This window comes from Lepisma saccharinum, chromosome 2 (assembly GCF_977018435.1).
Source record: "Lepisma saccharinum chromosome 2, izLepSacc3.1, whole genome shotgun sequence".
NCBI classification, from domain to species: Eukaryota; Metazoa; Arthropoda; class Insecta; order Zygentoma; family Lepismatidae; genus Lepisma; species Lepisma saccharinum.
Window position 1 is genome coordinate 135,018,600 of NC_139230.1, and position 72,089 is coordinate 135,090,688.

A 72,089-nucleotide genomic window follows, 5' to 3' on the forward strand; every position below is an offset into this window, starting at 1 on the left:
CCTGGCCGTGGTGGCTCATACTTCCCAGGCGAGAACGCGAGTAATATCATTGCAGTCAGGAATTTCTCGCAATAGTGTTTGGAGAATATTGAAACGTCACAAATTTCATCCCTATCACGTGCCCATGCATCAGGAACTTCTTGGCGACGATTTTAACAATTGAGTGGTGTTGTGTGAATGGGCACGCGAACAAATACTAGTCGACCAGCAATTCTTTGGTAGAGTAAGTTTCTCCAACAATTCAACCTTCACAAACCACGGTCAGGATAATCGTCATAATATGTATAATTGGAGTGCCGGAAACTCACATTGGTTGCGTGAAGTTGAACGTCAACGTTCTTGGTAGGTTAACACGTGGTGTGGAATCATAGGCGACAAACTGATTGGTCCCTGTGTTATTGACGGTACTTTGGACGGGCACAAACCTTGAACGTTTTTGCATGAGACAATACAGACATTGCTTGACTACGTAAACCTTGCACTGCGACAGCACATGTGGTTCCAACATGATGGTTGTCCAGCACATAATGCAATAGTAGCACGGGAGGAATTAAACTGCATGTACAATGGTGGTTGGATCTATAGAGGCGGTTCGGTTCATTGGCCTGCCAGATCGCCAGACCTTACTTCGCAGGATTTATTTTTGTGGAGATATCTAAAAGAACGTGTTTATCAAAATGTGCCAATAACCCGCGCAAACATGATCGAACGAATAAGAAATGCTTGAGCACACATTGATGCAGATACACTTCTGCGTTGTGTTCAGTCATTTGAACAACGGATCAACAAATGCATTGAAGTTCGAGGACATCATTTCGAGCATTTCATGGAATAATTGCATCTAGCACCCCGATGGTGAGAGGTGAATGAATGGCGCCATCCTATCACGAATGAAACAAATTGTGTCGGACCTAACCTACGTATTTTCAGACGTCGAATTCGAATCTGTCATAAAAAATATGGGTTCTCTTTTAACATTTGAAGGTTGCCCCCTGCCCCCCGGGTTGGCGGGGTGGGTTCATTGTAGGGTACGTGACTAGTTCCACAATACTATTATACTTTCATATGGTACATTGTTACGTTCGATGCATATTTCTCGCGATATTTCGATTTGTCAACTTACATGAGACACCCTATGTGTGTATATATACAGGGTGTTTCAAAAATACTTTTGCAAACTTTGAGAGCTGATTCCTCAAACTAAAACAAGAAAAAAGTTCATACAAACATATTTCCGAAAATCCTTAGTTTCTCAGTTATTAATGAAAGTTTACGTTCAAAGCATATAAAGGTACAATCCACCAACTTAAGTTTGTAACCAATAATAAAATTAATTTTGTTAGATAATCGAATGATGTTATCGATAGAAGTCTGCTGATGTACTCATTGTATCCTAGATGGCGATGTGTTGCAAAAGAGACTTCTTTACATTTGTCATTTGTGTACATTTGTGGGTATAATGTTTCTATGTGTTGCAGGTCAGGTGAACCATGGCAGTATATCCAAATCGTGAGCAGGCAGATATGATTTTTATGTACGGTCGGGCGAATGGTAATGGACGCCAGGCTGCACGGTTGTATCAGATGGCGTTTCCAGACTGAAATCAGCCGAGTGATCCAACATTTGCTGCTGTTTATCGTCGTGTTGTTGAGACATGATCCGTAGCACCACAAACTATGGATCGAGGAACACCTTGAGTCGCTCGTACGCCTGACAAGGAAGAACACATTTTACAGGTTGTTGCAGAAGATCCGGGTATCAGCACACGACAAGTGGCCCGAGTATGTGGATATGGATATGCACTACCACCTACCACCGCATGGAGGGTACTTTACGACCAGCGCATGTATCCGTATGATCTTCAACGTGTGCAGGGTCTTTAGTCTGCCGATTACCCACCACGGGCAACTTTTGCCAGTAGTTTTTTCCACAAACTGCCAATCTGTTGTTTGTCTCGTCTGTCTTGTTTACAGATGAGGCAACATTTGGAAGTGATGGAATAACAAATTTTCACAACCAACATTTGTGGGCGTTTGAAAATGCTCATGGTACAATTCAGGCTAGACAGCATCAGTTTAAGATTAATGTGTGGGCTGGAATTGTAGGTGACTGTCTAGTAGGTCCGTATGTTCTCCCAGCACATCTTACAGGCGCTGTATACAGGGACATTCTGAACACTCTTCCAGCCTTGCTACAGGGTGCTATTGCAAATAAGAAGAAACATGGGGTTTATGCATGATGGGGCTCTAGCACATTTCAGCCGCATTGTTCGAGATGCACTGGCTGATATCTACCATGACAGATGGATAGGTAGGGTTCGACCAGTTCCATGGCCCGCACGTTCCCTTGACCTCAATCCCTCGGATTTATATCTGTGGGGCCACCTAAAATAATTGGTTTATGCAGCAGACATTCCTAATGCAGAAACACTTCATCAATGTGTCATGGAAGCCTGCGAAACCATTCGACACCATGATGGAGTATGTGCAAGGGTGCGCCGGTCAATGATTAACTTTTAAAAGTCCATGGTTCTCTTTTGTATACATCTTACAAACAGATAAAATGTGATGCGTTAAAAGAAAAATACATTTACACATCTCGTATATAATATTACACGTTCCTTATTTTCCAATTTGTTCAATAATAATTCCTAATGAATGAACGGGCATTTCATCTGCACATGAAACATATCTTGGTTACACAGTAATCGCATCCAATTCAGCGAGATGAGAAACGCAGCAGCTTCTAGAACGAGGTACGTGTCAGCACCTCCTCCGGCAAAGTCGCAACTCTGAGCGACACCGCTGTTCTCTGGTTGGACTGCAGCATATTCCCCTCTCACCACTTCCCTTGCCAGTATGTAGGCTGCCCGCGGTAAGACCAGACAAGAACTATAGTGCGAGTAAGCAGGAGGGGATGGGAAGGGGTGACATATGAAAATAATCGAAAACGACCGATATTAGTATGAAATACATAGTTTTCGGGGTTGCTAAGATCAATATTGACACTCCCAATGCCATTCAACTCCAAGTTCATCACCTATCGCGATGGGAAGTTAGAGGGGGTGAAAATTAAAATGTCAAAAATGACCAAGATTAGTGTCGAATCCATAGTTCTCAAATTTGCTAAGCTGATTGGTGACATTCACGATGACCAAACTTGGTACACATATGACTTACAATCTGGAAAGAAATAGTCTGGGGATAAGACACCCCTGGCACCCCTATAGGAGGGTGGTTAGGGTGACATGTAAAAAAGATTGAAAACAACCGATTTTAGAGTGGAATCCATAGTTTTCGGGGTCGCTACGATGAATAGTGACACTCCCAATGCCGCTCAAATCCAAGACACCTTTGGCACCCCAAGGGTTAGGAGTGGGAAGAGGATGACATGTAAAACGACCAATATAATTTGGAATCCATAGTTTACGGGGTCGCTAAGATAAATAGTGACACTCCCAATGCCGTTCAAGTCGAAGACACCTTTGGCACCTCTAAGGGTGGGGGTGGGAAGAGGGTGCCGTGTAAAGCTACTAATATTAGTTTGGAATCCATAGTTTTCGGGGTCGCTAAGATAAATAGTAACACTCCCAAAGCCGTTCAACTCCAAGACACCTTTGGCAACCCTAGGAGTGTGGGTGGAAGAGGGTGACATGTAAAACGACCAAAATTAGTGTGGAATCCATAGTTCTCGGGGTTGCTAAGATTTGTGATACTCCCAATGAAGTTCAACTCGAAGAGACCTTTGCCACTTATAGGGGTGGGGGTGGAAGTTTGAAGGGAGTGACATGTAAAACGTCCAATTTTAATGTGGAATCCATAGTTTTCGGGACGCTAAGATGAATAGTGACACTCCCAATGTCGTTCGAGTACAAGATACCCTTGGCACCACTATGCGTCGGGGTGGGATGGGGTGACTTGTAAAACGACCAATATTAGTGTGGAATCCATATTTTTGGGGGTAGCTAACACGAATAGTGACACTCCCAAAGCCGCTCAACTAAAACTTCATCACCTACTTGGATGGGGGTGAGAGGGGTTGAAAAATAAAATGTAAAAATAACCTAGATTAGTGTGAATCCATAGATTTCGGTGTCGCTAAGCTTATTTGTGACATTCACGATGACCGAACTTGGTACATATTTACATTACAATCTGAAATGAAGTACTTGGGGGTAAGACACACCTGTCACCCCTAGGGTAGGGGCTTGGAAGAGGGTGACATGTAAAACGACCAATATTAGTGTTGAATCCATAGTTTTCGTGGTTGCTAAGATTAGTGACACGCCCAATGCCGTTCAACTCAAAGACACCTTTGTCACCCCTAGAGGTGGTGGTGGGAAGATGGTGACATGTATAACGACCAATATTAATGTGGAATCCATAATTTTCGTGGTCGCCAAGATAAATAGTAACACTCCCAATCTCGTTCAAGTCGGGAACACCTTTGGCACCTCTAGGGGCGGAAGTAGGAAGAAGATGACATGTAAATCGACCAATATTAGTGTTGAATCCATAGTTTTGGTGGTTGCTAAGATTAGTGACACTCCCAATGTCGTTCAACTCGAAGACATCTTTGTCACCCCTTGTTGGGGTTGGGGGTGGGGTTTTGAAGGGGGTGACATGTAAAATTACCAAAATTAATGTGGAATCCATAGCTTTCGGTTACTCTAAGATGAATAGTGATATTCCCAATGCTGTTCGACTCCAAGACACTCCTGGCACCACTATGCGTCAGGTGGGAAGGGGTGACATGTAAAACGACCAATATTAGTGTGGAATCCATAGTTTTCGGGGTCGCTAAGACGTATAGTGACACTCCCAATGCCGCTCAACAAACACTTCATGACCTACTGGGATGGGGGTGAGAGGGGTTGAGAAATAAAATGTAAAAATAACCTAGCTTATTGTGAATCCATAGTTTTCGGAGTTGCTAAGTGAATTTGTGACATTCACGATGACCGAACTTGGTACACATTTGAATTACAATCTGAAATGAAATACTTTGGGGGTAAGACATACTTGGCACCCCTAGGGTTGGGGCTTGGAAGATTGTGACATATAAAACGACCGATATTAGTTTGAAATCATAGATTTCGGAGTCGCTAAAATGAATAGTGACACTCCCAATTCCGTTCAACTCCAAGACACCCCTGTCACCCCTAGGGTGGGGGTGGCAAGCGTATGACATGTAAAGAAAATAAAAGACGACCGATATTATTGTGGAATCCATAGTTTTCTGGGTCGCTAAGGTGAATATTGACACTCCCAATGCTGCTCAACTCCAACTTCACCACCTATCGGGATGAGGGGTGAGATAGGTTGAAAAATAATATGTCAAAAATAACCTAGGTTAGTGTGAATCAATCGTTTTCGGAGTCGCTAAGCTAATTGGTGACATTAACGATGACCAAACGTGGTACACATTTGAATTACAATTTGAAATGAAATACTTAGGGGAAGGACACCCCTGGCATCCCTAGGGGGGAGGGAAGGGATGACAGTTAAAAATAACCGATAACGACTGATATTAGTATGGAATAATTAGTTTTCGGGATCGCTAAGATGAATAGTGACCCTCCCAATGCGGTTCAACTCCAAGACACCCCTGGCACAACTCGTGATGGTAGTGGGAATGGAGTGACAGTAAAAGAAACCCGAGATAGTGGACATTAATTTATTCATAACGACGCCCGGCTATTGTTATTCTATCATTTTTAATTTATATTAATGGCTTTTCTATTCAGTATCGACGGGTGACGCTATTGTTAATTAATCAAGCTGATAGTATAGGGGGAGGGAGAGGAGATGAGTCATGGATGACTCATGTGCGAGTGGATCTTGGAGTTAATGGTTTTACATTAGTGCACAATAGAAACTATTATGTATCCCGTTTTCTATCCTATTCTAACCCCATCTATGCTTTTCTTATAGATCTGTTTCAGCCGAATATTAGTCACGGATGATTTATGTCGCCGAGGTAGCTTGATCTTAATGGTTTTCCATTAGTGTATAAAAGATACTATTATGGAACATGGTTCCGGCCTATTCTAACCAAATTCTTGTACTTCATATACGCGTTACAGCCGGATATGAGTCATGGACGATTCAGGCTATCGTGCGAACTTGATTTTAATGGTTTTCAATTAGTGTACAATAGATACTATTATGGAGTCCGTTTTCGGCCTTTTGCACCTCCCATTTATACTTTTTTTATATGTGTTTCAGCCGGATATGAGTCACGGATGATTTATACTGACGTGGAGCTTCGTTTTAAGGGTTTTCCATTAGCGCATAATAGATACCATTATGGAACCCGGTTCCAACCTATTCTAACCCAAGGAACCCAGTTCCGGCCTATTCTAAGGCACTTAATGCTTTTCTTATACCCGAGGAAGAGTCAAGTCTGATTCAGGCACTCGTGGGAACGTGAAGTTAATGCGTCTATAGGACACGTTTTTGGCTATTCTAATCCAATTTTTTGTTATTTATGCGAGGTTTGCAGACGTCGATGGCGTCACGAGCGGCCATTTTGGCGTCGGTGGTGAGTCATATTTAGTATAATTGAGGAGCTCGAAGGGTCCTGGGTAGAGGCTAGAGAATATTAACCAACGATTCATTAATAAATGAATCAACCATTCAGAGAAGAGCAATGAAAAATAATATCCACATTGACGGGCCTTTTGTGTAAGAATCTATAAATAACGAGCGGAAGACGAAGCGGTTCAAGAGAGTTCTCAACTGTTTGGCTTAAAAGACGTGCTGATTTTAGCGTGACTGAGTTGTTGCAGTGCAACTAAAGGCTTTCGAACTTTCAGAAGCCTACCGTGTGTACGCAGAGAGATATCCGGACAGACGACAGCCATCTCGACGTCTGTTTGGTAAGTTATTTATTAAATTAAGAGATACCGGAAGTGTAACACCACGAGCACATGTGCGGAACAAGCCAACTACAGGTGAGGCAGATGCAACAAATGTTCTTACGCTGTTGTTGTGAATCCGCACGTTAGCTCCCGTGAAATTGCCAGGGATGCTGGGATGAGTCAGCGACGTGTATTGCGCATTCTGCACACACATAAGTTTCACCCATATCATATCTCCCTCCATCAGGAATTTCACGGGAATGATTTTGTGGACCGTGTTCGGTTTTGCACATGGATATTACGACACGACGCACCCGATTTGTCAAGTATCCTCTTCACTGACGAGGCAACTTTTACCAATCATGGAAATGTCAACCTAAGGAACATGCACTATTGGTCGGTGACAAATCCACATTGGCTTCTCCAAGTGGAACGCCAGCGCCCATGGAGTGTGAACGTGTGGTGTGGTATAATGGGTGAACATCTCATTGGCCCTTTTTTTATACAAGGGACCCTGAATGCTGACCGATACATACAGCATGTGTGGAAAATACATTTCCAAATCGTTGGATTGGACGTGGAGGGCCTGTCAAATGGCCGGCTCGTTCCCCAGATTTAACACCGTTAGACTTTTTCCAGTGGGGAAAGCTGAAGGACATTGTCTACCGGGATGTGCCAACAACTCCAGAGGATATGCAACACCGCATTACTACTGCCTGTAGGGACATTCCCTACGAGATGCTACATTCTGTGCAACGATCTTTGCGTGGGCGCCTCGTTGCCTGTATCGCAGCTGACGGCCACCACTTTGAACACACACTTTGACAGGTTTTCGCTTCTTACGCAGTGGTTCTTCGACATACTGTCATGGTCATTTTCATTATGCTGTAACACTGTCAAATACATGGTGCTGACGATGTCTACTGTATTTTTTCTTCCTTTAACACGTTCTGTCTTCATCTTGTCCAATGGCTTCCGACATCTCATACTTGTACATGCCTTGGTACTGACGGTCAAGTGGGTCACTTGTTAGTTTGTTTACATATTTTCACATGGCCATATCTTCGTTCCTATGTGCAGTAGATGCATGAGACCAACGGCGTTGTGTTTCTCTGCGTGTGCTCTTTTATATTATGCATGTTACTGTATATCGTTCCATTAAAAAAAATATGACTTTGCTCCAGATGCCCCATTTGTCGATATTTTTCGACCCACCCCATACCTCCGATTTACGAGCCCCATTTGATATTATAGTTTCCCGCAAACCTCACATCGCTACTGTTTCTGGTTTCTTCGCTATTTCAGGTGGTACTTTTAGGTGCCTCACGCGGTATATATAATTCACGGTTCTTGTGAAATTTTGTTATTATCGAATGTATCTAATCAGCAGTTTTCAGGACTTTTTTTATCATTTTACGTTTTTTGGAACCTAGTTTACGATTTTTTGAGCCCAATTTAAGATTTTTGAACCTATTTCAGGATTTGTAGAACATATTGATGCTATAATACGCAATATTGACTAACTTAACTATACTACGGATGGCCAGATCCGGATCCTGGCGGATCCAAAATCCGGATCCGGTTGGTTCCGGATCCTAAGGATCCGAATCCTAAAATTTTTCGGATCCTGATCCGGATCCGTTTTGCCATCCCACATGCGCTTCTTTGGAAAGTAAGAATGTGTTTATAACATATTGTTAGCTGCTAATATACATATACAGGGTGTCGCAAAACTCTATCAACAACGCTTGGGTGCTGGTAGATATCATAAAAACAAGTAACTTTCCCTATAAAGTTTATCTCGAAAGCGCTTAATTTCTGCGCTATAAGCGCTCAAAATCTATCCTGTACGTATGCAACCCAACACAGGAAACGCTTGCTCTGACATAACTACCAGGGGCGCGTGGCAGGGTTGCCACTAACGTTCCTCGCTAAGGGAGACTGAGTTGTTGCAGTGCAACTAAAGGCTTTCGAACTTGGTAAGTATCATTTTTGTGTACTATTCTTTATTTCAAGTTGTTTTTAACTGCCATGGTAACAAAGTTTAAACGTTTTACATTATTTTTGAAAATATTATACAAATAATACTAGAAAATAACACTAACAATATGTATTGTTATTGTTCCAGGTTCTGTCTCTCTCTCTCTGAATTCAACGTACGGACGAAGAATAGCTTCCATCTCCAGGGTCAACATCAGTGCGATGAGTACTGCCGAATTCGGGCCTCCCCGATGGTGCATTGGTAGCGTCGTCGCCTTGTAATCAAGGGGTTCGGGGTTCGATACCCGGTGGAGGCACATAGTGGTTCGGATTCCACTTTAAACTGTAGGTCCAGTCCCGATTAGCCTTACTATGCATAAAGTGGACTTAAAACACCAAATCAACCAACCAAGTACTGCCGAATCCATCTTACCCTGGGATTTTACACTTCTCCAGCCGATATTATTAACGCATATTACAACTTTTGCGAGAGGGTTGTTATTTAAAATGATTACCCATATTGTGATCCGACCTTGTTTTGTGAGATTGCTCACAACATACTGAATCAAATTGGGGCGGGCGAACCTACTTTTTCAGTGGTAGGAGAAAAGAACAGATATTTCAGGCGCTTTGCCATGTTAGGCCCGGAGGTTTCCATTGATATCCCAAGGCAGGTAGTCGGGGACCCCCAATCTTTTGTCACTGCTGTTCCAGTTCCAGATGCGCAGGGTTTTTTATGATGTTATAACCGAAAGTCAACTTGGGGTGATTATTTCTGCGTGAGGTAACGACAGGGATATTTATATCCTTTGGCGTCGCCTTTCAGCGCTAAATGCGGACAATATCCAGCATTATGTTGCTAAAGTGCTCAATAGTATTGAGTCTTTCTTTGTGGGGAATACTATTAAATGCACGGCGCATATTGTGGAACCGCGACGTGGAAGAGGAAAGAGCAAAGTCCCTCTTTATAGAAAGTATACTCCGTTACTAACAGTGCATAATCCTAATGAGAGACCCTACACACAAATGTTATATTCTCCCAGTCAAAGTAGAACCAATTACTAAATTCTTGTATATTTTTTATGATTTTGAATGTATGTTGGTTGAAGGGGAAGATGCACAGAAACACGAAGTGAATCTGGCTGTTGCCAAACAGGCTTGTCACGAATGTAAAGACTCAGAAGCAGATTTCTGCGAAACGTGCGGCCCTCGTATGCATATTTTCCCCAATATTGCAGAATTTATGCATTATATTCAAACACCGAGGGAAGGATTTGAGAAAATTGTGCGCATTGCACTAAATAAAATATTATGCCTTCAGTAATTATGAGAAGCCGTAATATTATTTAAATGAGCGTGGGCATGAAAATCATTTTCCGTGATTCATTAAATTTCATGTTAATGAAATTAAAAGACTTGCCTACAAGTCTGGGTCTTGGAGATGAACTGCGTAAAGGCGACTTTCCCTATCTTTTCTCTACGCCTGAGAACCAACATTATGTAGGGTCATACCCTGATATTTATTATTATGACTTGGATGCCAAGTCCACTAAAGAACGGGCGGAAATTCGCAAGTGGCATGAAGAAACTGTTCAGGCTGGGGAAATATTTGTTTTCCAACAAGAGTTGCGACAGTATTGCATTAGTGACGTGGAAATCCTTGCAGCTGAGTGTATTAAATTTTCAAATTTAATTGAACAATTGTCGGGATTTCAGTGCTTTCTGAGATGTGCCACACTTGCATGTTTAGCCTCATTGATATTCAGGGCTAAATTTCTAAAAGAAAACACGCTTATCAAGATACCACCGATGGGATTCCAGGACCAGGATACTTATTCATTAATTTCTTTGAAATGGCTGAAATGGTTAGAATATACCAACAATATCACATTCAGGCATGCTGGCAATCTCGGGGAAGCGAAAGTAGGACGTTTAAGCTGGACGGGCTCCACGAAGAGACTAAGACCGTGTATAGTTTTCTTGGGTGTTACTTTCACGCTTGCAAGTTATGTTCCCCTGAAAATAGGAATCAACCCCTTAATGAAACAGGCAAAACATTAAATCAGAGGTACGAACGCACAGTAACAAGAAAAGCGTTGCTGCAGCAAATGGGGTACACAGTAATTGAAGAATGGGAATGTGAGTTCCATGACGAAATCAAAACCAATCCGGACTCCAAAATAGTATCTATTGTACACTAATGGAAAACCATTAAAATCAAGTTCGCACGCCAGCCTGAATCGTCCATGACTCATATCCGGCTGTAACGCGTATATAAAGTACAAGAAGTTTGTTAGAATAGGCCGGAACCGTATTAATCCAGTCCCTGTAATAGAGTCCCATAAAAATTTTAGTTAGTGTTTAAATATATGTTTTGAAGGGTGAGGAATCGAATAAAATGGTTCCTAAAGTTGTCTGATTGTTATTTATTTCAGAAAATCTGTCGGTTTTTTTTTTCGAAAAATGTCTACTGGACTCTATTACAGGGACAAGAGTATAATTTTGGTTTAAATTATTTCACAATTAAACAAGAGGCCTACTTAACTGTATGTTTAGGGTGATAAAGGTGTCAGAACTGAATTACATAATTCAAAATTCTAATAATAGTTTATTATTTACTTGTTAACTACCACTAATTAGAAATGGATGAGCAAAGACGGATACCGGAGGAACTAAACTGGCAGAAGTTCAACAGGAAGAACAAAATATATTGTTTGATGTGCAGAACTGCATTATTTGTCAGACTGTGGAGAGTAACAAGACAGTTACCACAGTTAATGGTAGAAAAAGAAATCACGAAGCAGCCGACATAAGAGATGACATAGTGGCTAAAAGACTGAAAAGTTTGTCGGCTGAAGAAGTGTTTGTGTATCATGTAACAAACCACTCTTGATAAAATAGTGGCCGAATTATTAGAAACTTCCATTATTGTAAAATATCTTAGTGGCAGTGGTGCAAAGGATGCACTTATTGAGTGCAAAATGTTTGGTGTTAAAAATGCAGAATCAGTAATGAATGGAAGTCATTATGTCAGATCGCTCAAGGGCTTACTGATTCTTGAAGAAGCTATATTGAAGATGAAATGGTCAGCATTTTGGAAATGTAACCCAAAATAAAATTATGCTATTACCATTCAACAAGCCCAGAAATTGAAAATAAGTATTTCAACTAAGAATGTGAAAACAAGCGCAACAGAGTTTAATGAACTTTTAGCAACCTTATTAGTTTTGTACTATGACTTTCAGAAATTTTCCAATGATTGTGCCACTAAGTCAGAAACGTGCCGATATTGGGATACATTATTTTACCTGGTAAACGTGTTGAAATTTCTCATAGAGTCTGACAGAGATGGCGATTGGAATTGCCACCTTCAAGCTATTCAGAACCTTCTACCTATATTCTGTGAATTTGACAGTATTAACTATTTAAGATATGCATCATGGTATCTGGAAAAAAATGCGATGGTTATAGGAACAGCATCCTGAAGTGTATCAGAAATTTCAAACAGCCCATTTTGTAGAGAGGCAAACCAATCGATCATTTAGTGCAGTGTCACCGGACATGAAATTGGAGCAAACTATCCAACGATTTAGAAAGAGCTCTAAAGGAATAATTGGACAAACAAAGCAACAAAAGTATGTCACTGAATGGGAGTTGGTATATCACGAGGTACTAGGAATAAGCGACTGTTTCCGAGAAATACTTTGTGCTGATGATACCAGTTACATTGAGGTAAGTCTTCATCATGAATTATCAGGAAACTTAAGTTCGAAGATGTTAATGTTTGTTAATTCAGTATTTGAATTTATGAACAGTAGAGGCAGTCCATATGAAACATCCAACCAGACCCAACTTCATAATGTTATTAGTAAACAATATGTACCTAGAGAGGATGCTATCCGCCTGATGAAAGTGAGAGAGCATGGAGAAGAGAGTCATGAACTATTCAGAAGAGAAAGTTTCGTTAAGAAAACTACAAAACTTTCTGGTGTCATCACGAAGGTAAAACACCCAATAATGATGGGTGAAACATTAGTGCCTATTCCGAAATCGAAGATAACATTTACTTCCCAAAAGAATAATATTGTTGCAGCTGATAGAAGTTGATTGATTGATTGATTGATTTAGTTTATTTTACTTCGCGTTTTGTGCCTTTTAGCTAATTTGCAAAGATGGGGATGAGTGATGAAATGATGAAATTGATGAATGGACATTCACAAACAACCAAGCCCGACCGGGACTCTTGGCGTCGCAGCGCGATGTGCTAACCACTCGGCCACAGGGTCGGGCAGCTGATAGAAGTATACACATAGCTACAGCACGAGGAGAAACAATGAAAGATATTTTGAAATATGATCTGCTGCCAACTAATATGTTATTAGATGATAATGGCTACGCAACCAAACCTGTAAAGTATCTACTGTTGTCTTAACTGGAGGAAAAACTAGATCCAACTGATTACTGTTTTTCAAGAACGTGAAGTAATGAATACTGCTCTCGTAGTTGATTTTATGTCACAGGTTCGCCAACTCAGAACTAAGTGTATGGGAACTTTTAAATGTATATTTCGTAACGCAACTCCCATGCTGCGTTTGGGATCGAACCAAGAACCTCTAGATTGAATTGGATGATGTAGTTATTTCTCATTCATCTCTCAGATGGTTATCACTCGCTTGGCCTAAATGTGATAAATGCAAGAGGTTACATTTAAAGGAATGGCTATATCAATTAACTTAGATTAGATATGTGTTTTATACTCTCCATGACTGAAACCGATATGGATTGGTTTAGAAAAGGATATTACTTGCCTTACAAATAGATGAAGATTGTTCCTACACTTGTCCTCTCAAATGTCACTTGTCTGACCTCCCTGTCAGACATCGATTCAATCACACACCATCGTCCAATAATCGTTCTCCACTTTGCTTGTCTCTCACAATCCGCAGACCTTACTCTCTCTCGTATTCTCGCCAACTGATCACACCTCCTGACAATTCCAACACTCATGCCACATACGCCTTCCAAGTCAATCACCCGACCTTTGCCTGATTACTTATTCAGCATTTCTTTTTCTGATATCTGCTATGCTAAGACTTTATACTTCTTATCCAATACCTTGGGTACGATACGCTCCTCTACCCCCTAAAGAAAATCTTTTGATTTTCACTTAAATATGAAAGATTTAAAGTTGCATTCCATATCGATCCTTTCTATGGAGAGATTTTTATTTTATTACAAAATATAGTCCCAAAATTATTGAATTAACATAACATAACCGAAAATATGTAATTTGATTAATATATTTCTTGAAAAAGAAAATAAGGAGTGGAGAAAAATAACCAATAAATAAACAAAATAAATAAACAATACTTGTCAGCGTATGAAAGGTAAATGTGAGTTTGTTATGCTGACTCATGCATGCAATGATTGTGAGTCTTACGTCACACACGTTGACGTTATGATTGTCCATGCCTAAAATATGTAAACACACACCACGTGACACAATTATCGTTCTCCACTTTGCTTCTCTCTCACAATCCGCAGACCTTACTCTCTCTCGTATTCTCGCCAACTGATCACACCTCCTGACAATTCCAACACTCATGCCACATACGCCTTCCAAATCAATCACCCGACCTTTGCCTGATTACTTATTCAGCATTCCTTTTTCTGATACCTGCTATGCTAAGACTTTATACTTCTTACCCAATACCTTGGGTACGATACGATTTGATAAAGTCTGGACTAATGCAACTCAATACCACGGAACTAAACGAGTGGGTTTTGTATTTGACAGCTACATCGAGAAGTCACTAAAAGAAGGTGAAAGGGAAAGACAGAGACCTGCTGATCCAATTGATATCCTTCGATATCTAATTGAACTATTCACGAAAGAATTGGAAGAAATGTGGATTAAAGTGGGAGTGAGTGACAAAGTGCGTTATGTGCCTCTATACACACTGGGGAGAAAACTGGGAGCTACGCTTTGCAGCACTTTAATTAAGGCACACAACGTTACAGGTAGTGATGTTACAAGCAAGATAGGAACAAAGCCATCTTCACTGAACGCATCACCAGAAACATTACTAATTGGATTTGCAGAAGAAAATACTCTGTCTGAAGAAGCACTTAATAAATCAGAGGAATATCTTGTTCAAGTTTTACATCCGTCCTCAAAGTATAAGACATTTGATGAGCTTCGTTATTCATTACACAAACAGAAGCACATATCTGAGCTACCACCATCATCTTTCTCAATAAGAAATGGGCATTTGAGAAGACGTTCTTTTGTTCTGCAGGAATGCTTAAAGTTTTCAGGAAGTTACTTCCCTGATTCAAATCTCCAACCAATCGATAATAGATGGTGCAAAGATTTAAATGGCGTACTATAGCCTGATATCTGTCTTCATGAAATGCCTTCTGAGCTACTAATACAGTGTACTTGTAAAGCATGTGCTATTAGTAGATGTAAATGTAATATGAAATATTTACCATGCACTGAGTATTGCAAATGCGGCAAAGAATGCAAAAGATAGTGTGGGAGAAAAATATGAAATTATCATATTATTATGCAGATTGTTGCAATAACTTGTAAAAAACATTTAAGTTCAGAGTTTTCATAATTATTATGTGTGCTTGATTGTAAAATATTTTTTTAATATGTGCTTTATTTTATTATATATTTTTTTCAAGTCCTTTATGTTGTGTAAATGTAACTTTCCAAATAATTGTAGTCAGTTTTTATTCGTATTATCCTTTATAGATGCAAAAAAAAAACAACAGATGTTCTGAAATAAATAACAATCAGACAACTTTAGGAACCATTTTATTCGATTCCTCACCCTTCAAAACATATATTTAGAACCAAAATTATGACTTTAACGGTTTCAGGTGCAGAAATAAAAGCAAAATAGTGTCTCTGTCGGTCATTTTGGAAAATGGCATCTAAAACACCCGGTCCAGGATGCGGTGATGTCTACCCAAGTTTTTCTGACTCTCCTACATGTATTCTACTAGGTTCCATTGGTTAGACAAATCATAACTACATTTTTTACAGGATTCTATTACAGGAACAGGAGTATATTCCATAATACTATCTTTTATACACTAATGGAAAACCATTAAGATCAAGCTCCCTCGACGGCATAAATCATCCGTTACTCATATCCGGCTGAAACACATATAAGAAAAGCATAGATGGGGTTAGAATAGGATAAAAAACGGGATACATAATAGTATCTATTGTTCACTAATGTAAAACCATTAATTCCAAGCTCCCACGCACACATGAGTCATCCATGACACATCTCCTCTCCCTCCCCCTATCCTCTTGATTAATTAACAATAGCGTCACCCGTCGATACTGAATAGAAAAGCCATTAATATCAATTAAAAAGGATAGAATAACAATAGCCGGTCGTCGTTATGAATAAATTAATGTCCACTATCTCGGATTTCTCCTATTGGTGACATGTAAAACGACCGATTGTAGTGTTGAATCCATAGTAGTTTTCAGGGTCGTTAAGATGAATAGTGACACTCCCAATGCCGTTCAACTCGATTACAACCCTGGCATCCCTAAGGAAAGAGGTGGGAAGGGGTATACATGTAAAACGATCGATATTAGTGAGGAATCCATAGTTTTCGGAGTCGCTAAGATCAATAGTGACACTCCCAATGCAGTTAAATTCCAAGACATCCCTGGCACCCCTAGGGGTGGGGTTTGGGAAGGAGGTGACATGTAAAACGACCGATATTAATGTGGAATCCATAGTTTTCGGGGTCGTTAAGATGAATAGTGACACTCCCAATGCCGTTCAACCCCAAGTTACATTTACACTATAGTTAGAATTCATTATTTTCCTGTCTAACAGAAGGGATAAATAAATAAATACCCGGGCAACGCCGGGCAAATAACTAGTTTTAATATAAATATCTGCATGCTAAAGATATGTCCACAAAAATAAGCGGGACGTTACTGGTCGAAAATGTCGGCATCTGCGCTAGCGCCACGGGCCACCCTTCTCCCGATCTCTCGACCTCGCAAGAACAGTACGCACTTTACTACTACTACTACTAACCGCTTGTTTATCATGATACTTCACTTCCACTAATTGCGTGCTCTAATCTGTATAAAAAATATTTATTATATTTCTCCATTTGACTTTCAATTGCTTGCTATAGTAGTTATGTTCCCGGATATAGTCCGATAAATCAATTGATTGGAAAAGATCGATGAAAGATCAATTGATGATAAAGGGCAGTGGACAAGCAAGCATTGTTTGTATTTAGAGAGAGGCCAGAAATGTTCGGGGTTTGAGATATGGGTGAGAGATTTGATTGGTTGTTTGGATGAGGAGATGATGACGTCATAGGTGTTTTGAGTTTTGATTGGTTGAAGAGTTTTTTGACCCCGGAACGGGAAATTCCCGAGCTTGATTTCAACAGGAAATTACTGAGTCAGTTGAATGATGATTAAAATGTTGTCTGAGAAAGGTGAAAGGTTATAGATAAGAGGTTGAGGTTTAGAAAATGTTGTGTGAATCACGTGAAAATCACGTGATAGGAAATTGTTGATTCGGGTCGATTCTGAGAATTTCCCGCCAAAATCACGTGAAAGTCACGTGACCAGAAATTCCCGGCTCGGGTTAATGTTTGAGTGAACAAGCAGATATTGTTATTATTTGGCAGGGTTCCAAAAATGTGTGGAGTTTGAGATAGAGGTTAAAAGGGTATAGATAACGGATGGGGAATGTTTTACTGTTGTTTTTTATTTTATTATGTTTGTTTTTCGGTACAGAGGTTGATTTAGGTTTTCGAATTTAATGACGCATTCAGTATAGAGGTCAACAACCTGTCTTTGAGAAGCCGGGAAAATGTTGCTGACTCATTTGATTCAAAGATCGTTGTATTAATTTAAGAATACAAAAAGTATTTATTTGGACATGTTTAAGGAAAATGACGTAATAGGAAGAAGGGTATATATATGTAGACGGTATAAAAAGAACGAGAGTGTGTCACAATGGCAGAGTATTACATAACGTTTCCGGAGAAAGCTCTGAATTTCTACGAGATAAGTTACGAAGAGTTTTGGGAAGTCATAGAATCCTGCGGCGATATCGATACCGATCGTGAGGCTGTACAGCGAGTGTTGAAACAGTTCCCGTTTATGTACGTAGCACTACGTGAAGCTCCATGGTGCGGATGTTACCTGTTCAATAGATCGGGAGAAGCAGTCCATCATTCCTGCGAGACGTTGAAGGAGATAGTGGAAAGAAAAAAGTTTACGGATGAGAGAACAGGATTTCCCAGTCACAAATGTTCGTGTGAACTCATTCAGAGGAAGGATGAAGATGAGATTGCTGAAGCTTTAAAACAAAGAGTGAAAGAGTGGCTTGCCGTGTTAGTGAACAAAACTATTTTGTGGTGTACTACCTGCAACCGTTCTCTACTACGTAAATTAGAAGGACACCCCTGTTTTCCAGTGTTATCTTCGAATCGTCTTGGTTTTTCCAGAGCCCTGTTTGATAGTGATGTAGAAGATACTGTGCCGGTACCGTTATCACCAATACCTGGAACCCCATCACCTATTGTATCAGATTGTTTTTCTTTGGCTGATTTATGAAAGTGTTCAGTTACCCCTGCTACCGATTTTCGGGGCATTGTAATAACTACCTATCAGTCGATTCTCGATACAAAACTTACGAAAAGTGGCCTGTAGGATTACAACAGACACCTGAAGAGTTAGTGACTGCAGGATGTTACTATTCAGGCCACGGTGATAGAGTACTGTGTTCATATTGTTTTTATGGCTTTTGTGATTGGACACCGGAAGATTGTCCTGTTATAAGACATCTGGCAGCAGTGCCCCATTGTAGTTTTATACAAAGTGTTGCATTACTACATTATAAGGTCGAATGTAAATATTGTGCTAATAGAGAAAAGTCTGCAAAAAGAGTTATTGAATAAAATGCAGATTCTGTAATGATTTGTAAAATCTGTTTTTTGAATGTTTGCGATATAGTGTTTCTCCCGTGCAGACATTTTGTCAGTTGTCGATCCTGTGCCTCACAACTCGATAAGTGTGCTATATGTCGTGGATCTATTAAAAATACATTGACAGTTTTTACCTGTTGAACAATGGATGTATGTTTTTTGGACGTTCAAGGTTTACGAGGAAAAGACGGTGAATTTGTGTGGAAAGAAGTCGGAATATTGAAGTCTCCTTTTGAATGTACATTTGATTATTTAGTAAAACCTCCATACGGTCTACATTTGTTAAGTGAAAAATATCGTCGTGTGAATTATTGGCTCCGTGCAAACAAACACGGACTCTCCTGGGAAAATGGTTGGGTACCGTATGAGAAGTTAGGAGATCTTTTATATTCTGTACTTGTAAATGAAAATGTGTATGTTAAAGGTACTGAAAAAACTAAATGGTTGGAAAAATGTATCGGAGAAAAACGTATGAGTACGTTAACCGTAGATAATATTGAAGAATTTGGGTGTCCAAAATTGGAGAGTGTGAAACTTTCGGTAGAGAAAAAGAAATGTAGAGAACATAGTGAATCAAAAAATGTGAACAAAACCTGTGCAGTTGAAAATGTTTGGAAAATGTACCATTTCTACTGTAATAGAGAAAAATAAAAAAATGTTTAACCTTTTTTTCAAATGTTTTACTTACAATTTAATAATATACATATAAAGATATACATTTACAGTAAAAATACATAATGGATAATAAAATTATTTATAATATCAATGAATGTCCAAGATTGTGTTGAAGATATATTTCAATCATCAATTCGTTGTACCAGAGAACGTGAAAATGGCTTATCAGGTTTTCCGGTACTTCTTTTCTTTCTGAAAACATATTCTTTTCGATACAATGCACAAAAGTCTGTATATGTGGCTGTAATTTATGATAACGTTCGTTCGTTAATTTTCTTAAGGGTGTGAAAAGTTCACAAAAAAATAAATGTAGTTCCGGGGGTGTAAAAATAAAAGCATCCGGTGAGGAATGTTGATACATGGAAATACAACGTTTTCCGAAAAAATTTACAGCACTGACAGTAACATTCCCTGTGACGAGATAATTAAATCGTCGACCTGTTTCGATGTAATTAAGTACATCAGATTTCAAAACACACAATTCTCTAATCTGTGAAGAATTAATTCGTACGGGTAATCTTCCTTGTTGCGAAAACTCCCATACCAGATTGAAAGGTGTTTGTTTTTCGAATCCTACTGCTACATATTTGGTTTTTTCTGTGTTCAGAAAGTATATATTTGCAAGATAAAGATCCAAACAGACATCTATGTTGTGCAGTTCCGAACATTCGGTTTTATTTTGGGAAGAACTGTTTTCTTGACGTATTTTCATGAAATCACAATCCTTTGTCACATCCGGTTCACTCTCGATCGGTTCAGTTTTTATAACAGGAATCTCAATTTTGGTAGGGGGCAGACGTCTACGTTTTCTACATCTAGAAACACCATCCTTATGAGTAATACGGTCTAGAAGCTGATCATGTTTTTCCATTGTAGAATTTTTGACCGGTTCCATGATGTTTTCACTAAAGGTGTCAAGATGATACTGAGAGTGAGCAGAATCATCATACATATTTTATATAGAAATCACCTTATACACTCCCGAACTGGTTTGATGGAACGACACACTTGTGCTCCTTTAGGACACTTTGAATGCGGTAAACATTTGAAGATCTGACGAAAACGGTGTAAAATATATTCATCTTTACTGACACCCGGTGGGAATATCCGGATGAAATCCCTGGTTGTGACGTGATGTGCTTTATAATAAGCATATACACAACAGTAATGTCCGCAAGTTGTAGCAAATATTCCTTGTAAGGGGGTATTATTGTGAGTCCAAATAGAGGAATGACGGTTCAAGAATGTTATGAATTCTGGGTAATAGGGGTGGAAACCGTATGAATCAAAATATTCTGCTTTATTATTTTTGTCGAAATAGAAAGCAACCCAGTGTGTTCCTTCGGAATCGGAAGTATCCGTGTTTGCGATTATCAAAGCAGGGGTGGAGAACGTTCGAGGCAGAAGATCTCTCGGGTAAACACCACAAAAAATTGTTTTGGTGGAACAATTGTGAGATAAAATATGTCTGATCTGTGATGTGTTCATGTCGGATACGTTTATAATAAAGTACACAAACACGATAGTCTTTTTCTATTACGATACAGGTAGGTTTCTGTGGCAGAAAACAGGAATACACCAAATTTATAGAGTAAAATTGTTAGGTTTATTAGTGAAGGATAGCACCTCTGTCTTTTGTCACATCCAAGGCCACTTCGAATTCAGCATAGAGAAGACAGGTAACATTTTCCGACAGTTGTGGAGAAAACTGCATTTCTACTCCTAAGGTACCTTGTTCCTGTAGACTGATGTGTGTATCGTTTCCTGAAAAATCTGGTGTAATGTCGTAAATTAGAAAAAATGATCCGTTTTCAAACATCTTCCTTGTTATCTGATGTCCATAATTATTGTGATGGATACCTGTGCCGGAAAAGAGAGTTTGGTAGGCACGTGTTACTAAACCGCTATTTCCTCCTGTACTGATTCGTAAAGGTTCACAAGGTGTGAGCTCTCCATTTTTTACAAGATGGAAAGAAGATAGGTTAAAACTTCTAAAGTCGAACGGATTTTTTTTACTGTCTCCGAGAAAGCTGGCGGTGGATACCATAGTAAAAAGAATAACATTCGGAAAAGGACCTTGAAAAGCATTGTCGATAGAAATCTGCTGCGTTCCTGCAACGTAAGAGTATGCCTTGATAATACTTCTTGTGAACGGATAATGTGCAGGAGCGTAAGAAAGTGCTCTGTCTATAGCCAAACTGGTGCTAGGAGTAGGAATGACGTGATTTATTTCGAGAGCAGCTTTTAAAATTTTTATTTGTACGCTTGGTGAATCTTGATCTCCCCAGATATAAAAAGCATCACGTGACTTGATAAGTTCGGTACGTACTTCCACACCATTGAGTAGATATTTAGGCTGATTGAAGAAATCTATGTGGAGTTTTCCCATAAGTTCCATTTCGGCTGTTACTTCCATAGGATTTCCTGATGACGGAACGTACTGGAAAAATTTTTTTCGGGTGGTGAAACCTTCGTTATTGGTTGTGATTTTATCTTGGTTTCCAGGTGTGTCCAGGTACCATAAAGCATTAGTAAGATGTGTATTTGCAGCATCAGTACCGTAATTGAGAAGTACCTCAAAAATCGATTTGTATGCATAATTGTTGTCAGCATTTGTTACAGATATACCGTTGATAGCAACGTTACATTGTGAAAATATAGTATTGAGGAGATAATTTACTACCCCACAATTTTTTGTGGTTGCATTATCGGTCGGCAAAGCACTCATACGACTCCCATCTTGTTTAACCATCTCCACCTGTAAACGAAGATAAACAGATGCAAGATCCAGAAAATCTGTTGCTGTTGCAGGTATGAGAAATGGTATCACGTTCTGGTTATCGATGGATGCAATAGGTTTGTAGGTAACAGTGTAGGTTTTTTCGACATTTTGTTGAATAGGTTTTTTCCGAAAAAGATCGAACTGTGAAATCATACACGTGTTGTCCTGCATCATTGTGTAAAAATATTTTTGACTTTGATAGTCTGTTTGATTTTTCTGATCCTCGAGGTTCTAACACGGGTACCTGAATGTTTTAACATCGAATGAGTATTTTTTCTTGTAATTCTTCTTCTTATACCCGAACCTGTCAGAGAATCGATTTTTGTAGTGCTCTAGTTTTAAGATTCTGACCAGCTTCACGTATTCGCTGACGAACAATAGTTTTCGGAGTCTGCTGACTTGTTGCAATCTCGGTAACAATATTAGCACCAGTTTTTAAAGCTTTTTGTTCGATAGTTTTTGTATTGTTCCAGAGAAAAGGTTTTATCATTCTGAAGAGTCCAGCAAAAAAAATTATCGGGCGACCGCTGTAAGCGAAGATAGAGAGGTTCGAGAAACGAAGTTACATTCTGGTTATCGAAGGAAGCAATAGGTTTGTACGGAATAGTATGTTTTTCTGAAAAAAGGTCGAACTGTAAAATTACCCAGGTGCTGTTCTGTATCATGATGTAAAAATATCTCTGACTTTGATATTTTGTCTGATTTTTCTTTTACGTGTTTTTCTAGATTTCGATGATGTTTTTCGACGTTTTACGGATGTACGTTTTTTCTTGATTCTCGAGGTTCTAGCACGGGTACCTGAACGTTTTAACACCGAATGGGTATTTTTTCTTGCAATTCTTCTTCTTATACCCGAACCTGTCAGAGAATCGATTTTTTGTTGTGCTCTAGTTTTAAGATTCTGACCGGCTTCACGTATTCGCTGACGAACAATAGTTTTCGGGGTTTGCTGACTTGTTGCAATATCTGTAACAATATTAGCACCAGTTTTTAAAGCTTCTTTTCCGATAGCTTTTGCACCACTCCAGAGAAGAGGTTTCACCATTCTGAAAAGTCCAGCAAAAAGAGAACCTAATCCTCTTCCTTTCTGAATTCTGTTAGAACGAAAAATGGGTCCGATTTCTCCATGTATTTGGGTTGTGTAATATTCTGCTTGCGAATTCATGATGACTCATTCGTTTACCAATATAGACTGAGAAAATAGTGTTATGTCGGTTTTTTAAAAGGATTTTGTTTTTTTACGAAAATGTAAAACAGCGATAGTAGGAACGGAACCGTTTCTTAAAGGTAAAAAGTTTCCTTTTTGATCGTTTAAAGTAATTTCTATTGTTTCAAAAGAACTTTTATCCAGAGAAACATAGTGAATCGGATTGAATGTGTGATGAGCTACAGGTATCGTACATGTGGTATCTACTTCTGAACATTGTTTTCGAGTAAGACGTAAAAGACGTATCATTTCTTCACCGACCAACTGTTGTTTTACAATATCTGAATATACAAATATGTAAGGATTTTTATCGACAACGTTATTAGATATTACGTGCGAAGAGTAGATATATTTTAATATATCATATCGAAATTTAGCATAGTCGTCTGTTAAATCTATTGGTGTTATTGTATTGTCTACAGAGGCATCGGGTTCAGGGTCGAGCATTCCTGTTTCGGACAAGTGTTTATATACGGCAGCTTTAAAATAGAATCGAAGATGAGTAGGAATAGCTACATTTGCAGGGTTGGTTTTCAGGAAATAAATAAGATCATCTATTGTATAAGTAGCTGCAGGAAAATAAAACGGTTGATCGTTAATATATAGTGTGTTATCTGTAGAAACAGATGACTCGAATGAACTCCATTGCGGGTCAGCCAGAAGATGCCAGAATTTGTAAAGCACAGATTTTCGTATTTCTCGATTATCGGGAAGGGAAGTTACGATCGACGAAATCAAGTCGTCAACATTTGTGTATGTTCGAACAGGAAATGTTAGTTGTCCTGAATCTGTTTCCAGAACGTTATCATAAAGAGTTGAATGACATAATTCTGCTAAACCGACTTCCCACAAATCTGGAGGCAGATCGATACGTTTTGCCAATTTTACAGTAAAATGAGTTAATGTGTTGTTTGAAAAATATTTTTCTGATGAAGACGATGGGAGGTAGATGTAGAAATTATCATCCATTCTGACTGAACAAGAAGAACTCACTGATTCGAAATGGTGATATATTTCGATATATATTGAGGTTTAGTTGTCTGCTATCGGTTTTAGCGATGATGCCTTGATCCATGAATCAAAACTGGAGGGATAACCCAGCCAACGAACAAGGTATTCTAAATTTTTACCTTTACCTCGTGTTTTTAAAATTTTATCAATTTTATACTCTTCGTCAGGATTCGAATATACTTTCTGAACCTCCTGTTTGTAAAATGTTCCTTTTACAGGTTCACCATTTAAGTCGTCCAATATGTAAACAGGTACAGGTTGTCGTTGAACGACGGAATGAATCTTAAAAAGTTCTCGTGACCACGATTGTTCGTATCCTTTTTCGAAATGTCCTTTAACAACAGAAATTCGCACAATGTCCCCAACTTTCAAATCTGAAATTGTGTGTGAGATACGGTTGTTGTGTCTATTGAGATGTTTCCACACTGTGTAAACATTAGTTTCGTTTACATCTTGAGGTGCCATTCCTATGGAACGATGGATCGCTGTATTGTAACCTTCAAGAAGTTGAGGTAAAATATCTATGTAACGTCTTGTCTGTTTTGCTGTAAAATATTTCCACATTCGTTCTTTTAATGTTCGGTTAAAACGTTCCACTATACTTGCTTTTACAGGGTGGTTAATTGCGATCGAAAAGTCTACTTGTTCATTTTTCAGAAAATTCTGGAACACAGAATTCGTAAATTCTGTTCCTTGATCTGTCTGTAATGTGGCAGGTTTTCTTTTGCTTTGTTCAAAAATGGTTCTGAAAGCTTCGGTTACAGAATTACTTGTTTTATTTTTTAGGGGTAATGCATAAGCATATTTTGAAAATACATCGATCACTGTTAGGAGATATTTAAATCCGTCGTTATGTTTTTGTATCGATGTCATATCGTTAAGATCGGCTTCCCAGAGCATATCTATGTTCCATACATTGTAATGGTTTCGAGGAAACCTTTTTCGTGCACTTTTGTGGAGAGTGTATGTTTCTTGGTGCATTAACCAATTTTTTACTGTATCACGAGATATATTTCTATCTCGTACAGCTTTCCATAAACGATCCACAGATGAAAATGAGGCTCTGTGTTGAGGATCGTAATATATTCTAGCAAGAATTTTATCATGTTTTACTTTAGGGACTCCCATGATTGGTCTCTCTGTCTACGACTTTTTCTTAAAGGAACGAGTTTGTATGCATCAGGTGTTCTCAAAAATGGTGAAGTTTTTCTGGAAACACGTAAGACAACATTTTTCTTCTTTTTTTTTGCAGGTTTTCGTTTACGAGACGGACCAGGAATCTCCGTTGGTGATGATGACGATGAAAAATTTAAAGATCTCGGTTCCGGAAGCGTTTTTACCTGATCTTTTTCGATTAGACGTTGGGCTGTAGATTGATACTCATCAATAATATTTTCTAACTGCTGTCTTGTATTACGTGGTAATGTTTCTACCAGGTTTGGAGGAAAATATGTTGATCCTGGTGAAATACTAGAATCACCATTATCCTGGATAATAGGAATCTCTAATGGTTCTTTCGATTTTCGACTCAACCATAAATACTCATCCAATTCTTTTCTATAAAGACGCCATTTTTGGTCATCTGGTATATTTTTCATTTTAAAAATTTCGTTCATTTTTTTATCCAGAACAGATAATTTTTGATTTATAGACTGTTCGGAACCGCGAATACGTGTCAATTGTTCTGGTGAAAGAACAATCATTTTTTTGTAAACAGGTGTCATTATTAATGTGGAATGAGAGTTCCTAGAAGACCTGATAATAGAGATCCTAAAAGTAGGGGTAGAAACCCTCCTCTTTGAACAAGAATTTTTCTTCGTTTCTCGATATTTACTTTAGGTTTTACAAGTCTACGTAAAACAGTTTTGTAAGGTGTTAGACGATGCTTTACAGACGGCCGAAGTTTTATATTGCCTTTTAAAACATTCAGACAACATTCACTTATAAAACGGATTGTTTTTTTGGGAGCACTTTTCAATAATGTTTTACGAACTTTTGTTGGGGAATTTTTCAATATGTGCAAAAAAGGTGAATGTGTTTTAAAAGAGATATTCTGTTTAGAACGTAAGTTGGTACGTCTCTTCCTCGTTTTCTTCATCTCGAGGTTTCAGGCATTCCTGAGGAAGATATATGGTTGAATGATCTGTATTAAAAATATCTGTTTGATAACGTAAAGGATCCGGTGTTGACTGGGAAAGATCAATATACAAATAACTGTGAGGTTCTATTGTTGCATCTATATATACTTTTTCAAGTTCCTTCATGCGATGAGGTTGAAGTTGTCGTGCAAAAACAGTAAATTGGTTCATATCTCGTGGATTTTTAAATATAACAAAATGTTTTACGTTCAAAGAAATATCTCTACAATTTTTTCCTTGGTGAAAAAGATTCTGTGTTATAAAAACAACTGAAATATTTTTGTGGTGACTACTTTTCGTAAAAAGATCTGCAACATTTTCTCCTTCAGCAACCATCATAAGATCATCTAGCACTATAAGGGTAGGAGTTTTTCCGTTCCATGATTGCCAATTAACAATTCCTTTATGATATTCCACATCACCAATATTTTTTGGGATACTATTTTCCTGATCGTAACACCACACTATTTTTTTAACAGGTTTTTCGACAAAAGAAAAAATAGAATTGACAAGTTTTGTTACAAAAGTAGTTTTTCCACTTCCTGATGCTCCACAAACCATCATTGTAAAAGGATGGATAAGTTTAGGAAACATTTTATATTAAGCAAAAATTTTACAGATTTGTATCCAGGAACTTGAAAGAAAATGACGGTTTACCAAACTATTACTACATTTTATATTTATTTTGTACAAGATTATATAATACAAGTATACAATATTAAATACACTGAAACAAAAACTTGAACTTTGGACCTAAAACCTATTACAATACCTATTACAGATTAGGATTACAGACATATTTATAACCTAACCTGTACGGTATCCGAAAGGAAATGATAAATGTCGGTGGTCAAAAAAACGTTTCATTAATACTGGCTGAAACAATTTCTTTTCATTTGTACTGATAACTTGAAACTGTTTTGTTCTTCTAATTCTAAAGATATTTTCTACTGTAACGTCAGATTTTTCATTGTTCATCATATCACACATAGTATCAAAGTTGACCAATTTTGATGTGGAAGTGTTTAAAGTGATCCCTTTAACTTTACAGATATATTGGGGTTCAGAAAGAGGTTTTTTAATTTTCATACTGTAACTTTTTGGTCCTGTTGAGACAAACTCTTCACAAATTGCATCGGGACCGAAATCACTTAATTCATCGGTGAGATCCCCTAATTTATCACCTGTTCGGGGATGATATTCCATTTCAGGACTATCTATGTAAATCACCGAATCTGTGTCACAATAACATACCCTGTCATCCAATTTTTCAAGAAGTTCATACAGTTTCAAACGAGCATGACATGTCGTAAAAGCTGCAATAGGAACGTTTACTTTTCTGTTCAGGGTGATTGCCTCTTCAACATATTTCCAGTTTACTATAACAGTATCCTGATTGATAAATATAACTCCTCCGATAATTATATTAGGATCGGTCATTTTATCGAGGAAATCTTTCGACTCCTTGATAATAGATGTTTGGGAAAGGTTATCTCGTTGACAAAATTTGCCCCATAAAGAATTAAGACAAAGTTTAGCCAAAGTACGTTTTCCAGGATTGATCTCAATATTGTCTTCCTCCAATAGAATCCCCTCTTTATCAAAATAGTCCTGTAGGTATTTTTCTTTATCCATTCTGTTTTGACACCAAGTAGGCCAACCACTGGCTTCCTGTTTTATTTTCAAAAATGTGTTGACATACTCAGCAAACAGTCCTCCAGTTTGTGTAACAGGATTGTACGTAGATGTTTCATATTTCCACACTTCCGACATCTCCAACATTCTGTAACCTAAACTGCAAGCTTTACGTACTTCTGCGATAACCCAAGTTCCTGAAAGTGCACGCTGTTCATCTGAATGTTCACAAATACCTTCACATTTTAGTGTGATAGCACATTCTTTACATAATACAAACATCAGTTTTCCATTTATTTTGGAGGGTAAAACAGGGTGGAGAAGGGTTGTAGGGGGTAGAATTGTACATTTAACAAGTCCTTCCATGTTTAAAACTTCATCGACTGGAGGAATAGAATTTCCTAAAAATATGGTAGGATGCCTTACAGGATAGGTACAATATTTGTTCACATAAGGGTACAAACTTGTAAAATCGTTGTATTGTAATTTCTCATTTTCTTTGATTCTGTAATAAGTTCTGACTGTTTCAACTCTTCCGCCATATAAGGCATCTCTCGGATTTAAAGGAATACAGCAGACAATAGGGTGTGTAGATAGATGTCTATCGAGTTCAGGATCAGTTTTTAATATTCTATCAAAATCGCATTCCCACATTGTGACAACATGGTAACCTTCAGAACGTAAAGCTGCAAGTTTACGACATGTTGTTTCGTATCTAAAAGCTGCAGTGTTTAGCATGTCACTATTAGTTTGACCATCATTTTCCTGGGTGTTTTCATCTTCCGTGATATCTTTAGGATACATATCCCTGTTTGTTGATATGCATCGTCTGCAGCCGTGCCAGAAGCAACCAAGCGCTTCGTACACTGTATTTGTCTCCTCGTGATATCCATCTACTTTATAACGTCCTCCTAAAACATATTTTTCACGAGTACGTCCGCCGTGGAGAAGTATTATGTGATTTTGTTCTTCAACATAGGTCAACCATTTCAACGCAAATTTTGACATTTTATCTGCATGATGGTAACCTCCTTTAGGAATTATTCCTATAGTGTCAGCGGGCATAAATTTATGTCTGTAAATTAATGAACACGCTGATGCTATAGTGATACAATTCCTAAAAATATCTATTTTACATATGTCCAGAAAATTCTGTCTCAGTTTCAGACATCCTTGTCTTAACAGAGTAACATCTTTAATACAATATTGGAGTAGTTCTGTTTTGTTGTTGAAAGGCATATTTTTTTGCATTCAGTATCATACCAAGACATGAAATTTGTCTGATCTTCAATTGTTTTCATATATTCATATCCGTATGCAGAAGGAGGAGGTGTAGGTCCTATGTAATTTCGATTTTTGTATGTGTTCCACAAATGCGGATAATATCCTTTTTGCACTGGAAGACCGAACAGTTTTGAAAACCCTGCAAGATTCGTTTGAACATAATTAAGACTGTCGATAAAGTAGAGATTTTGGTACGTCATACTGATGATTTTGGTTCCATCCAAGATTATACGAGGTTTCATCCCTTTTTCCAACATTTTTCTCAATATAAACGTGCAATCATAACCTCGTGCATTGTGTGCACAAATAGTTATATTGGAAAACTTATGTTGCAGTTCGAGATAGGAGAGAAATGTTTCTACAGGATCATCCCAGAATATAAACTGTCTTGTACCACAGACAGAACACGAAACTGTTAAATCATCTTCGTTATGACATGCATGGCAGGCTGTTTGTACCACGATCAGATTCGGAACATGAAGAAAAGTTTTTTCTTTATCGCAGTACGGAATATCAGTATAACATTCGAAATCATAAAACACAAATAGAAATTTCGAATTCTGTTTAGCTTTTGGAATGGACATGTAACACATATGATTTATAGGTTTCACACAGTTACAGACAGTACAGTATTTCATGTTACACCTATGTACTTTCTCATACGAATTATTTGTGAGAACAATTCTAAAACATCGAGGACACTGTTGGATTTCACTACATACTGTACCGTTTCGAAATAGTGTAGAAACATGATTTGTAAAACATTTCTCATTTTTGAAAATCCTGTGACATGTTTGACATGTTTTATAAACTCCTGTTTCAGGTACGCATGGAGGGATTGCGCGGCACATGGAACACATTTGTTTGCACTGATGAATATGTGGTTTACAAAATATAAGTTCGTTACATCCCTGGCATTCCTGTTTTGCTGCAAAAGCTCCAACACGGTTCACAATAACATCGTAATGCTGCCGAGTACTGTCGTATAGAAGATATATGTATTTGGAGACATTCTCGACCTCTCCTTCAAAAAGAATATCTTTAACATCACGAAGGTTATTGTACACAGTGATTTTATATTCTGTAAGAACTTGCTGAAATTTTTTGAGTTCAGGAATTCCACTTCCGACACACGTATTGTCTGTTAGATTTACACCTGCCTTTCGCATTAGTTCAAAAACAGGTCTAAGAAGATTTCTATTTTTTCTGTATTGTGTATACGATGGATCTTTATCTACATAGGCTTTCCCTATAACCAAAGCTTCAGCTAAACAAAGAGGTTGTTTTCTATTTGGTACACTGACAACACTTCTCTTCAGTGTACTTAGGATATAATTTGGTAAACAATAGGCACGCTTACCGTCTCCTCCTCCTCCGACAGGTATATCAACACGGTCAGCCCGTAAAATTAAACGGTCTGTACTTGAAAATGTTTTTGCACTTTGTAGTATTTTATGCATAACAGTCCATACCATATCACTATGTAACTGATCACTTCTATGCCATCCGATATAAATATCTTTTACATTTGGGTCGGATATGTTAGATAGTGTTAAACCTATTTTATCTCCGTCCTTAGCATTCTTTTTCACATAGGTGAGAAGGTTTTCAACACCTTGACGAATCCAACTGTGAGGGTCAACATTTTCTGGAGGATGTGAGAAACTGAATTCCACACGTTGTCCCTTGGAACGAAATTTAGGGTATTCACGTTCCTGAATATTGTGTAACAATATATTTCCTATGTGTTCACGAGGTATTGTATCACGTTTTCTTTTCTTACCTCTTCTATGTGATTCAGAAATATTCTGAGGTGACTGTTCAACTGTCGGTAAGGGGTCCTCTCTCCAAGACGGTCCAGGTAGAGGTTCCGGGTCTGGTCTGGATACGACATTCCTTGAAGTTCCTTGAGATGATGCAGTATCGGATGTGTGAATATTCGGTGGCGATAATACTCCTTTTCCGAAAAGTTCGGGTGTTGTTGTTGTTGTTGTTGTTGTTACTGCCCGTAGTAATTGATCATACTCTTCAACTAAAGAGACAGTCTCTCCTTCAATTATCCTTTGTGCAATGTACGCCAGTAGTTTTCGTAACTGGTCAGCTGTTTTGTAATACCCGTTACGATATAACACTAACAATTCGTCAGCAGATAACTGTAAGTCCATGATAGGAGGATAATAGTATTCCAGAAACTACTCACGAAAGAGGGTGTCTATGTTATATACCTCAGCATCACAATACTGATTCTAACGGTTTTACTGTCTGATTTATAGGTTTCCAGGAAATGAGTAACAATCTTTCCGGTATCTACGACCCCTTTTGTTTTAATGATTTATCTAACGGTTTCCTGGTTGTATTGTAAACTTTCTAGAAATGTGTAACGGTTTCCTGGTTCTTATCTATAAACAAGGTTAAAGTCTTCGATAATGAAAAGATATTTCTAATAAATAGAACAACAATTGTAGAGGTCGAATTGCCTGATAACCTAAAACTTGGCAAAATTTCAGAAAACCTAAACATTTCAAAGGGACATAGTCGTGTTGCCGATCGAGTTAGCCTGAAAACCGTTACAGATTTGGAATCTGCACATCGAGACCTTTTAGTAGAGTGGTCGGAAGGGGAGTCTTCGATTGGTAATAAAGGAACTAGGAAACTGTTGATCCTAGAATGATGAAAACTTTTTCAATAGAAAGAGGACTTCATTCCGAGTTCAACGACCTATCGATCATTAAAAAAAAAAAGTAAAAAAAAAAAAAAAAAGTTCAAAGGTCGGGGTCAAAGGTCATTCACCATTTTCCAAAGGGCCCGGGCCGGCCCTGGTTTTAACATACAGTAATAACTTCACCAAACGTTATTCATCATTTCCTAGGACGCCCGGGCCGGCCCTGGTTTTCGATATACATACAGAAATAACGTTACGATGGTTATTCACCATTTCCCAAGGGTCCGGGCCGGCCCTGTTTTTTAACATGCAGTGATAACTTCAGTAATCGTTTTTCATCATTTCCTAGGGGGCCCGGGCCGGCCATGGTTTTCGATATACATACAGAAATAACGTTACGATGGTTATTCACCATTTCCCAAGGGTCCGGACCGGCCCTGTTTTTTAACATGCAGTGATAACTTCAGTAATCATTTTTCATCATTTCCTAGGGGGCCCGGGCCGGCCCTGGTTTTCGATATACATACAGAAATAACGTTACGATGGTTATTCACCAATTCCCAAGGGTCCGGACCGGCCCTGTTTTTTAACATGCAGTGATAACTTCAGTAATCGTTATTCATCATTTCCTAGGGGGCCCGGGCCGGCCCTGGTTTTCGATATACATACAGATATAACGTTACGATGGTTATTCACCATTTCCCAAGGGTCCGGACCGGCCCTGTTTTTTAACATGCAGTGATAACTTCAGTAATCGTTATTCATCATTTCCTAGGGGCCCTGGTTTTCGATATACATACAGATATAACGTTACGATGGTTATTCACCATTTCCCGAGGGTCCGAACCGGCCCTGGTTTTAACATGCAGTGATAACTTCCGCAATCGTTATTCATCATTTTCTAGGGGGCCCGGGCCGGCCCTGGTTTTCGATATACATACAGAAATAACGTTACGATGGTTATTCACCATTTCCCGAGGGTCCGGACAGACCCTGGTTTTAACATGCATGATAAGTTTTCTGAAACCTTATTCATCATTTTTTAGGGCCCGGGTCGGCCCAGTTTTTCAATAAATATCATTTCACACAAGGTTCCATATTTTTAAAGTGTCTGTTCTGTGTAGTTTCGTAAAAGATCGACCGCAAATAACCTCCTTAGGGTTTATTCTTCTTGTAAACCTTTAACCCTCATCTCAAAACTGTTGATTACAATTGCATCCTTAACTTTTGAACATTACTGCGTCTACCGAGATATTGAAACACAGAATTTATAAACACCGGAGAATGAAAAAGACTCGAGAGTTTATCGACTCCTTCATTATTTCTCAACACTCTCAAATGTAACAGAGAATCACTGTGAAATTCTTCTCGAGACTGTTAATTGCTACGTAACCTCTAACCTTTAGAATGATACATAGAGATACTTTCAGAGAACGTCAAAACAGCTTGTAAAATATGTTTCCCACTAATTGCTACGTGACCTCTATAACCTTTAGAATGTCAAAACAACTTGTAAAATATGTTTCCTGATTCCCAATTATAATTTGACCGCTAACCTTTAAATGATACACGGAGGATGTTACAAAATTTGGATCAAACTATACCGTCAATATATGGAATATTTATAGCAGTCTTTCTTCACATTTATCGTCTGTAGCAGAACAGAAATGGAGAACGGAAACTTGGTAAGTAATTTGCATGTTTGTCTGTTTCTAACTTATTTTATGTAAAGAGACTAATCACAACTAGACCTCCAGTTTACACCGGGGTTCGAATTGTTAGACCTCCCCGATGACACAGTGGTAACGTCGTCGTCTTGTAATCAAGGGTCCCGGATTCGATTCCCGGTGGAGGCACATTTCGGATCCCACTTTAAACTGTAGGTCTAGTTCCGATTAACCTTAATGTGCATAAAGTGGACTTTAAACAACCAATCAAAATCAAGAGTTCCAATTGCTGTGTATTTTTACCTTTTGTAATCAAGGGTCCCGGATTCGATTCCCGGTGGAGACACATTTCGGATTCCACTTTAAACTGTAGGTCCAGTCCCGATTAGCCTTACTGTACATAAAGTGGACTTTAAACAACCAATCAAAATTAAGAGTTCCAATTGCTGTGTATTTTTACCAGGTATCAAACCCGGGACTTTAATTATGAGACATGTCACCATAGTAAAATCGGATTCGAACCATTTTTATGGAATAGTAGATCCGGAACTCTGATTATAAAACAGCTATGTCACCAATGTATTATGAGAAAAACGTAACCAACATACTGGTATTTCATATTAATATAAAAATAACATATTTTCTGAATATATTTTATTATAAACATTTCATATCCATCTAGTTATATTTTAAAATATATACATTTCATTTACTAAATCATTTATACACTTTCTCATTTAATTTTTCGGGTGTAGACAAACGAAAATCGGACAAAAGTGTTAGTGTATTAGTGGTGTTAGTATTTATTTGTCCAATTTTCTTTTCTTTAGAAGTTCTGACATTTTACTCTCCATCTCCTTTTCATCGTTCTTTTTTGTCTCCTCCGTTTTTTGTTTTCTAATATTTTTGAAAACCTCCATCATTTCGAAACATACACGAAGGGATAAATGAGATGGCACATACTGTGCCTGTTTTACATTTTCCAAAAAATCCCCAAATACTGGGGACGTGTTCTTTTTTTCTGATATGTAACTAAACATTTTAGTGAGCGTGTCGATTTGGACTTCCATATCACGGCAGACCTCCTCCAGGTTCTTCATCAGGTTCTCTGCTAACCCGTTCTCCTCGCAGAAATCTATGTAGCATGCGATCTGTCTCTCCACTTGGCGAGCTTGGACCTTGCTCCACAGATTCCTTCGTTCCCCGGAATGTTCTGCATCTTTAAGATTCCCATGCAATACATTGAATTCAAATGGTAGGGATGCCATATCTGACAATATAAAGAAAATATGTTAGATATATCGCACGTACACCTTGATTACAGTTATACATTTTTGTTTTAGAACAATCGGGGGTTGGCTCTTTTAGAGGCCTTCCTTCTGTATATGGCTAACGCCGATGTGCAGGAAGAAATCCAAAACATGCAGAGGGCATTTCGCCGGTACACGGATAGAGTGGTAGGAGTCGATGTGGAGGCGCAGACAACTGGTGACCGTTTAGGCGCTGAATTAGAGGGTATCGGACACCGTTTGGTGGAAACACTCCAACGTGCCGTTACCGCGAACAACGGATTCATAGCCAGGCGGGAAGAGTTTAGGAGAGAGTTGGAGGCAGAGATCGGCGAGATCCAGGAAAGGTAATATATTTTTTCAATTATATCTATTACATCATCACCCCTATCTATACAATTTCCGATTTATGTGTGAATATGAAATATTATTATTCTAACTCCCTTCTTTTTTTCAGGCTCCGTCGTATCCACGAAGAACGAGCCGTTCAGTTCTTCGGGTTGGTACCGGAGCCTCTCCTGGAACTCGTCCGGAATGGTGCTGTTGCACCACCTCCTCCTCCTGCTGCTGTGCCACCCCCTCCTGCTGTGCCTGTTCCTCCCGCCGTTGTGCCGGTCCCTCGTGTTGCTACGCCACCGTCCCCTGCTGCTACGCCACCTTCTCCTGCTGCGGCGTCACCGTCTCCTCCTATTACGCCTTCAATTATAGATATCACGGATGAAGAGGACGGCGATTTATAATCTATCAATAAATATAGGTAATATTTTTTCTCACCTTTTATTTTACACGTCTTCCACTTCTGATGTATCGGTCTCCTCGATGATGTTAGGGAATTCACGGTGAGGTGGGGTCAAAGTTCTGTTGAATTTTTCTTCTACTTTGTGAAGGCTAGAAATAAAAAAATATTTATTTCTTACATCATCTCGTCGTAATGGATTGTAACAATAATCCGATAATTCTTCCAGATCCAATGTAGGGCCTTTTACTCCTAATATTTCACCTATCAGGTCCTCAGGGGACACACTGTATCGAAACCACCGGAATATCTCCCCCAGTGTTAATACAGATTCTCGGTACTCTCTCCGAAATATCTGCATTAACGTTGCAACATCACAATGATCTACCATCATATACTTACCGTGGCAGCCAACCCTATATAATTGAGGAATTTCGTTATTCAGCAGATTTTCCAAATTTTCGTACCGTGTCAATTCGACATCGGTACGGTCGCAATTCAGTCTTTCATTCGCCATCATAATATATTTTGTTGCCCGGCAACGTGGAGGAGCATGTAACTCAGATGTATCTAAATACTCCGAATTTAATTCCGATTCTGTTTCTATACAGATACAATCCAATGAGGAAAGCACTGATACTAAAATAAAAGGTCCTGCATTGTATCCGTGTGTCGCTATTTCACTAGCTACACGACTCGTCCATATACCGTACGACAAATGCCCGTATACAGGTGCTCTTTCGAACAGATAGTGTGTCTCACATAAACCTGCTCTGCGATTATTAATAAAACGCATACTGATCGGAAAACCGTTATTTTCAACTTCCAAAAACGTTTCAGACACTAAATTTTGATTGTAGACGGTAATTAAAAAGGATTCTCTGAACCTTACAGGGGCGTCAAAAATAATCAATTTTGTATTCTGATGTCCAAATATTTCCGATTTACAACTTTTAAATTTCTTTGATCTATTAACTGTTACAGGATATGTCTGATACACAGTCTTTTCGGGAGAACACTCTGTATACCCATACATAGGATTACACTTTACATTATACATATCACGTTTTCTCTTCCTCGACAATTCACCAGCATCATCGATACTTTTCTTTCTATAACGTCTAATTTTTTCATACCCGTGTTGGGCAGCGTTCTTTTCTTCCCACACCTTTCGAAATTCATTCTCCGTAAAATATTTAGGGACATTCACATATGTCTCTTTTTTCGACAACATTCCTGACCGTATCGATGATCGTGGTGATTGTGGAGGAGTCGGTAACGGACGAGAACTCTGTCTAGTTACCGGTTTCTCTGATCGATCAGGAGATGAAGTCATCCCGATCATTCCTCCGATAAATTTCATCATCCACGATACTATACCCATTTTTATACTTACCTCCGGATACCGTTATATACCTGGTAAATCACTTCGAAATCGACTCTGAAAGGTAGTCTCTGGATCTCTGGAAGAAGACGATGGTCACACAGGGTGCTCACTGTGATGTAAACATAAACAGATCAATTGTCCTTATATACCTCATCCTCCTTGCTTATCACGCACCTATTTTCTCTGCGCATCCTCTCGCGCAAAGCGTCCAACGCCCACGTACCCCTCCTATCCTCTTCCCACCCCGGAATACTATACACACTATCCCCTTCCGCAAATTGTACTTTTTTTCTATTTACTTTATTTACTCCCTGTTTCTCCACAACTTTTTCCTTTTTCACTTCTCCCTCCATCGGTCGTTACCCTATACGGTCGTTACCCTATACCGACCACACATACAATGACACCACTATTGATAAACACGCACAAACATTTCCAGGAAACATACAACGAACTTTATCTCCAACCTTTACACCGTCCACAATACCTCCTTTGTTCTACCCCACTTCCATATCACCCAACAGTCCCACACTCACATCCTGATTTCGTCATTCCAACCGCTCATCTGTAACCTTTCACCTTTCTCGGGCAACACTCTCACTCACCAGCCCACGCCACCATCTCCCCATACCCCACAAACCAATCAAAACCCATCCACATATCTCAAACCCCGCCCATTTCTGGCCTCTCTCCAAATACAAACAATGCTTGCTTGTCCACTGCCCTTTATCATCAATTGATCTTTCATCGATCTTTTCCAATCAATTGATTTATCGGACTATATCCGGGAACATAACTACTGCTATCAAAATATTTACATTGGTCTGTTCGAGGAACAATTGTTTATATTCGAGCACTGTTACATGACCTCACGAGCCATCTTTACAGTCTGCCATCCAGAATTGCAATCCGGTTATAATAATACCTTACTGAAAATATGGTTAATATGTAAGAAGCTATTTAAATGCTAGAAACTCCTTCCAAGTAAAGAGTTTCTAACAAGTAAGCAAGTGATTGGACTTGTCGTTCTTCTATTTTGCTATTATCACAATATTAAAGAATTTTTTCTACTTCTGCCCCTCCAGCGTCAATTTTTGTCCGGCCCCACTGGACATGCGGCCCCAAGGCCATAGCCTAGGATAGCCTAGTGGCAAATCACCCCGTAATGTTGTCATCATAATATTTGAAGTCTGTAGATCTCCAACTGCAACCTTACATTCACATCCGATGTGTTTATGTTTTAAAATTGAGAGTTCCTAATGTCAGGAGTCAAAATAAAGAAACGTGTTAACTTCTTGCCGCCGGTTTATTTTATATTTCCATTTTGTTGATCCATCACAGTTTTTACGAATAACTGAGACAAAGAGGTTAGGGAAACAAAGAAATATGAATGTGCTGCTTTTACGGGGTTAATTAATTTTCACTATGTACATTCTGATAAGTTTTCCTTTTTACATGATGTGTAAGGAAGCAATTTGAGTGTTGTACATATATATATATATATATATATATATATATATATATATATATATATATATATATATCACTCTCTCACATGGACACACACCATGAACATTAATGCATATAAAATACAATTTTAGAAGCAAATGTGTGCATAACTTCCAACATGGATTTTACAAGATTTCTGGTGAGATTAATGGTACTGTGAATGTTATAACCCTGTGTGTAATATATACCGAAATATATCTTTAAAAAATGGGTATTTATAATTTTCTTCGTATAAATTTACGATAAAAATTGAATCTTTAAATAATAAAACAATAAATACTAATGAAGAACTGAACATTTATTTGTGTGTGTGTGTGTGTGTGTGTGTGTGTGTGTGTGTGTATTATTTCCTTCCGCAGTTAAGGGTTGCCGATCAAACTTGTGCCAATGCAATTTTAAGACAGGAAACATGGAACATCTAACTCATTTATGTTTGTACATATGAAGAAACATTTGTGGTATTTAGCATTCAGATTAATTCTCTGTCTTCATCTTTCCAAATTTCCCCTTCCTTCTTTGCAAGAAATACACGCCTGAAAATAAGAAAAAATCAATAAATATTCTCCACTGTCATATGTTCAAAAGTTATATTTTGATGTGTTTCTTTGTGAAGATAAGAAGGGACCTATGTGTGTGGAGTTATGAAATGCATTCATATTACTTTCGATATCAGATCACACACAATAATAAGCATGTAAAAGTTCGGCGTTCTTCACGAAAGGGCATACCCATTGGCAAATTTCTCTGGTTGCTGACCATTCATTGCATATCTTCACTACTAATTTACTGGTCGTCATAAATAAGTGTAAAGAAAAATTCATTGACAAGATTGTGAAGATAAACTTAATAAATAAAATTATAAATAAAAATAATATAATTTAATATTATAGTTCAATGAATGTTTTGGAACACACCTTTCTTGCCACATATCAAAATGAATTTCACAACAGAAGTGTTTACATATTCAATCTCAAAGACCAAAGTGTTTTTCTTCTTGAGATTTCTCGATTCAAATTGCAAATATAAAATAATTTATTTTATCATTTTACCATAGTAAATGTTGAATTGTGAGACTGAAAATGTCTAATTTTTACAATTGTGCATTCTGTTCAAATTCAATAATATTCTCCATTCATGGATGAAATTGCATTACTCATACTTAAATCGCGATTTAAGCCACCTTGAGGAAATAATTTATCGAGTAACGTACATAAAGATATTGTACTTATATCAGAATCACTTTTGGTGAAAGTACATTAATCTCGAGATTATATAATGTTGTCTATTAGGTGCTAAAATAAAAAAAAGAAACAAAATATATGTACTTATGGAGTGAAGATCATACGAAAGGAAATGTAATATGGAAACTGTAAACACACTCAATTTTTTCTTGATTTAAAATTCAATAATTTTATAGGCAAAAATAGCACACATTTTGTGTAGAATAATACGAAAATAATAATCATGTTAAACTGTAAATAGTGTCATTATCATAAAATTGTAAATAGACATGGCAGCTGATACCTTGGAAACTATCATTTAAAACATTAACAAAATTCAGCTACAAGGACTATAATTTTTTTAAAAGTTACAATTATATAGTACATCCAGAATGTTTTATTTTCATTAAAACAAAAGTTACTGAAATTATTATAGTTTCATTACCACACTCAACAAACATTCCCACAGTACGTTCATATACACAGTAAAAAATATATATATTTACATGTAATTTTCATTTGCGTTAATCAAACTGTTCAAATATTTTACAGGATCGTTTACCAGGAAAAAGTATTTCTACAAAGAGACGCATATCTATATGTATAGTGCCAAAAACCATATAAACAACTTTAAGCGTTTATTTTTTCAATTAATTAAAATCGATTTAAATAAAAAATCATCAAAAAGGTTTCCCTTTTATTAAAATAAAAATCATGATTATTATCCAACCTGATTTCGAATAAGCGGTACATGGTATTTGTAGCTATCTGAATGCAGAGTAAATTGGAAACCTTCGTGTTCCAATTAAAATAAATTTTCAAAACTAAAATTCTTTATTGAGACACATCTGAAAAATTGCCCTTTTCCTCAGCGGGCCTCCCCGATGGCGCTGTGGTAGCGCCATTGCCTTGTAATGGTTTCCGGTGGATGCACTTAGAGGTTCGGATCCCACTTTAAACTGTACATCCAGTCGCGACTAGCCTTACTGTGCATAAAGTGGACATAAATCAAGCACTGAATTAATCAAAGATTTGCCTCAGCATACTATACTTTTTTTTTTTTAAAAAAAAATCGTTATTATTATTTTAATAACCTTGAATAATGTTATTTCACTGTTAGGTAATTATCTTATTCATCCGTTGTTAGAAGTATGCCGACCACTGACGTACGCAAGGGGGGAGCTGATGGGACTACAGCCCGTCCCGAAATTTTGAGTAAATCAAAATTTTCAAATGAAAGAATAAAGAACTCCGAAAATAAACCAAAGTACTAAATGCAAACACCCTTAAAATGAGCTGAAATTACCATTTTTGTCTTTGAGTAACCTATAAAAAAGAAGACAAATATGGAAATTACAAAGTATTTTATTGTGTGTGCCCCTTCCCTCTGCCTAGAACAGAGCTATGTAATATCAACCTTAGAATTCCGGCACCTTCCGAAAAGAAATCCTGGGTACGCTAGTGATGCCGACCAAATATATAATAATTTTTATTTTCCGTATTTCATTGCTTTCACAAAACATGAAGGAAATCTTGAGACTTACCGATCACTTCTTGATGGATTCTGTGGGATTTCGCTGTACCTATTGTGGACCTTGCTGTAAGCAAATCTGCAGAGCATTATCAAGTAGGCGTAAAGGAGGAGAAAGGACCACACAAGTAGCACCAGTCCAATAGATCCGGCAAGTGCTATGGTAAGATCATGTGCGCTATTCACCAGCATCTTACTGTTGGAAGTTTGGCTTCCTACTAAAAATGAAGAAAGCAAATAGAACTACACATTTTAAATTAATATGTAAGTAAAATATTTACATAAAGCCTTGGGCAATAAATATAGCTTGTAATTAAAACTTACTGATATAGGAAAAAGGTATCTGTGAATGGCGAAGTTTAGAAGAAAATTAATTTGTTTTTTATTTGTATAATATGTGCACCACATTCCAAGTATCCCATTTCTTTTTATGTGGCCCTTTTCAGAGCATTTTTCCCTGTAGAGGAGACCATTTTGTTGTTGAATTGGTGGTTTAAGTCCGCTTTATGCACAGTAAGGCTAATCGGGACAGGAACTACAGTTTAAAGTGGGATCTGAACCCGGGTATCAAACCCGGGACCCCATGATTACAAGGCGGCGACGCTACCAGAACATTTTGTAAATGGGGCTCCGGAGTTGCTTCCCCCTAAAACCGGACCTTATCATACTTTCATAATTTCGGGCCTTTCATGAAACAGATAGGCTACCTTAGCTACAGTCTACTAAGACTGTTGTTTGCTCCCAATCACAAAATTTTTCGTTAGATCAGAACTTTTGTTTCAAGAGCCCTGGTCATTCCTTTTCGAATAACAGAGTTAAAGAAGTTGAGGGAAAGTTTAAATTAATTTGGTCCGCCAAAGGAATACAACGTTTGATATGGGATGATAATACTGTTCTACACACATTTTGTTACAGAAATGAAAGTGCCCATTCATTACTAATCTGAGGATGCTGAATACGGAAATGACATTAAAAAAGCTCGATTGGCTCTCGTTTTGGCGTAACAGAATGGGATTGGGAGAGGGGGGCTTATTCAAGCGACCTACCTCAATTCGAGTATATATGGCAACACTGCTGACGGTCTTGCACGTTGCATTTCACTATATCGCGCCATCATTTACTGTTTCAGATACCTGCAATATAGGCCATTTTGCATTCAGTTGTGCAGTGTCCCCAGAGTGTTCTTAGATTTCGTATATGCAGTATATATAGTGACGTGGTAACACTGGTGGCTGTTTGGCAACGTAGCATCCTAACAACAGCACTCCATTCCGACATGTTACAGTATGTATTGAGGGAAGTATTTCACCACCTTTGGCTGCCAGCGAACCCCACAATATAACTAACTCTCTAGCCTTCTTAAACCCGAAGGGTTAACAGAAGCCTTCCATCTGTCCCTATAATGGGCGAGAGCAATCTAATCTTCTCCATCCAGGGCCTCCCCCATGGCGCAGTGGTAGCGTCATTGCCTTGTAATCAAGGGGTCCCGGGTTCGATACCCGGTGGAGGCATAAGTGGTTCGGATCCCACTTTAAACTGTAGGTCCAGTCCCGATTAGCCTTACTGTGCATAAAGTGGACTTAAAACAGCAACTCAAACCAATCTTTTCCATCCTTACCTATATCCTTTAGGCCCATCTCAACGTTATCCCTCAATCTTCGCCTTGGCTTTCCTACTGGTCACTTACTATCAGGTTTCTCAACAAGAATCCTGTAAACCACAATATAGCACAAGCCGAATTAAATTACCTCATCAGGCACTTAGTACTTCCCAAAAAATATAGCCGAATTGTTGGCCTTACGGCTGCAACAATGGAATCACCTGGCAGACGATGATGACTACTCCCTACAGACAAAGAATTTCTCCCATTTTTTCCAAACAAAAGGGGACCTGACTGTGTGCCATGACAAATATTCATCGATGCAAAGAAGCCTATAACATAATACCAAGGATTTTTATTGATTCGTCCAAGTTCTCTCTTAAAGTAGTTTTGCTGCACAACGGTAATGTTCTACCTTCAATTTCTGTTATTCATGTAGTTGACATTAGGGAAATTTATGAAAGAAATTCTTCGGTGATGTTGAGTGAACTACATGGAATGCATTTCGACAAGTGTGTCATAGTTTTCTGGATAAGAGGAGAGCAGAGCACTTATAAACAACTAGTGGATAATCTTCTGACGTCTTACGAGAAGACTGGGTGGGAATTAAACAATCATATATTTTTCTGGTTTTTATTGTCCAAGAAATCTATTTCAATAAAGAAAGGGTACTTTTCCCTACACAACAGAGAAACATTCTTTTGGGGGATTCAGTAACCATTTATTTCAAGGCCGCCCACAGGATTTTTTTGTTCGGGGAGGCAGCAGTGTTTAAAGTGGAGGAAACATGTAATTATGCATTCCCCCAGTTAAGCCAACATCCTAGTTGTTTTGGTCATCTCACATCCTTTAACACTTAGTCATGACTTATCATAATGAATCACCAGCACTAAGTTAATTTGCATAGACGCTTAATCTGACATTAACCGCACCTAACATCTATGTTTTCACGATATAATTTAAAAAAAAATTAAATTGTATTAATTCTTGCCAGATATTTCGGGTGAAGGGGGGGGCAAATGTTCCCTCTGGTCTCCTTCTGCGGACACTTTTAATATATTTATCAAGTTATGCCCACATTGCTTATGATTAATTGTTATATAACATGAGTTATGCTTATCTTGAGAATAAGTACCAATGCATTGCTTATTCCAATGCATAGGCGTGCGCACGGGGGGCTAAGGGAGGGGAAATTCCCCCCTAATCATGGACGTCCGCAGATTTTTACTACGGAGGGACAAGCAAGGTATTTTTCCATGAGGCATATTACCCCCATTATAGTGTTGCCCCCTCAAAAGACACCTCTTGATTTTGAAATTACCGCATTCCTGCATCCCCATTATAATAATTAATGTCAATTACTATGACTGAAATCAAATTATACTTGTGAAAATGTACTTTTAGGTTGACATTCGATTTCAAAGAGGGAGATGTGGCCATCCTTGCCCCTCTTTCAGACATCCATGTCCCTATATTATTATATTTTCACCTAGAAATTTAGAATAGAGGAATCTTATCGCCGTTATTAAACGATATTATACTCTTGAAGAAAACAAGTATTTTAATTCGATGAAAGTTCAAAGCAACTAAGGGGAAAGGGGGTGAAGTAGCGCAACCACAGGGGGACAGAGTTCATTGCCCCCCCAACCTTGGACGGAAATCAATTTTTAAGGGGCAAACATGGAAGTAAAGGAAAGCAAGACTAGCATAATCTAAGGGTGGAAGGACCAAAGGATACTCATGATGGAATTAGTTTTCACGTCTATCTTGCATTATTTCTTCCAGACGGCCAAGAGCACCTTAAGGGGGCACAAATGAAAATACATTTGGTAAGATTTTCTTGCTCGCTTCGCTCGCTATCTCTGCTTTTCTTCCAGTCTTGTCAAGTTCAGAGGCGTAAAAGAGAATGCCATGTCGCTCCATGAAAATTAACTGCAAAACGGTCGGGTGGGGGTAGGGGTGTGTACATATATATATACATATATACACACGCGCACACAGACGCATGAATACACTATAACTAAAACAGTGAGATAAAATTAGGTTTTTCTATCCCAACTGAATTTTCATCAATGCTTTTGAATCCCCTAATCACAGCGTCTGCGCACGCCTGTGTTGCTTATGGGTAACATGTATTATCCCATAACTTCAAATTAAGAGCCAATTTTAGAAAATGAAGTACATATTAGTGTTCAGGACGTCAATTTCAGTAATAAACAGCTACTTTCCTTTCTGTACCAGAAAAAAAGTTAAAATTTGTAGAACAGTGTAAGTAGTGAACACTATTCAAAACTGAAAGTAACCATGGAGTTAAGACAAGAATATACAATGCGTTCATTTTGGTTCCGGCCCAAGATAGTGCGTGACAGCCGACGAGGCGACGTGGAGAGGATCCCGACATTTCCGACCCTTGACGTCACCCTTATTTTTACGCTCAAATTTTTAGCGTGCAGACAATTATATTTAAATTGCATAACGAGTACTAACCTGTGTTATGAGAGTTATTCTAAGTGGTGGCCAACTGCATTCACATATTCCCGGCACCTTTTGATTAAATTTTGATTAATAAGTTCATCGTGCCTTGCTCACACCAGAATGACAAACCACAATGTTAGATGGCCACCTATCAACCCCCCGAGAACTACTGAAGTAATGGATGTTATATCATTAAATAGACAATTCTTCGAAAATTCGCACAAGGTTTCTGCATAAACTCCCTAACGGAATAGCACTAATATACTATTGTTTTAATTTGGAATTCCATATTTTTCTGAAGAACAAATAACAATTGAATGCAATGAATTACTCATTCTTTCTTCTTAGAACTAAAACACAGCAACCTTTGTTGACGGCATCCAGTTCTTCTTTTCAAGGACAAAAATGCGTAACCTGCGTTTTGTATCCAAAGTCTAAGTATTCTATAATATTCATACACACACAATAATAATATAATTAAGAGATTTACGGATTTTTAGCAAAATACGAATATTGATATAAATATTTTACGGAGGTTAGACCTCACAGAGTGTATTCTTCAAAGGTTTGTATGACCAGTTCTCTGAAGTATCAAGGTACTATAATAACTTCAGTTCGAAAGTTGAATATGCGGTAGTTATTAGCAGTGCCTTATTATTAAAGAAAAGTTGGAGGATACTCACACACTCAACTTGATATAGTAAGTAGAAAAGAGTAGTGCGGATAAAAACACCTTCACAAGGGAATTTCCGAGACTGTATTCGCCAGTTTTCTTTTGAATTTATACTGCATATATACAATTTGCCACTCAATTGAGTAGCATGTTAACATTTGCTGGATGATCAAAGAGTTCGTGTGTGAGATTTAAGGAATTAATTCCAGAAAATCTAATTAAGTCTATTTTTTCCGTAACTTCTTTCATTTTGAAATGAGCAGACCCAGTTGTTGATGAAACATACGGTACAAAAGACTCGAAGTAAATAGTCCATAATATCAAAAATGCTATTTGTAGCAAAATTGCACACACCAAAAATCTGTTTTCGTATTCGAGGAAAATAGCTTGAATTTAATAAGCAAATGGTAAGAAAGGAGATGGCTTGACCAGTTAGAGATTTGTAAAATCCAGTCATTAATTATGTGCATAGACCGTGTTAGTCAAGTCGCTAGGGCGTCTGACTGCTTCTCGGGAGACTAGGGTTCGAATACCTGGGTGGATGGTTTTAGGTGGGAATTTTTCAAGCAATGTCCCTGCATGAAGCGGCTGTGGGGAGTTTACTCAGCCTCTAATAGGTATATGGGGACCAGAAAGCAACCCGGGGGTAAAAGTGGATGATCACATCACCCGCAGAAATGGAAGTAATGTTCTATAAGGCAGCTGAATACCAAAATATCACATTCTATGAACTCCGTGCTTTAAACCCTATAGTAATGAATTGCCATTTTCGCACTGAAGCGACTTCAGTATGAATTCTTTCATTTTAACATGCATTAAAAAAGGATAGGCAAGCAAGTAAGTAGCTTCTTTACTTTCTTATGTAAGCTTTCAATCTTTTACACATTTATTCAAAACATGACAACATCTTTCACGATCTTAACAAAACACTATCCATTTGTATTCGATTAGAATATTATGTACTACTAATATTGACTAATATCTCTCCCCGATTGATTCTGTTAGTGGAATTAATAGACTTGCTGCCGTAGGATATTTAATATCGCTCGTAGCCAAATATACTAAGCAGTAGCTGAAAATTGATGGTTCGGCGTTCATTGAACTAAGCAATTATTTAAAACTAATCATCTCGCTTATCTTCCTTTTACAATTTTAATGAGTGGAAAGTAACAAAAGCGTCGAACACAAATTCTGGCCGTATATTCTGGATGCCGACTTCAGAGATGCAACGCACTTTCTGCTACTCCTCAAAATTCCTATGATGGCGGGTATATATAGAGTCACTCGGGGGAATATGCCCATCGGGGTTAAATGTCCACTCCCTTTTATTTCGCGCAACGTTAATGTTATGAGAATTCTGCGATTCTTGTTTGAAAGCGCCCTCCGTGGTGAGACGAGGCAGCAGGTTTGGAGCTTGTGAGAAGAATCTGAAGCCATCCAGGGTTAATTTTATGAGGTAAGAAGACAATTTTAAGGTAATATTTTTTTGGACGTTGCTGTATGAACAGTGTGCAATAATATTTCCAAGAGAGAAAGAAACTGAATTATATTTTGGTGTAAAGATCAAGAGTCAGGGAAACATATCTACAGAGTGAAACTGCCGTATGGTGCTCAGAGTTTGCCAACCCAGTGATTCAATTTTCTTCTTGTAGCTGTGGGGTGATATGCTCACAGAAATTAGGTGCAATATACCCATGGGTAATTCATTATGGCATACGGGCATTATATTAAGAAAGGACCACAATGTGACTGGATCCAGTGTATTCGTTGTAGTATGTGGATGCATGAAATATGTATCAAATTCACATCCATGTGTCCAAAGTGCAATGCAATTTCTCACAAATGTCAACAGCAAAAGTGGCTATGGTAAATTCAAAATAAATGTTGTTAGAAACGCTATGCTTGTCTGTACAAATGATGTTTTGTTTACGAAACAGACGTTAATAATCTTCCAGTTAATGCTGTGTATTATTTTCTTTTATTACAACAATTTTCTTGTATTGGGCATTTTACCCCTAATGGGTGGGCATTTTACACACGGGGTGATTTGTTCAAATTGACGTTCATCTGTTTATTTTTCTATGGTTCTTTTGCTAAAAGACTTACAGTAATAAAACTTATAAGTAACAATAACAAAATGTGTAGCTTTCATTTGTTTTCCATTGCGACACTCCGTCATTTAGCGAAGCTATAAACCGCCAAAAAAAGTTGGGCGTATTCTTCCAAGTGACTCTACACATCATCATTAACAAACCACATATAGTATAGGTATATATACCTACTTGAAGCATCTCTTGCAGAAATGAATGTACTGCAAACTCAGCGAGTAAGAACATTTCTAATATATTACTTTGTAAACAGACAAATACATTAAAGTAATGGTACTTAAATACTCTCGAGATACGGAACCTCATTAACTATTTTTCAACTTTTTCTTCCTTACTGCAACCAAAGCACCTGTTCTTCCTGGTTACGTTGTGATACTCACGAAATTGCTGCCTTATATTGTGGTATTTCTCTGTATTTCACTTGCAAGATGTCCAAGTGTTGCCGATAAAGTACGCACCATTCGATGGTGCTATTGGTAACGTTTCATTTCATCATTAATGAGGTTAACAAAGAATGGAAGAAGGTGTTAGAAAGAGTGAAATGGACAAAAGCGGAGGAGAAAAGAAGGAAGAAGAATAAAGAATGAAAGAATAAAGAAAAAGAGCGTGCTTTAAGAAGTCCAACCACGTTCCAGATGAAAGGAAATGTTTATCTAAATTGCCTGTCATGTGAAACAACAGTTGACAGAAGGCCACTTGCTGGAACACTTGGAAAGTAATGTTCCAGATAAATAACTTTCTAATATTCTTGTGTCTGGATGGGAGTGACTTTTGTGTATATATATATTCCACTCTTGTACCTTATTTCATTTGTATTTGGTACAGGGTGTGAAGAAGACCTTGCTAGAAGGTTGAAACGTAACGTTTAGTTTATATTTTAAAATAAAATTAAATTCTGCCTTGGTCAGCATTTGGATTTTTGGATAAGAACTACTCAAAAACATGTAGTCTCTTCATAAATGATCGTGCATGCATGTTGTTACACCCCTCAAAATACAGGCTGTACACAAAGGGGGGGGTCATGGCCCCTACCCTCAAGCTACAAAAAATTAAAATTTGAACCTATAAAACCTACGAAAATAACGTTGATGATTTTTCTCTAAAAAACAATCGATTTTGTTCTTGCACAAATGAATGGGTCGCTTCTGGAAGGAGACAGGCTCCAGAAATGTTTAGTCTGTAATATGTGCCAGATTTAGTTTTAAAACCATTGATGCAAGGCTATGAGACGTCCCGATTTAAGTCGGGGTCTTTTAATCCATGTACCGATATTTTTCGTCTCGGCTAGGGAAAAACTTGCTAAGAAGGAAGACTCTTGCGCCACAAGAGACATTGAACTCCTTATGTAGGACATTGCGGAGGATACTGTGTATATTTTCAAAATTACCTGAATTTTCTTGAGTCAAAAACAGTTGTTTTGACAATACACTCGACAAATAGTAGCCCTTTGATTATATTGAATGGTTTCATCGATTGCAGTATCACTAACGTTTCATATTAATTTGCATAAAATATAATTTTGAATACTCTTTATATTACGAAACAAAGGTTCCTCAAGGACTGCAATACAAAACCAACCATAAATGAGTGGCATCTTGCTCTCCGGCGGCACCGCAAGGCCTGGTCCCTTTTTGCCACCATTGAGCAGAAGGATAGAAAACTTTGCTTTTTTCTCCACCATCAGGGTCTTTCTGCAACTGATATAGAATCTTCCAGACAATGGCTTAGGGTTAATGAATATAATGCAAATAAGAGAATCTACTTCACAGCAGAATTGTTTATATAGATTTTTTGCCAAAATATTGCTTAAAGTAATTTTAACAGATACTGTAATTTTTAAAAAATGCTTAAGAAATTTAGTCCAATATAATTTACGAGATTCTGTTAATCGAAATTTATGTTACTGCAACTTTTCTTCTTTCCTACTTGTAATTGTCTTCAACATAAATATACAGGAGTGTGACCGGGTATTTATGACAGCATTTACACAGTCTAGAGGACATCAAGGCGAAAACATTCGATTGTTTCATTCCTTTACAAATGGAATTTTCTATCCCACATATATGCAACCCCATTTAATAGCTTCTTGGTTGCCATTGGCATTTATTTTTCGGTGGAGTATTATTCTGAAAGCAAAAGTACGCCATGAAAAAAAAAACAATATTGTGCCAGCAGAGACACTGCCAGGGTGAAGTCATTTATCTTAACCGTTCCCTTGAGATAAATCATTTACACGGATCGCACTGACCTGAAAATCCTGGAGAAGTCAAGAAAACCAGGCTAGGGCTGAGAAGGTCATTAGAAAAACAGGACTTTTTTTTGGAGCGTTACAAACTTGTTCTTTGGTTGCCAGAATTGGTAACTGAAAACACATTTCGTTTTTTTTATTTCGAACAATCTTCCTTTTTGGGGTAATATTGCTTTTAAAACGTTATTTTGTTATATTTTCCATTTATTAAAAAATAATGTTAAACAAAGTTCATTTATTTGATTAAGTTGCGAAGTTGAAGCGTAACTCTTATTTATTAGCAAGTTCTTTTCATTACACAGTAGATATGTAAAAACGCCTGGGAAAGTCAGGAACTTTGATTTTTCAAAATGGGTGTGACCACTCATCTATCACCGCACCTACCCTACATATGTTGCTTATCGTAGGCTGTTTGACTTGTTTGTATTTTTAAAAAAACGTAATTTTTTTAAGAGACATTTACAATCCGCAGGATTCCTGTAGTCTCTGCCTTTGCCGATAAAATCAGCCTACGGGTCTGTCTCCCCCTAAAAAAAATCATGGGTACGGGCCTGCACATAGTTCCCTCCCCCACATTTCTTTCGTTAAAAAATGTGATTAGTTTTATTCTCACCCATCGATAGGTACCGGTACAGCGTACCGCACTATAAGAGAATTAGAGGGAAGAAAGATTTAACAAATACTACGATGGCGGGAGAGACAAATAGGGAGGAAACGAAAAAAAATAATTACGAGACAAATAAATTGTTCAGTGGAGAAAAGGAATGAAGAAGGAGATGAGGTGGAAATCAGAGCGAAAAAGAGGTAGACAAAGTACATTCGTCTAGCTTGTAAAGTCCCTTAAAATTTAAACCTGACAACCAGATATAAAATTTCTGACCCTACCCTGTATTATTTCCTCAGTAGCTTTCCACTCATAATATCCAAATGCCAAAGTTACCTCAACCCATCGGTAATAAGTATTATTTAACCCCTTTAACTCTAGCGTCACCTTCAACATACAAATAGAGCTAACGATGTAAAATTACTCAAAATGGAAAAATAGTATGAGGACATAAAGTTCAAATATGACTTTGACGACGTTGTAATATGCTGTAAAACCAAGATAAAGAGTTTCAGAAACTATAAATGAACAGTTAAAATAATTCCTACCTTTTATGTACATTTCTCCTTCGCGGAAAACAAAAAAAATAGAGGGTTATAAATGAGTGTTGCCGTACTTTTGATCAGACGTGCAAAGTAGTTTGCACGACCGTTAGTGAGAATCTCAAATTTACGTCCATGTACGTACCAGGAACGGGCGTCATCATGTTTTCTAAACCTATCGTTATGCTTTTCGTAATGAATATAAGAATTCCTTTCTTCTTTCAGGTTTGTTCATTTGTTTTTCAAAAAGGTCTGTACATACAATGAATGTTGTTTCATTCGTAGCTCCATGGCATGGCGTAGCAAAAGTCCCTGTATGGCTATAGTTGTATTTTTGTATTTTACGTTGCCTTTCTGCTTTTAGGCTAATTGCTGCAGTGAGGATGAATGATGATTAGATGAAATTGATGAAGAAGGGGGAGCCATGAAGTGTTGGTTAGCCTACCGGATCTGGAACAAATCACAGGTCTGTCGTAGGTTCCATCATTATCACCGACAATAAGAAATTGGCTCACTTGAAGGCAAGAGAGGAAGTGATCTCTCGAAAAACGGTGTTAAAATAATTAGAAGCAGAAGCACTAGACAATGGACAAAGCCTAATTATCATTGCACGCAAATACAGAATCATTGTCACAAACAATCAGGGACGTATGAAGGGATACTCACCAAGGGACTCTCATGCGCACGCCAGGACCATAAGTTTATAGAAGCATGCAGTGAAATAGATGTTTGGTATTGTTCTTACGTCGTTTCACGTTCGCCTGATGCCATTTAGTTTACCAAACTATCGCTCTTTGTTGATGATGTGTGTGCTTTATTAGATTTGGTTCAGTACCTCTAAAGGAAGAGGAAGTTATTTATTTTAAAGTTTAAATCAAAATATTTATTACATGCCATTTTTCTAATTTTACTGTGTTCGAAAGAGCAAATATTGAAATACGAAATATAGTAAAACACATTAAGTTGATATACCCATTTCAGTAGATAATCTTGCATAATTTACCGCCTTTTTGTGCAAACGTTTTACGATCGTAAATAAAAGAAGCGTCACGCACCGTGGCCATTCGGTGTAAAGCGCAAGCTTTGGTCTCCGGCTACGCGACTCGTCAGGTTCGAGTCTTCTGGTGGAAGCGTAGCAACTTCTCTCCTGAGATTTCAGCATGTGTATGGGCCGGGTGGCCAGCCACTTACGTGAGGAAATTGGCGAGTTATGAATGAGTGGCGGAACCCGGTTACAGAAACCTACAACAACTGTGGGTCCGTTGTGCTTACCACACGTCACTTTGTAACTGGTTGGGTGATCTCCTCTGGTATGAGTGAGGCCGGCAGTCGGTAGGTATGCACTGGACCTCACGCGCTGTTAAGCAGTTACGACGCCAGCCTGATATAAGTAGGGGTATACAGATATCGGTTTCGAATTCTGTGGGGGGGGGGATAACTTAGGGCCTAACTTTTCGGTGGGGTGGGGGTGAGAGGTACAATCGAAAAGTTTCCCATCCCATAAAAATAATGTTGGGAAGTCATAAAATTCATTCCTTATTTTCATTTCTCAATCACCAGAATCTTTAGCAAGAATACCCTTGTAAATTTTAACATCTGAAAATTTGGAGAGGCAAATGTGCCCCACACCCTTGCCTCTGCCAAGTTATGCCTACGAAAAGGTATTTACTAACATTTAGTACTGTATAATATTACCAAAGACATAATGTACAATCAGACTCACTATGATCATCATATACAAAATGGAAACTATTATATAAAAAAAACTGCATATATTATATACCGCGTGAGGCACCTAAAAGTACCACCTGAAATAGCGAAGAAACCAGAAACGGTAGCGATGTGAGGTTTGCGGGAAACAATAATATCAAATGGGGCTCGTAAATCGGAGGTATGGGGTGGGTCGAAAAATATCGACAAATGGGGCATCTGGAGCAAAGTCATATTTTTTTTAATGGAACGATATACAATGACATGCATAATATAAAAGAGCACACGCAGAGAAACACAACGCCGTTGGTCTCATGCATCTACTGCACATAGGAACGAAGATATGGCCATGTGAAAATATGTAAACAAACTAACAAGTGGCCCACTTGACCGTCAGTACCACAGCATGTAAGACTTCTCAGGTGCCTGACAGAACTGCCTTTACGCAGAGCAAGTTTTGATAGCAGGTCCACGAGATCGTGTTAGTTCATAGCAAGCAGTCGTAGTGGTAAGAGCGAAGATTATGGTGTTCACAAACATAGAAAAAACGGACATGATCCTGATTTATGGGGAATGCCGAAAGAATGCCTCAGAAGCCTACCGTGTGTACGCAGAGAGATATCCGGACATACGACAGCCATCTCGACGTCTGTTTGGTAAGTTATTTATTAAATTAAGAGACACGGGAAGTGTAACACCACGAGCACGTGTGCGAAACAAGCCAACTACAGATGAGGCAGGTGCAACAAATGTTCTCGCCGCTGTTGCTGTGAATCCGCACGTTAGCTCCCGTGAAATTGCCAGGGATGCTGGGATGAGTCAGCGACGTGTATTGCGCATTCTGCACACACACAAGTTTCACCCATATCATATCTCCCTCCATCAGGAACTTCACGAGAATGATTTTGAGGACCGTGTTTGGTTTTGCACATGGTTGTTACGACACGACACACCCGATTTGTCATGTATCCTCTTCACTGACGAGGCAACTTTTACCAATCATGGAAATGTCAACCTAAGGAACATGCACTATTGGTCGGTGAAAAATCCACATTGGCTTCGCCAAGTGGAACGCCAGCGCCCATGGAGTGTGAACGTGTGGTGTGGTATAGTGGGTGAACATCTCATTGGCCCTTTTTTTATACAAGGGACACTGAATGCTGACCGATACATACAGTTTTTACAACATGAACTGCCTGTACTATTGGAGGACATACCACTTCAGACAAGGAGGGAAATGTGGTACCAACATGACGGGTGCCCAGCTCAAAGTGCAAGACGCGCTACAGCATGTGTGGAAAATACATTTCCAAATCGTTGGATTGGACGTGGAGGGCCTGTCAAATGGCCGGCTAGTTCCCCAGATTTAACACCGTTAGACTTTTTCCTGTGGGGAAAGCTGAAGGACATTGTCTACCGGGAAATGACAACAACTCCAGAAGATATGCAACACCGCATTACTGCGGCCTGTAGGGACATTCCCTACGAGATGCTACATTCTGTGCAACGATCTTTGCGTGGGTGCCTCGTTGCCTGTATCGCAGCTGACGGACACCACTTTGAACACACACTTTGACAGGTTTTCGCTTCTTACGCAGTGGTTCTTCGACATACTGTCATGGTCATTTTCATTATGCTGTAACACTGTCAAATACATGGTGCTGACGATGTCTACTGTATTTTTTCTTCCTTTAACACGTTCTGTCTTCATCTTGTCCAATGGCTTCCGACATCTCATACTTGTACATGCCGTGGTACTGACGGTCAAGTGGGCCATTTGTTGGTATGTTTACATATTTTCACATGGCCATATCTTCGTTCCTATGTGCAGTAGATGCATGAGACCAACGGCGTTGTGTTTCTCTGCGTGTGCTCTTTTATATTATGCATGTTATTGTATATCGTTCCATTTAAAAAAAAATATGACTTTACTCCAGATGCCCCATTTGTCGATATTTTTCGACCCACATTATACCTCCGATTTACGAGCCCCATTTGATATTATTGTTTCCCGCAAACCTCACCTCGCTACTGTTTCTGGTTTCTTCGCTATTTCAGGTGGTACTTTTATGTGCCTCACGCGGTATATAAATACATGAGGAGGGATGCTTCAATGGAGTCTGAGTTCCATTTGGGCGAATTTAGCCCCATTAGCCCCCTTGTAGCGTCTTCCCTGCTGTTATGCCACGGTTAAATAAAATAAGTAATTCGAATTAAATATCTCAGGAATTAAGTACCTAAAATATTCTCACACAAAATCCTCGATTAATTTGTGAAATTTGCATCAAGCATTTAATAGAAAATTAAAATTAATTATTATAAATAATAAATATTTATTAGAAAATGCAATAATGTTCAAAGTTATACACTGGACCTTTATAAGGGAGCCCAAACAAAGTTGGCGTAGCCCAGGCCACTCCTGTCTCCCTTTTTCTGTGTCCTGAACGTATACCAAGGCGGTATCTGTTTTATCAAAATCTTGACTACATGTATTCTACCGGTTATTACGGAACGAAAACATCGCACTATCTGTGAAAACGTTACATAGTGATTTAAATAGTAAGACGAGTACATTGATACGAATAGTAAGAGAGTATCCGAACTACAATTGGCACGCACATGGCAAATGTAACAGCAAAACACGTCTCTAGTGCCGTACAATCTATTTTGTACAAAGTAGTCCACCGCAGCTGTCCTTACACGATCAAATGTAAGTTTGTATCCAAGGGGGGTCTTAGGGGGATCGAACCCCCCAGAAAGCTTTCGGTTTACATTTGATAAAATGAGGTTTTTGGTTCATGTGGTGTAAAATAAAATAATGTGACCATAATTTAAGGAGAGAAATAATTATCAAGGCAAGACGGAGAATGTTCTATTACCCTGTTATTGATAATAACACGTATCCAAGGTGAGGATCATGGTGCTTTAGTTTACACTTGATAAAATTAGGTTCTTTTCTTCTTGAATAATGTGACCATAATTTAAGGAGGGAAGTATTTGTCGAGGAAAGACTGAGAATGTTCTATAACCCTGGTGTTGAAAATATTGCACGTAAACGTTTCTTGCACTTTTGGTGTTTTCGCAGCGAACTTGAAGAGTATGTAAAGACTTGTCAGCATTTGGAAACTACACAACAAAGGTAGCGCCACAAGTAGGACGATTCGTTGTAATTTTTATTATCCGGAAAGCGCGAGAAGGAACGCTCTTGAATAAGAGAAGGAGTCGAACTACTGGCAGCATTAACGAGTCGGTTTATCTGCGGAATGTTCTAGAATATAATGAGAATATTAATACGCGGCTTCAATTTCCCGGTTGATCTATACAACAGGATCGGTTAGTGAGAATTCAGAGGTAAGCAGTGGCTAAATTTTGGGACAGGGGTACAGTACTAATCCCTGATCCAAGCTGTACACCTTGTAACTCCTTATGTAACTTGACAGGAGTAAGGTGTAGCTGTTCCAAGATACTATTTTTTGGTGGCCGTCCAAAGAAATTATTTTTAGTGGCTGTTCAAAGAAACTATTTTTAGTAGCTCAACACAAAATGTTTTTTCTTTGTTTACGAACACTATCTTCCTTTCAGAGAGAATTAAAACCACTGTAAACCTATTGGATGTACTATACACTGTAGTACAATTAGTTCACGTAATCTTCACTCTGGGAAAACTTTTCTAAGGGCATGAAAATGAGTGTAAGATAGTTGATTATCATAAAGTTTTGTTTTAGCATATTAATCTTCAGCTTCTCTGTGTAAGGGGGTACACAATTCCAAAGAAGTAATGGATTGGAAGAGAATATATATATATATGCTTCAGAAGGGTAGCGCTGACTTCATTTTCGAATTTCTCAAATGGAATTTTCAGAAATTATATACTTCCACTGTAAAATATTAGTTACATTTTTTCGAAACTATATGGAAATCGTGAGGATGATTTTGGGTCTAATACAACATTATTCAGAATAATATTTGATTAATTGGGCAGAATTGTAGTCCTCTCGATTTACTATTTTGGTTTTATTACTTGTAGTTTCTACAACATTTTAAGTTATTTCTTCTAATATTATTAGAATCAGACATATATAGCAGATATCTACCACATTATTGCCAAATGTCATATATTTTGATTATCGTGATGGCAAAGTTAATCAGTCAGTTACAGTTGTAAGCCTGTGCTCCCTGGTTTCATAAATTCAGGATATCATTTCACAACATCGAACTAAGGCATCAACTAGAAAAACGTTATTAAGAAAAAAAATATTTTCTTTAATGACTTGACTTGACTCGACTTGAGACGAGATAGAGAGCCCCTTTGCCCCTCATTAGATTTAGATCGATACCGTAATGAGGCTCATGCGTAGTGGTTCTAATTCAAGTTTAAACTTAGATTATGTTCTGATTAGCCTATCCTATCATATACTGGACCTAAAATAAACTTTGACAAACTTTTGAGTCGAGACCGAGAGTAGAGGTTGTCCGCGCCAAGGCCTGTTGGTGTTTAATATTCATAATTTATTTGCATGTACTTAGAATTTATTTGCATGTATTTAGAATAAATTTACATATCAATAGAAAAAAATACATTTATGTGTTTGCATATTTATAACTTTCATGAATTTTTAATTTTTAATTTTATGAAAAATATGTATATAGAAGGTAATTACTGTTACTAAACGCTATGCATATGTTTTTTTTTGTTTATTACTGCAAAGTATGTAATGTATGAACCTATAATATTTATGTTTATAATATTAAAAATAAGAGTTTATGGTTTATTAATGGCTAGGAATGTTAGTAATAGATAATAATAAATGTCCAATCATGATTTTGGACGGTTCCGGTACTCGAACCCGCGATATGTAATGATAATAATTATAGAGTACTAAGGAATAATATTATATGGTATGAAAGACGGTGTATTGAGACGGTAGACAGAAGACGGTGTTTGGGGGATGTGCGGTAAGGGTCAAATGACGTCAGAATGTCAGAACAAAGAAAGAACCCGATTAATTAATCAGAGAAGGCGTCGGTAGATTTGAAGAACCGGCTTTTTCAAGGTTAACTAGAACGCAGGAACAGGGAAAAGGTATGCAACACTGTAGCATAGGATGAGGGAGGAATTGAACGACATAGGAAAGGATGCGTGGTCAAGTTCAAATTTTTGAAGCTGCGCGTCGCTTGTAGAACAGGTTTCCGCCGCCAATTAATATTCTGCTCAGGTTTGCCTCCAAGGGAAGGGATGCTGAAGCACGGGTTTTAGGGTAGAACGCTTGCTTGTTAGAATATGTTTCTGTCAAAGTAACCCGAGGTTACCGAGAACGCAAGATAAATAGAATTTTTGGATACCCAATTAGATTGGAGCGAGATTTATATTTTGAACAATGCGAACGAAGCGTAAGGGTTTTATTTAGAGTAGGAAGAAGTGAAAGATATCTGTGACTGGATTCGATCCACTATTTGCCTTTATCACGGGGCATCGAACCTGGTAACCTTTGATTATTGATTTAGCTAGTACATTCATGTTACTGCATGTTTTTTAACATAATATTGAGTTTATTTTTAACAAACTTTGACTTTATGTCAAATGTTTTATAAGGTTTTATGTATTTTACTCAAATAACAAAATTTAAATGATTCTAGGAAGAGTTTGTATTATATTTTCAACACACAAACTTTATTTTTAACTTTAAATTGTTTACTTTTCAAGTTTCGGACACACAAAGTTTGTTTTGTCAAGTGTTACCTTTTATTTTACAAGTTTAGGCTTCCTTTTTCTCAAATAACACGATTTAAATGTGTTTGTAATTAAATTTTGTACACAAAATGTGTGTTTTGTCAAGTTCTACACTTTTATTTTACAAGTGCATGCTCATTTTTTACTCAAAGAACACAATTTCATCTATTCAGGCAACATTTTTTATTATATTTTGGTATCGCAGAGATATTTTTACAATTTTAACTTATTATTTTACAACTTTATACCTATTGTTAATCATATAACACAATTCAATCTGTTCACGAAATGCTTTTAGTTACATTTTCGACACACAAAGTGAGTTTCCTCAACTTTTATGTGATTATTTCACAAGTTTATCCTAATTTTTACTCAAATAACACAATTCAATCTGTTCAGGGAAGACTTTTGATTATATTTTCAACACATAAAGTGTGTTTTTTCAATGTTTTACTGATTCTTTTGCAGGGTTTGTATCATTTTTTATTAATTTTGTTTTGTATCCGACATTCACTAATTTCTAACTTAGAGTTTAGTATTTATTTAAATCTTTTAAAAAACACTAAAGAAAAAGTACTTTTAGCTAAAATTTAATCCACAGAATATATTATTATTATTATTAGGGTTTTCAGATTTCCACTATGCTATTTTTAATTTTTGTATTTCTACAGGGTGGACCAAAAGTCAGATGACAGCATTGTCATAGGAAAGGCTGGTGTGTTGGAGGTCCACTTTGGCCACGTGTGATGTTTGGGGGGTGGGGCGAACCCAAGGACACATGTGCCAATCCCGGCCGCCATCTTGGAATCCGCTATATTGAACGCAACTTAGGTTTCTTGAATGGAACCATAGGCATGTGACATATGATTTCCAATTGCTTTTTCGTTAGGAGTTCAATGCAGCAAACCATTTTGTCCTATCGTGAACCTTTTCCTAATTATGGCCTGTCTTTCCCCCGTTGTGTCTCCTCACAACACATGCTCGAAAGATTCACCCTCGTGCACAATGGTTTGTGCCACATGCCTCTTCCAGCAATGTCTCCGGACGCACAGCAGCACAGGCATTCACAATCCGCTGCACCAGATGCTGTAAATTCTGGATTTTCACGACGTAAACCATGGCCTTGAGGTGGCCCCACAGGTAGAAGTCAAAAGGCGTGAGGTCCGGTGACCGTGGTGGACATTCTACCGGTCCCCGACGCCCGATCCACTTCCCAGGGAACTGCTGGTCCAGGTAGTCCCGTACACAATGTCCGTAGTGGGGAGGGGCTCCATCCTGCTGGAAGAACGTTGGGTACGAACCGTCCTCTGGCAAAACCGACGGAAAAATCTCCTCATCCAGCAGTCATTGGTAGTGGTCGGCATTCAGCGTGCCGAAGATGAAAAATGGGCCAATGATCCTCGTACCAAAAATACCATACCATACCATAACGTTCTCGGAACCAACGATCCGCGGTGCATCAATCCAGTGTGGGTTGTTGTCACTCCAGTAACGGTGGTTTTGTTTGTTCACTTCTCCGTTTACGTAAAAAAGTACCTCATCGGAGAACAACACTTGCAAGGGGAGATCCGGGTTGGTCTCCAGTTCCCCCGTCGCCCATTCGGCAAACTGTAACCGACGGTCAGGATCGCTCTCTGTCAGATGCTGGTGCATTTGAATTTTGTATGGGTGCCACTTGTTATCGGCAAGTATCCTCCGTTTGGATGTTCGGCTAACTGCAGATTCAAGAGCGATAAGTCTGGTGCTACGTTGGGGGCTTTTGGAGAAGGATGCGAGGGCAGCGACAGTGGTTGCCTCATCTGTTGACGTTTTCGGGTGACCACTGCGTGCTTTATTGGCCACATGTCCCGTCTTTCGGAATCTGATGACGAGTTTGGCCACAACATTGTGTGAAATGGGCTCCCTTTCGGGGTGTAATGCATTAAACTCTGCAGCCACCACACGCGAGCTCCGATTTCCACACATGAGGATGATCTCCACACGTTATTCGATCGTCAGCAGCATTATTCAGTCGGTGATACCTGCAAAGATAAAACAAGTCATAATTAGGAAAAGGTTCACGATAGGACAAATCGGTTTGCGGCATTGAACTCCTGATGAAAAAACAATTAAAAATCATATGTCACATGCCTATGGTTCCATTTAAGAAACCTAAGTTGCGTTCAAAATGGCGGATTTCAAGATGGCGGCCGGGGTTGTCACATGTGTCCTTGGGTTTACCCCTCTCCCCAAACACCATATGTAGCCAAAGTGGACCTCCAACACACCAGCCTTTCCTATGACAATGCTGTCACCTGACTTTTGGCCCACCCTGTATATGTATTTATTTAGGTTAGGTTATGCCTGCTACGTAGGATAGTTCGTTTATTTTAGAGTTAGCTGAGTATTTTGTTACTGTTATACTAGGTAAAGTTTCCTAAATATATGAGGTAGGGCTCCATATAATTTTGTTTTTCTGGTATTTTGGAGATGATGCGATCAGCACTACTCTCAATCTGCTTTTTATCTCAAATACCCAATATTATTGTGGATTAATGAATTCTAGAGCCTATTTATGCTGGATAGAAGGTTTGAAAATTTAGATTTTAGATAACCAAAACTATCTCTCAGAGTATTTTAAAGGATATTTTATACTTATTATGTGCCACTAGAATATCAAAACTTGCTTAATTTTTATGTCTGTAACGTTGTTATTGTATTTTAGTTAAGCCTTACTGGATAAAGTACACGAAATGTTTAACATTTCGACTATTTGCAGTTGCGATATAAGGCCAAATGTTTACCAGAGAGCCTTATTACTTTACAAGAAGCACTTACAGCTAATGTTACGAGGAAATAAGTTTCACAAGAAGGCTATCCATTACACACACATTATTTGCTTTTTCAAGTAATTGTATGTACTAGATGCACACAGGCCTACACTAACTAGATTTTGATTTATACTACTGTATATCTGGTGCTAAATATATCAAGCACTATGATTGCCTATATTTCTGAGAAATTACGCAAAAGCAGATTACCCGATTTAAGTATCTCAAAACAGATTATTCTATTTAAGTATATTTTTATTGAGTGGATTATTTAACAGATCCAACAGGAAGACGGCAAAATTCATTAAGTATAGTTCTATATTATGGGTGGTTTCAGAGATATTAAAGAACAACTTTAAGATTTAGCTTTTTTTTTGCTTCTGAGGCTAATCGCGACGCTAAGGATAAATGGCGAGGAAATGATCGGAGGAGAAATAGTCACCAAACTTAAGGGCTGCATATAAGTTAATACCACAGGGATATTACAGTAGGTGTAGGTTCAACCACCAGAGCATTCTTACCATAAAAAAATACTAGTTAGGCTGTACTGTTAGCTAAAGATGCTGATATTTGAGAACCATAAAAGCTTAATTGCGACTTACTGTTGCACAAGATCCGATGGCAAAATTAAAAAATGGTAACCGCCCAGACAAGGAAGGAACCCTGGACAGATAGGTTAAAAGCCTAACGCTATACCAACTAAGCTATCTTGGCACAAGGTATTCTTTTCTTGAAAAGTAATTGTGTTAGGAAATACATTGAAAAACTTGAGAACACACTTGGTCTGGATAGACAGAGAAGGAGACAACATTACCAAATTTTTACAGACTGGATGTATTTTATCACTATAGAGATATATACTATATGTAGTTCGAAACTCTAGAGTTCAGCTAGCTTTCAAAATTGAAGTAAAGATTGTGTTTGGCGAGCTTAACAAGTTACACTGATATCCAGTTACGGATAAATAAAGCTAAAACTCTCACATTTACTGTGAAGGCACAAACTACTAGCCAAGTTTTAGTAACATTTTCCTTGACTATAGTACATATACCTAAGAAATAAATATATTTTATGTATAAATTGCCAAAATGTACTAGTATGTAATTCACAAAGTTAGATAAGAATCAGTATTTTTTAAAAATATATTGTTACAGTATTCAACTTTTATGCTTTTTAATGTTGTTTAGCCAGTTTCTAACTTCTATACTTGATAAATGATGAATTAAATGTGTAATATAAAAACTGGTTTACACTGTTTGGCATCCTTTAAATAACAAAGGAAGGAATCATTGTTTGGTATTTTACTACGTTATATTTATTTAAGAAAACAAAGCTATTTTTTTGGTTTAAATTAATTTTTTAAAAAATTGTTACTAATATATGTGTCAAAATTATGTTATTTAGAGTGTATGAATGTGTATAAAGTTAATATTTGTACCTTTCAGTGCAACTAACAATTATGTTTTACACACAAAAGATAATATTTACAGTTAAATTACTTGAATCAGAGACTAATATTTTACAGTAATTGAACTATTCCGCCTTAGGCAGCGCTTTCCTGCATCAGAAAATGTCATCCCTTTTAGGCCCAAATATCTTCCTGAGGATCTTTTTTCAAATACTCTCAATTTATGTTCCTCTTCCAATGTAAGGGACCAAGTTCATTAAGTGTATTTAACTTCTTTTTTTTGTAATTAACAAACGTATTTAATTACTATGACATGTTAAAAAGCTTATACTGTAGTTACTATATCTTTCTCTATCAGTTTATTTTCAAATTAATATTATTAGTTATAGTCTTTGATTTATAATTATATTGCTGTTTTTATCAAATTATCTAAGAGTACACACAGAATAACACATGCGTACACACTTTTACGTACATATATATGTCTTTTTTCAATATTTTAGTGTGAAGATTGCACTTTTTGCTATTCAAGTAAAGGTAGGAAACGTAGGATTTCTGAGAATTTGTTGCAGGTTTTTGTTGTCCAAGTACAGATGAGAAGTGAGCTGGGAGACTGTTTTGAGCCTTTTCATGAGAGTTACATGTGTACTGTATGCAAATTAAGTACAATTGACTGTTAATGCTTCTAAGTTTTGCAGTTATTTTCCACCAACTCTGTGAGACTCTAGAGATTTTTTTCTTTTCAAGTAATTTTTTATTGATTGTATGTGTATATGTTTTGGGGACTTAGCAGTTTTATGTTATGAGACAGTTTGTTGTAGAATATTTTTACCTGATTGTTTTGAGATATTGAGTGTCTGCTGTTCTACTTATAATTATTTTTCCGTCTTGTGTGTTGTATTTGACTACATTATGTCCAAGTTCGTAGTATTTAGAATAATTGTTATTGAGTCGTAGATGTAGAGTTAAAACATGGCTTGGTTATGGACAAACTCAACAACATAGGAATAAGATAGACAGCCAATCCTATTTTCAGTACAAAATTCCAATTACTGAAGTAAGCTACATCATACGTAGTACATAAGAAGACCAAATTAGCATTATCAGCAGTAAACCTTCATGCAAATTCTACCTGCTGGAACAACGAAGTTGTTAGATTCCTCTACTTTAATAATACATCCAGAATACTAAGGCTTCAAAAGTGAACACTAGAAATAATGTTCATACTAAAGTATAGGGCATCATCTTACAAGGGATTATTACTCCGTACATCTATCATACCATATTATTCCTTAGTTTTCTGTAATTATTACCGTTACATATCGTTGGTTCGAATACCGGGACCGTCCTAAATCGTAATTGAACTTTTATCATTACCCATTACCACCATTCATAGCGTTTAATAAACCATAAAATCTTATTTTCAATATTATAAACATTAATTATTATCTTTTTATACATTACACACTTTACAGTAATAAAAATTAAACCATATGCATAACATTTAGTAACACTAATTACCTCCTATTTACATATTTTTAATAAAATAAATAATTTAAAATTCATAAAACTTATAAATATGCAAATACATAAATGTAAATTATTCTAATGATATGTAAATTTATTCTAAATTATGTAAATAAATTCTAAATACATGCAAATAAATTGAAAATACATGCAAACTAGTTATCGCCCGAGGGCACAAACAGCCACAAGCTTTTTCATATACTACTACCGAGACGAGAATGAGAACGATCAGGTTTTACAAATATATTTTTAAAATGACCATAGCCTTCTAAATAAAATCTATTTATGCGAATTTTGCATTATAAAACATGAAACCCATGTTATGATATTTCAGATGCTCCCCTATGCGCGAGCGCGTGCAGAGAGAGAGAGAGAGAGAGAGAGATAGAGAGAGAGGAGCACCCCCTCTCACGCACACACACACATACACACGCACACACACACACATATATATCGTAACGCAATTCCCATGCTGCGTTTGTGATCGAACCAAGAACGTCAAAATTGTATTGGGTGATGGAGCTATTCCTCATTCATCTTTCAGATGGTTATCACTCGCTTGGCCTAAATGTGATAAATGCAAGAGGTTACATTTAAAGGAATGGCGATAGAAATTAATTTAGGTTAGATATGGGTTTTATACTCTCCATGACTGAACCGATATGGATTGGTTTAGAAAAGGATATCACTTGCCTTACAAATAGATGAAGATTGTTCCTACACTTGTCCTCTCAAACGTACTTGTCTGACCTCCCTGTCAGACATCGATTCAATCACACACCATCGTCCAATAATCGTTCTCCAGTTTGCTTCTCTCTCACAATCCGCAGTCCTTACTCTCTCTCTCTCGTATTCTAGCCAACTGATCACACTCCCTGACAATTCCAACACTCATTCCATACCCGTCTCCCAAGTCACTCAACTAACGTTTGCCTAATTGCTTATTCTGCATTCCTTTCTCTCCTTCCTGCTATGCTAAGACTTTATACTCCTTACCAAATACCTTGGGTACGATACGCTCCTCTACCCCCTAATGAAAATCTTTTACTCTTCACTTAAAGATGAAATATTTAAAGTTGTATTCCATATCGATCCTTTCTATGGATATATTTTTTTTTATTACGAAATATAGTCCCAAAATTATTGAATTAACATACCATAACCGAAAATATGAAATTTGAGTAATATTGTTCTTGAAAAAGGAAAAGGAATGGAGAAAAATAACCAATAAATAAACAAAATAAATAAACAATACTTGTCAGCGTATGAAAGGTGAAAACTGACATGTGAGTTTGTAATGCTGACTTATGTATGCAATGATTGAGAGTCTTACGTCACACACGTTGACGTTATGATTGTACATGCCTAAAATATGTAAACATACACTACATGACACAATTATGAGGTCATTGGTCCATCAGTATAGACCGAGTTAAAAGGTTTATGACAGAGTAACACACTAACGAGGTAGTATGTAATCAATCCTATAAACACTGACACTGCACAACACTATTAAATATTTTGAAGTTAATATTTACAAAATCATCAACGTTTGTAACACTCATCCGAGTTACACTTGCACACATATGTCATATTATCGATGTAAATTTCAGTCTCTTATTTTTAGTGTATCATGTAATTATCGCTGTCGTTTTTATTTATAATATATGTCAACTATCACAGTAAATATTTAATTAGAAAACTTGAAGTTAATCAAAATATATACACTGTATCATTAACTGCCCTTGAGTAATGATATATGTACATGAATTTATGTATTTGAAAATAAGAATATAATAGTGTTCGATATATGAAATCACTAACATTTGTTCATAAAATAATCCTTGAGTGATTCTGATTCTCACAAAGAGTTCAAATAAAATACCATAATTTTATTCTTATTAACAGAACTTAAAAGTCTCTGCGTATAGCAATGAAGTTTCTTCTTGAACCAAACCACGTATGTGTGAGTAGTTATAAACGGGGGTCGAGCAAACACCCTCCCAAAATCTAACAATTTTATAGTGAGCTCTCTTAGCGTAATTTAACTGAAAATCATGATTTTAGCTGATTTCCCAATTGTAAAAAACTGAAAATTTCTTTTACACAAGAGCTTAAATTTCAATTTTATTGTATAAAAATTCTAAGATTTAGATAATTTCCCCTATGACATCCAATTTTTACATATCACCCACACCCACCCACGCACACCCATACCCACACCTACACTTATTTACTTCTGGTCCACTTCTGGTCTACTTCTGGTCCACTTCCGGTCCACTTCTGGTCTACTTCCGGTCCACTTCCGGGCTACTTCTGGTCTACTTCCGGTCTACTTGACAGATACCTGTGAGTTTTTCTAGTTTTTTTTAAGTATACAAGTACAGTAATTTTGCCGATTCAAAGCCATACTTGGTACGAGGCTATTGTTTTTATTAATTTAACTACAATGGAAAAACCTATTTTGATGATTTTTTGTTGATTTTATACTATTGCAAATCTGTGTTTTTTTCACCTCGTACTTGGTACGAGTGTCATAATTTCTTTCGAGTTAAAGTACGTAACACCTACGCACACCTATACCCACCCACACCTACACTTACACCCACACAAATTTACTTCTGGTCTACTTCCGGTCCACTTCCGGTTTACTTCCGGTCTACTTCCGGTTTACTTGACAGACACTTGTGGGTTTTTCCAGTTTTTTTTAAGTATACGCCAAATACAATTAGAATCTTGAGAGGAGAAAAAATATAACTCCTAATAATTACTAAAAGCAAATTTAACTTTACATATGAATGGAATGGAATGCTGTAAATACTCTTGAAGATTTTATGAGTGTGTACTGTATACTACTGCAAAATTTAAATTATAATTGGTTTCTGAAAATATGTGAATCCTTAAATTGACTGAAAATATTTTTAAATAACAATTGAATTGAATGAAATACTTTAAATATTACTAAAATATCATGTGTTCATCAATCGTCCTTCTGTTCGTATAATATTAATAAAATATCGTTATTAATAAAGATTAATTGTAAAATTCCTTTGCACTTGCTAATATTGTCCACATAAATTGAAATACATCAGATAATATTCTAAGAATCCGAAATCTCGTTGCCCATTATTGACTCTTTCTCCCATAATGATATTGCAATCAGCCTAAGAATATAAAAAGAAAAATAATATACAATTGTGTATATAACAAAAGAATTAACAATTCGTAGTGTTTAACTATATGCATTCTCACCTAACATTAAATGACATAAAAATGAAAACTTAATTGCAATTTATATTCCAAATGTTGCCAGATGAAGAAATATCGTTCTGAACGGACATAAGGTTACATGTTGTTTTGTATCCTTGAAGTCGATAGTCTGAGTTGAGAGAATGCTCTGTCCGCAGTTTATTCAGTTCCCCGGCTAATGTGGAATGTTTTATATCTGCTGTTTAATTTGCAACGTGTTGGTTACTTCATGTTAGGAGAGAATTTTGCTCCTGCCGATATAGGGAGATATCGGTGCCGCAAGAAACGAATAGAATGTCTGACTTGCATATTTCTTCAAGAGGAAGGAAAATTTTCCGGTGGATCCGAGACGAACTTTATCCTTTTGCTGACGAAAGACATTTTAACATGAAGGCATTTGAAATAGACTTTGGATATCGCTTCGAGAAGTGTGAAATACATGTGAGGGAAATTTTAAATGGGAATTTTACAAGATGGGAAATTTCTACCATGCGGAAGAAAAAAAAATAGGAAGTACTCTAAGTAATTTGAAAATAACATTCAATAAACTAATTGAGTCGTATTTGGAATGAAGTATCCCAAATTAGATGGATCAATGTAATGTCTACACGTTCAATGAAAGATACTTTACTTCTTCAAGACTGTCGTAATTCATCTCATGACTGTGTCGTTAAATTGTTAATAAAATGTGACAAGTGGTTGCTGATAACTCATGATCGTAGCTGTATGTGTAAAATACCACTTATGTCTAATATACTCTTAAATGACTTATTAATCTTCATATTAGATTTGAAATCTAACTTTTATGTAAAGTTATGTAAGAGAGATATACAAAATAATTAAATCTCAATGTAAAATGCGTATAATTATAAAAAGTGATCTTAATATTTATATTATTTCCATGCGATATATTTTATTTAAGCTTTATAAATATCAAATAACTCAATATGTTCACTATTCTCTTCGTTCTTATTATTATCTATATTATAATTATTATTATCGCAATACATATTTTAGTCATTATTGATCTGTAGCTCGTTTTATTGAATAATTTACTGGCTGTACGCATTATCAGCTAATATTATAACTGCTCTCTTTATTCTAATGTTGTTTAAACCTTATAAAACTGATAATCTCATATTTCTGTCATTTATTTAGTTATTAGAATTGTAAATGTAATTATTACTTAAATTTAAAATTGAAATATTAAAATGTGTAATTGCTTAAACCCTATTTTCACTAACCACTCTAAATCATAGAGAATTTTATTCTCATTTTTCCTTACCGAATATGCTTAAGACATTTTATTCATTAAAAAAATACTAAAGTCTATTATTGACTTACACTATTTATCCTTTGTAGTTCACAAAAGATTATTTCCATCAGTTCTCTGCAGGCTTACAGAAACCTGAGGAAGATTCCTTGCGCGCAATATATATTCATCACCATTCCCTTTGTTCACTATCCGTGAATACAATAATATTAATTATTATTATTATTGCGCGTTATTGTACTTGTTGTTCATAAATATGAAACCTGGATGTCTACGAGTTATAACTAATGATTTTAGTGTGGTAATAACTAGTTTTACACTTCCGTGTAATTATTAAGGTCTAACAATAATATTTCATATAATTTTAGTGTTCTATAATTTTGAAAAATATTTGGAAGATATAACTTTATTTAATGCATTAGAGTAGTGAAAATGATGTTATATTCAGGGTAAAAGGTATGCTCTCACTCATTCACTCCTGCTGTTCCCGTTCTTCATTCTCATTATCAAAATTTACATTCTCATCGCCGCTACCGTGTTCCGAAGTGTAGTACTTCTTCAGTCTCTGGACCGAAATTGAGTCCACGACTGTCTGTCCCCGTTTTGTCTTATATTCCACTTTGTAATAATTGGGATTTTCTTTTGCTATAATTTTACCAGGTCCTTTAAATACTCCGGAGAAGCATTTAGCTGTGTGTACGCGATGACTGCCATCGTATACTAGAACCAATTCTCCTGGCGTAAATTCAATGGACTGGTGACGTTTATCATAGTACTTTTTGCTTGTCGGTGGCGTTTCTGTAGACTCTCATAAGCTGCTGCTCGTGCTTTTTCAAGAATCTTGAATCTCATCTCGTTGTTTACATTCACACTGGGCGTTAAATGTAGTCCGCTCTCCCAGACTAATCTAGGCGTAAATTAATGAAGAAGAAAAATCGACTGTTCTTCAAATTCTCCTGGTAATTAACATTGTACGACCACACGGCCGATTGCGAGTATAAAAGCCAGTCTGTTTGTTTTGAGTTCACGACGTTTTTCATATGTCCCTGTAAAATAGCAAGTGATCGTTCAAAAAAATCCAAATAAATTGTGATTAGCTGCTGGAGCGAATTTCAGATGGATTCCAGATTTCTCCGATAGTTCTTTAAATAAACTAGCTGTGAATGAAGTACCTCTATCCGTATCTATATATGAGAAGGACAACCATAGCGCAAAATTACATTTTCAAAAAGGAAGTTAGCTGCTGTCTCTGAAGTATCTGCTACTGATTGAGCAATTAAAAATCTAGTACCATGATCGATTGCACTTAGTATATATTTATGGCGAAGCAAACCACTTGGAGGATAAGGCCCGCTAAAATCTAAAGCGATTCTAGGGAATGGTTTCTGTGAGTTGAACGTAAAAACTTCTCCATATGGCGCTCATTTTATGCGCATATTCAGCTGACAAATTACACACTCCTTGACCATTTTCTGAATATGGTTCTTCATAAATGGTAAGTAAATCCTATCCAGTGCATTTTTGTATGTTTTAGTGAAGCCGTAATGCGCTCCTCCAGCTGGTAAACTATGCAATGTCTCAAAAACAGTGTTGCGAAATGACTTCGGTATACATAATATTCTTTTAGTTGTAGCTCCCAGTTTATGTTGTCTATAAAGAAGTCCATTTTCCATAATAATAGCAAGCTTGCCTCTGCAGGGAGGGGTTGGGTGGGTTGTTGCCCCCCTCGTCTTCTTTTCCTTCCAAAATATTAATGAATTTTCCAAAAAAGAATCCTCTCGTTGGTGTATAGCAACATCGATTGTCTCATCTAACAATAATAATGTACGTGACTCTCGAAGCTCCTGGTCTTCATCCTGTGGGTCATGTTCTGTCTCTCTGCTTATAGCATCCGCCATATTTTGTGTAGTTTTACAGTGAATATGCGTAAAATCGAACTCGGCCATCAACGTGTACCATCTAAATAATTTGTTTGAAAGTTGCGTTGAGGACCGAATGAATGTGATTGCTTGGTTGTCTGTAAATAATTCGAAATGTCGGCCCAGTAAAAATAATCTGAATGACTTAAATGCATATATGATTGCCAACAATTCTTGCTCGATGGTTGAAAGTCGAGTTTCATGCTCTTTTAACACTCTACTGCAATAGGAAATAGGCTGAAAATCACCGTTCGCATTCGCTTGTACAATCACCGGCGCCAATAGCCTTACTGCTTGCATCCGTATATTCCGTTACTTCTTTGGATGGATCATATGCCTTCAACACAGGAGCTGTAAGTAAAGCTTCTTCCAACCTCTCAAACGCCGTTTGCTGTTCTTCATTCCAGACGAATTTATTCTTTTTCCCGATCAATTTCTGCAAGGGAAGTGCCATCTCGGAATATGATTTTAAAAACTTCCTGAAATAAGATGTTAATCCGAGAAATGTCCGAACTTGTTTCACAGTTATCCGTGTCTTATATTTCTTGATAGAATCAATGATTTTGTCGTTGATCCGATAGCCAAATTTTGAAATTTTATGTCCTAAAGCAATAATATCAGTGAAGCCGAAGTGACATTTT

General features: G+C 37.5%; 1 long non-coding RNA gene across 2 annotated transcripts; it reads right to left on the reverse strand.

Annotated features, from left to right (window-relative positions):
* Positions 1 to 38,879: 38,879 nt before the first annotated feature.
* LOC145984508 (uncharacterized) lies at positions 38,880 to 51,902 on the reverse strand. Of its 2 annotated transcripts, none has more exons than XR_014441338.1 (3): positions 51,828 to 51,902; positions 41,585 to 41,786; positions 38,880 to 39,353 (listed from the first exon to the last, which is right to left on the reverse strand). It is a non-coding gene; the product is annotated as an uncharacterized LOC145984508 (long non-coding RNA). The 2 variants fall into 2 exon arrangements; XR_014441337.1 differs by having other exon boundaries at positions 41,585 to 41,789; positions 51,828 to 51,900.
* Positions 51,903 to 72,089: the final 20,187 nt, after the last annotated feature.